The 52,858-nt window shown below is 43.3% G+C and overlaps 7 protein-coding genes across 10 annotated transcripts; 3 read left to right on the top strand and 4 right to left on the bottom strand.

Moving 5' to 3' along the window:
- The first annotated feature begins 10,761 nt into the window (after nt 1–10,761).
- LOC134335929 (cytochrome c oxidase subunit 6A, mitochondrial) lies at nt 10,762–14,083 on the top strand. The gene is made up of 4 exons (XM_063018569.1): nt 10,762–10,884; nt 11,782–11,861; nt 12,589–12,731; nt 13,861–14,083. Exons 2-4 carry the CDS (start codon nt 11,786–11,788, stop codon nt 13,948–13,950), a joined length of 309 nt encoding a protein of 102 aa, XP_062874639.1. The 5' UTR covers nt 10,762–10,884; nt 11,782–11,785; the 3' UTR covers nt 13,951–14,083.
- Nucleotide 14,084: 1 nt separating this feature from the next.
- On the bottom strand, nt 14,085–20,967 carry armc5 (armadillo repeat containing 5). The gene is made up of 7 exons (XM_063018568.1): nt 20,411–20,967; nt 20,292–20,322; nt 20,042–20,152; nt 18,533–19,406; nt 17,634–18,397; nt 16,761–16,893; nt 14,085–16,676 (listed from the first exon to the last, which is right to left on the bottom strand). The coding sequence occupies exons 1-7, from the start codon at nt 20,795–20,797 to the stop codon at nt 15,650–15,652; spliced, it is 3,327 nt and encodes a 1,108-aa protein (XP_062874638.1). The 5' UTR covers nt 20,798–20,967; the 3' UTR covers nt 14,085–15,649.
- A 641-nt stretch (nt 20,968–21,608) lies between these two features.
- si:dkey-66i24.7 (uncharacterized) lies at nt 21,609–25,785 on the top strand. Of its 2 annotated transcripts, none has more exons than XM_063018915.1 (2): nt 21,609–21,849; nt 25,118–25,785. In XM_063018915.1, exons 1-2 carry the CDS (start codon nt 21,753–21,755, stop codon nt 25,756–25,758), a joined length of 738 nt encoding a protein of 245 aa, XP_062874985.1. In that variant the 5' UTR covers nt 21,609–21,752; the 3' UTR covers nt 25,759–25,785. The 2 variants fall into 2 exon arrangements, with proteins under 2 accessions (XP_062874985.1, XP_062874986.1); XM_063018916.1 differs by lacking the exon at nt 21,609–21,849 and adding an exon at nt 24,373–24,461.
- A 199-nt stretch (nt 25,786–25,984) lies between these two features.
- Nucleotides 25,985–30,296, bottom strand: LOC134336187 (putative nuclease HARBI1). Of its 2 annotated transcripts, XM_063018895.1 has the most exons (4): nt 30,194–30,296; nt 28,313–28,648; nt 27,343–27,583; nt 25,985–27,266 (listed from the first exon to the last, which is right to left on the bottom strand). In XM_063018895.1, the coding sequence occupies exons 2-4, from the start codon at nt 28,646–28,648 to the stop codon at nt 26,518–26,520; spliced, it is 1,326 nt and encodes a 441-aa protein (XP_062874965.1). In that variant the 5' UTR covers nt 30,194–30,296; the 3' UTR covers nt 25,985–26,517. The 2 variants fall into 2 exon arrangements, with proteins under 2 accessions (XP_062874965.1, XP_062874964.1); XM_063018894.1 differs by lacking the exon at nt 30,194–30,296 and having other exon boundaries at nt 28,313–29,193.
- Nucleotides 30,297–31,465: 1,169 nt separating this feature from the next.
- On the bottom strand, nt 31,466–39,783 carry elob (elongin B). The gene is made up of 4 exons (XM_063018683.1): nt 39,755–39,783; nt 37,187–37,321; nt 35,847–35,955; nt 31,466–32,816 (listed from the first exon to the last, which is right to left on the bottom strand). The coding sequence occupies exons 1-4, from the start codon at nt 39,755–39,757 to the stop codon at nt 32,704–32,706; spliced, it is 360 nt and encodes a 119-aa protein (XP_062874753.1). The 5' UTR covers nt 39,758–39,783; the 3' UTR covers nt 31,466–32,703.
- Nucleotides 39,784–39,986: 203 nt separating this feature from the next.
- LOC134336347 (uncharacterized) lies at nt 39,987–44,107 on the top strand. 2 transcript variants are annotated; one of them, XM_063019089.1, is made up of 6 exons: nt 40,004–40,042; nt 41,026–41,045; nt 42,646–42,736; nt 42,833–43,000; nt 43,317–43,518; nt 43,914–44,107. In XM_063019089.1, the coding sequence occupies exons 1-6, from the start codon at nt 40,019–40,021 to the stop codon at nt 44,024–44,026; spliced, it is 618 nt and encodes a 205-aa protein (XP_062875159.1). In that variant the 5' UTR covers nt 40,004–40,018; the 3' UTR covers nt 44,027–44,107. The 2 variants fall into 2 exon arrangements, with proteins under 2 accessions (XP_062875160.1, XP_062875159.1); XM_063019090.1 differs by lacking the exon at nt 41,026–41,045 and having other exon boundaries at nt 39,987–40,042.
- Nucleotides 44,108–44,580: 473 nt separating this feature from the next.
- On the bottom strand, nt 44,581–52,639 carry arl6ip1 (ADP-ribosylation factor-like 6 interacting protein 1). Its single transcript, XM_062984723.1, has 6 exons — nt 52,491–52,639; nt 49,090–49,223; nt 48,175–48,294; nt 46,848–46,965; nt 46,162–46,246; nt 44,581–45,429 (listed from the first exon to the last, which is right to left on the bottom strand). Exons 1-6 carry the CDS (start codon nt 52,524–52,526, stop codon nt 45,311–45,313), a joined length of 612 nt encoding a protein of 203 aa, XP_062840793.1. The 5' UTR covers nt 52,527–52,639; the 3' UTR covers nt 44,581–45,310.
- Between the last annotated feature and the right edge of the window lie 219 nt (nt 52,640–52,858).

Raw genomic sequence — 52,858 nt, forward strand, 5'->3', positions numbered from 1 at the left:
TTCTCTGTGCCAGAACTTCTGTGCCAGAAATGAGGCGGTAAGAACAACAGATCATTCAGATCCACACAAAAAGACCTGAATCAGAGCGTCATCAATTACTGTAATATTTCATTCACAGGGTCTTATAGAACAGACACTCAAATCAGACAAAGACTAATACCAACCGAGACCAAGACGAGACCAAGACTAATACCAACCAAGACCAAGACGAGACCAAAACTAATACCAACCAAGACCAAGACAAGTCCAATAGCAACCAAGACAAGACCAACACCAACCAAGACCAAGACTAATTCCAACCAAGACCAAGACTAATACCAACCAAGACCAATGCAAGTCCAGTACCAACCAAGACCAAGACTAATTCCAACCAAGACCAAGACAAGTACAATACCATTATAGACCAAGACAAGGCTAAGGCTAAAACCAACCAAGACAAGACCAAGGCCAATACTAACCAAGACCAAAACAAGACCAAAACTAATACTAACCATGACCAGGATAAGGCCATGACTAATACCAACCAAGACAAGAACAGGATTAACACCAATCAAGACCAAGACAAGGCCAGGACTAACACCAACCAAGACCAAGATTAATACCAACCAGAACAAGACCAAAACTAGAACTAACCAAGACAAAACCAAAACTAGAACTAATTAAGACCAAAACATGGCTAGGACTAATACCAACCAAGACTTGGACCAACCAAAATCAAGACAAGGCCAGGACTAATTATTATTGATTATTTATTTATTGATTAGATTGAAGCAGGAGGCTACAGGGGGACAGAAAACATCAGAGTTTTAGTGTAAAAAGCAAACCGTAATGACCTCCTGCATTAATCTCCATCAGGGTTTCAGGAACAGTAAACAAGCTCTGAGCTGTTTCTGTGTTCGAGTACAGAGTCGGTGAACATTAGCTTGTACAAGTCTGCTTCTCATCCTCTCCTCCAACAACAACGTCCTTCTGTTCCTCGAGCTTCGGAAAAGTCCGGCGACTAACGTTTAGTAAACAGCAGAGCGGAATAATACAGCTCAGCAGGATGTGCTGACACACGCTTCCACATTCATCCCCCTTAAAGATTGTTGTTTTTTTATTCTCTCTAAATGAAGTCATTTTTAATGAGTGGTTAGTTGGTTGATTTTGGGTCTTTTCCGTTGACCTGCAGTGATTATTGTGCCCGTCTGTTACTTTCAGGAAACACAAAGTATTTACAGAATTACACACGAGCGCTTGTGCTGGGATTGTTAAGCTTCTGCATGGTAGGAACACCAGAGGAGGTCACACCAGAAACCTGTTACGTCTGTGTGTGTGATTATTTATTAGTCTTTATTAATCATTGTGGTTGTCACACCTGAGGACAAATTAAATTCATCATTTCACCTACTGCTAGTTGTTTTTTTCCTTGTATGTGGGAGAAACCCTGGAGACCAGGAGGAATCCCACACTGATATCAGGGTACTGAGGTCTGGTTTTAGGGTACTGAGGTACTTTTACTGCTGCAGACCTCCACTCCTGACCGAGGAAGGCCGTAACTACCACATAACTGTAACTCTCCGACACGTACGCAGTAGTCAGTCGAGATGGTTCAGATGGAGATATCGTGCACGGAGAGCCACACGCGATCTCCATCATCCTCCTTCTCTGTGCAGCGCCAGCGATCAGCCAGCAGAGGTCGTAACTTTCCCCTCAGATGAGCCGATCATCGTCTGTAAAGGCTCCTACCGGCTGTTAGCAGAGCTGAGATTTGAACTAGCAAGCTTGAGATGTCGGCACTGATAGGTCTGTGGTCTGTGCATCTGTCTTCTTTTTGTAGGGACGTCTGGGCGCTACAAAATACAATGAAGCTGATCAGTGAAAACGGGACGACTGTTGGTAGACTAATTGGGTAGAGCTGTGGGTTGCCTACTAGAAGGTTGTGGGTTTGAATCCCAGCACGAGGTCCTTGCTCAAGGGTTTGAATCCCAACCCAGGGGAGCCGTACAACGACTGACCCCAGCTTTGACCCCCAGCTTTTGAACACAGCATTCATTGTACTGCACATGTATCTGTATATATGACACATAAAGGCGTTCCTTATGCCCTAGATTATTCTTATTTATTTATATAAAGTTTAAGCTGTGCAACACCCACACCACTGAGTCTCTTTATTCTATATAATTTACTGTATGTGCATAAAACGTGTGACTCAGTGATGATGGGAAATCTATCCAGACGGTAAAGAAGAAAACACAGATGTAGACGACGTACACAAAAAAGTCGCCGCGCACCTTCACAAGCGTTCACACCCCGACTTAAAACCACCCAGTAGGCTGGCATGAAATAATACACAGGGCAAAACCCGCCGGCCACTGTTGAACCTGTTAATGGGCAGATGTGGCGATACAAAATATCCCACACATGCGCTCGCGCAGCCCACGGGCGAAGCTAAATAAACTCCGGCACGCTCGGTTTCCGTCATGTACTCGACACCTGGTGAGTGCTGGCACGTTAATGATCCCGCCGAACGCCGCTCCTCGGGCTGTGATGGACGCACCCGCGGCACGACGCCCGTGAACCATCGGATGATCATTTCATAGATGTTAGCTGTCACCTGCATAGCTGTTGGTGTTCCACGTGAAAGACGGTCTCAGAGCTGGTGACCGAACATGACAGACCATGGTCTACGGTAATAACCTGATGGCACATGGAGTCATTGGCGGACAGTGGTAGCCTAGTGGGTGGGAGCTTTGGGCTATCAACTGAAAAGTTGGAAGTTCAAATCCTCTATACCTCTCGGCTCCAGGGGCGCTGTAAAACGGGTGCCACTGTGCTCTGATGCCAGCGTCCAAACAATTTCGTTGTACTAAACACGTGTGTCTGTATATATGACAAATAAAGCCATTCTATTATTATTTAAAAAATAACCATCACATATACTCCAACCAATACACCCTGAACATGCCGCCAATCCACCGCAGGGCTTCGGCCACCTCGTTATTTCATTATTTGGTAACTTGACGTTGGCATTGTCAAAAGTGTGGCCTGTACCGATCCACGTGGAAGAACCTTGGTACCTCAGAGGGTCACAGAGGACAAAGGAGCCCCCGGAAACTCAACCGCCAGGCAAGACATGAGCTGTTGCCAGCATATACCCAGTGTAATTCAGATGAAGCAGCTCAGATATACAGAGCACATAGGATGATGGAAAAGAACGCAGAATGAAAAGATGAGTCAGATTTAATACAAGAATGTTAGAGGACAGAATGGTTTACCGACTCGCTGTCAGGAGGCGAGAGAGGAGAGAGATGAATGCTTCTGCCACTGGTGTGGATCTGCAAACACGTTCACTTCTCACAGAGGTGCAGATCAGAGATCAGAGCTGAAGCTCCACTGTAGCTCCATCTCAGTACACCATGCGGACAAAAGTATCGGGACGCCTTTTCTAATTATTGCTTACAGGTGCAAGACATCAGTTATAAAAAGGAAATCTATCCCTCTGATGTTGTAGCAAGAGTTTAGGGAAGGACCTTTCCTCTTCCAGCATGACTCAGTTTAAAGAAACTCCAGAGTCCTGCACAGAGCCCTGACCCCCAACCTCACTGAATAGAGTCGGAACGAACCGGAACACCAACTGAGACTTTCTTGACTGATATTACTCGGTCACGCTGTTTTAAATGGTCACTGAATGGGCACAAATCCCTACAGACAAAGTCCTGCAGTCCTGAGTAGCCTTCTCGGAGGCGCGGCTGTCGTCAAAACTGAAAAGACTGACATTTACATTCTCTGCGCTCCTCCACTTTCTGTACAGGCGCCCTGGACGTTAAAAACCCCGCCCCTTAATCTAATTAATTAGTCCGATTGTGCCTGCTGGGGGGGCGCCTGGCGTGTCGGTAGCACAGCTCGCCAGTTTGAAACGTCAGCTCTGGTGTGCTAGCATGTTTTCCGCTGCGCCACCCGAGCGCCATGAGCCACTCGTATTCTAATGAGAGTGACGTCTTCCTATCCACAGTGCAAATTTAATACTGACTAGGACTTAGTAGGGTGGCTCGGGGGTGCAGCTGTTAATCATGCTAATCATTCCAGGATTCGAATCTCAGCTGTGCTATCAGCCGGTCGGGCGTGTACACAGACATGATTGGCTGAGGGATAATATCTGTGAGACTTTCATCAGTAAGTCGTGTGATCTCTGTACTGGGACATTCGCACATCTTAGAAAATAGAAAATCTTCCATTTCGACAGTCACGTCATCTGTGCTGATTCCGGTGCCCAGCGTCCCGCTGGCACACTCGGGCGATATTGGCGGCGGATTCTTCAACAGCAAAGATTTGCTCAGGCGTCTGCAGCCGAGAACAAACAGCGACATCGTAAACACCCGGAGAACAGAGACGGTCCGACACAGACGAGAGGGGAAAAGCTCGTCATCCGATCTGACGCTGCACACGCCGTCCTGTAACAGACTCATCATTCTCTTCAGCTGGCGTTCTGACCCGGTCTGGCCCGCTGCTGGCTCCGGTCCTCTAACAGCAGTTTACTTTGTGGCTGAGAGTCGGACAGTAACTCTCTGTTTCTCACACATGGGCGCGCGGTACCTTTAATTGTAGCGGGCACTCACAATGTACCTCCGCCTCTCATTGAGAGATTATTGGGCAAATATGGAGGATGAAGCACAGCAGTGTGTGAGTCAGTAGAAAGCAGACGTCCATTTATTTTGCAATTATGAACAATTACTGGGTGTAAAATTATAACAAAACATAATTGTGAATGTACAATCTTTGTGATCAGGGGTTAAATAAAGGGTTTAGCGTCCAACAGCGGCTTTTAGTGCTTAAAAATGCCCATCGTCTGTGTGTTGCTCAAAATGTGAAGCTGTAAAATCATGGATGATCTGATAGTTACATCACGATTCCCTTGTTTTAATGTTCTTCCCTTCGGCTCCGCCCGTATTTATGGGTCGCCACAGCAGATCTGGAGATCTGATCCTCGTACCAGACTTGGCACAGTTTTTATACCGGATGCCCTTCCTGGCACAACCCACTATTTCTATCCGGGCTTGGGACCTGCACTGACAAGTGCATCTCACAATAGCTAGGCTGTCATGTCCATGCAGACACCCGACTGGCTGATAGCACAGCTGAGATTCAAACCCTGGATCCCCAGACATCAGCAGCAGTGCGGTAGTGTACTTTACTTTACTTTGGACGTCACTGCCCTATTCTCTCGTCCTTATAGTGGTCAGTCAGTGAAAGAGCGGCTGAGCAGTTCAAGTCTTCCTAACCACTCCGGTGAACAGGTGAAAAAGAATATAAATGCAAATCTACACTATGTGACCAAAAGTATTTGGACACCTGATCATGAGCTTGTTAGACGTCTCATTGAAAAAAACAAACAGTATTAAGGTAGAGTGACCTCTATGTGATCCTTTCAGCTTGAACTCTTCTGAAACGGCTCCTCACAAGAAGTACGTCTGTGGAAAGACGTCTGTGTCAAGATTAGGCGCCCATTTGGATATTCCGCTAGCACACCAGTGCCGAGATTCTGAACTCCTCGGCATTGCCATCTGTCGGCTGGGCGCCATCTAGCGAGCATAATTGGCAGTGCCTGCAGCAGACACGGTTCTGCTAGGGCGGGATGACCGGACTATGTGGACGGGGTCTTTAGACGATGTGTAAGGACCCTAATTAGCAGATAGAGGCGCCTGTGCAGAGTGCATGGGTGAAAAAGGGTTCCACTAAGGGCTGCACTCAGGTCGGAGGGGGGCGTGAGCGGCAATGTACCCACCTCGACTGCAATCAGGGATCCACCAGCAGCAGAAGACAGATTGACTACGATAAATTGGGAGAAAAAAATAAACAGCCTGTTTTGTTTACATTTTGCAGGGGTGCCAATATTTTTGGAGGAACACCTGTAGGGAACGTGTTCATAATCTACCTGATGTTCTAAACCAAGACTTAGGGAGAATAAATCTTTCCACAGCCGCCGACACAAACAGAACATGATCTACAACACGCAGGGTGTAAACAACACCGATGCACCAGCGCCGTTACACAGGTGTAAATGCGGCCGTGCAGTCGGCCGTGCGTTCCAGCTAAATGCAATGGCTAACACATCTGGCAGATGGGTAGCACACCTGGTCTGAACCTGGAGAACAGGAAAACATAGTAATAGAAGTAATAGAAAGAGTGGAGTGGTGTGGAGCAGCAGGTTTAACTCGGAGCTGTAACGTCTGGTCACGCTAAAGGAAAATAAACTGAGTGTGAATGTAAAAGATTCACATGACTGACAGCAGCCATACCGAGCGGAGTGTTTACTGAATTATTTTAAAGCTCTGAGGTTTTTTTAAAGCTTTTTCTTTATTTTCAGCGTCTGTGCAAGAATAGAGTCACTATTATATCACACTACATGGTCAAAAGTATTCAGACGGGCAGCGTGCATGACCGACTGACCTCTTACTCTCCTCACTCACTTCATCTGCATCAATAGAGGTCATGAGATGCACAAAAATACATTTAACATTCTGATTTTTACAAACATGCACAAATAAAATCCTTCTTTCTTTCCTGTGATACTGATACTGATACTGTTTCTGCATTCTGCAGGATCACCAGCATGTGGGTGAAAGTATTAAATCAGCAAAACAGAAGGTCACACTGAGTAAGCCAAAGTGAACAAAATGAAATGATTCACAGTTTTTCACCAGCGTTTGTGTCCAAGAACAAACAAACTAAGCGATGAAATCTGGTGCTGGTACAGTACTGCAGAACAACAATAACAAGAAACTGCAGAGAAAAACATTTACAGTATTTAAAAGTGATTACTAACATATTTGAAGCTAATATCGTCTGTTAAAGCTTTGATGATCATTACAAACAGAGAAAAATCGGCAGATTGGTACAAATAACCCTTCATTTCTGCTCTGCCATCATTGTGTTTGCATGTTCTGCCTGCGTCTAAGTGGGTTTCCTCCGGGTGCTCCGGTTTCAGTGCATTAATACAAATGCTATTAATGCTGTTAATACAGGGGAAAACTTTTCCTCTATTTTCCACTCTTTATATCCAGTCTATTGACGTGTCAGGAGAACGTCCAGTCCAGCCTGTCGAAGCTATTAATCCGACCACCTCGACCAAGATGCAGGCATAAAATATTACATTTATTATTGTTAGTATTGCGTGACTGGCTTTAAATTACTCCAGGCCACTGCTGTGATCCAGGGTTTGAATTCCCAGCTGTGCTATCGACGGGTCAGGCGTTTACATACAGACATTATTGGCAATATATGTGCAGTGAAATATACTGGTATTATTATTATTAGTAGTAATAGTAGTAGTAGTAGTATAACTACTATTATTATAAGTATTATTATTACTATTATTGTTATTATATTATTATTACCATTCTTATTTGTATTATTACTATTATTATAATAATTAGAAGTATTATTATAAAAATAGAATTATTATTAATATTATTATTATTACTACTATATTGTTATTATTTTATTATTATTTTTATTATTATTATAATTATTATTGTACTATTATTATTATTATTGTTTTGTTATTATTATTATTATTATTATTATTATTATTATTATTATTATAAGAACAGGTTACTGGGTGCAGCAGTGTTTTAGCAGACTGTAGGGATTTAACTGGCTCGTTCTGATCCTGTACTGGGATTTTCCTGCCTGTTCGTTAGTGTACACATATACAGGAGTGTACAGGGGCGTGGTCCTTCACCCCTGAACTGTCCTGCTATAAAAAGAACAGACTGACCTCCCCGCCGGTCCATCTGTAGCGTTCACGGTCGAGTCTCAGACAATTAACCTCAGTCAGAACTACAGCAGAGGCGTGCAGGGTAGGTGCGGTACACTGACTTAGAGATACCCGTGTTTACCCTCCTCAGGGTTACTGTGAGCCAGGGAGCAGCTTTATAAAGTTTAGAGCCTCCACAAGTATACAACACTTTTCATCGGTAAATAAACCAGCACTTGTTCCACAGCTAGTAAAGTCAGAAACAGTTCCACCCTGCACTGGACAATTCAACTGTCATTTAAAATAATGGAACAAACTTCAGTGATGCAGCATCTCTCTGAAAATATATAATACTTTTATATTCCAGTGGTTTTAAATATCAAATATACCAAATATCACCCCTGATCAAACCTCCAAGAATCAGTAACAAGTGATAATAGCAAACGTGGTAGTTCGGTGGAACATCGGTCTGATAAGTTTGAGTCTCAGCAACGCTACCGACCTGACCGGGTGCCCAACAAACCCAACTGGTCAAGTCAGAAAGAGAAAATCCACTGACTGTAGATTTAAGAAGTAGAAGTTTTAATTTTGGCCACGAGAGGGCGGCACAGCACAAAAACTGGAGCATAAAAACACCCACATGTGCGATTTAACTCCTGAAAAGCCACAATTGTTTTGTTTAAAGAGCTTTAAACTCTTTGGCCACTTAAAATCTGTGTCAAAATATTCGTAAAACAAAACAGACCATAACAATATAGCAACAATGCCCAAATAACTCAAAATAAAAGATAGAACTTATAAAATAAAAACAACAATTATTTTTTTCCTTTCGGCAGCTCCTGTGTATGTGGGTCACCAAGAATGATCTATGAGCCAAATAACATCTGGTCAGTTGGGGTCAGTCTCCACTGATGAACAAGGAACAAAAGACGGGCACCAGTCAGTACTTGTATAACCACAGAGTGCATTTATACAGTAGGTGTAGCTCCTACATGGCTGATGAGTGTAAGTAATAAGTGCACATGTATATTGAAACGTTTAGTCCTGATGACAGTGGTCTCTTCCAGGATTAACATGCTCCTGTTCGCTAGATATGAGGGCCTGAATGAATGATTTAATAAGCATAAAAAAGGCATACAAACTCTATTTCCAGAAGAGTTGGGACAGTTTGTAAAACAATAAAAAGAAGAACTTGTGATGTGTTCATTATCTTCATTCTTTATTTAACTAATAAAATCAGTTTTTATGAATCTACTGCATTATACTTTACAAATATAAACACACTTAGAATTTAATGCCTGCAAAACACTAAAAAAAAAAAAATGGGGGACGTGGCAAAATTTGCATAGAAAGTGTTCACAGAATATTGAAGGTTCAGTGTTTTGAAACGTTCCACAATAAGCAGATGAGTTGGTAACAGGTGAAGGAATCATAAAAGGAAAAAGTATAAAAGGATTCACCAAAGGATCAGTCAGTACAAGCACTGATAAATCACCAATCATTTAAAAACTAACATTCTTCCATGCAAGATTACGAATAATTTAGGTCTTTCACCATCTACCGTACATAATATTGTGAAAAGATTCAGGGAATCTGGAGAGATTTCAGTCTGTGGAGGGCAAAAACGAAAACCACTTCTGAATGTGCATGATCTTCGAGTCATCAGATGACAAATAATAAATAAATACAGCCACATGGGTTTGGGAGTGCTTTAGAAAACTGTTGTCACTTAACACAGTCCACCGCTGCATCAATTTTATGCAGAATCACCACATAGGGGCCTGAGCTCATCTCAGATGGACTGAAATACAGTGTATACATGTTCTATGGTCAGAGTCCACTGTTAAGCTTGTGTTGTACGTGACAAAGACATAAAGGACCATCCAGACTGTTATCAGCGAAAGCTGCGAAAGCCCACAAGTGTCATGAATGGAAGTGCGATATGTGTGTAGGTGTATATTTCGATTTTAGAGAGAAGTGCAGCTAACAGGGCGACGTCTTTTCCCGAAAAGTCTGTGATTCTTTTAGCAAGATGATGCTACAACAGCATGACTTCAGACACAGAGTGCATGTGCTTGACTGGCCTGCCTGCAGTCCAGATCCGTCTCATATTGAAAATGTACGGCACAGCATGAAGACGAGTCTCGTATCGACCAATGAACGGAGAAAAATTCCACTCCTCAGTTCCCAAATAATTAATAGGTCTTGTTTATAGGAACGCTGATGGAACACATGGGGGAAACACACATCTGTCCCAACTTTTTTTGAGTGTGTTGCAGGTGTCCAATGTGTTTATATTTACAAAATACAAGTAAGTCGATCTTTTCTTTCTGCTTCTGTCAGGTAAATAAAGATTCAATAGTATTAACAAACCACTGATTCTTCTTTTTACTGCATTTATAAAATGTCCCAACTTTTCCTGACATGTGGTTTGTAAACTGTAAGCCACATCCCAGCCTAACTTAACACCTAGCAGGGGTGGCATGGTGGCTCAGCGGGTAGCACTATTGCCTCAATTCGAATCCCAGGTGGAGCGGTCCGGGTCCTTTTCTGTGTGGAGTTTGCATGTTCTCCCTGTGTCTGTGTGGGTTTCCTCCGGGTGCTCCGGTTTCTTCCCACAGTCCAAAGACGTGCAAGTGAGGTGAACCGGAGATGCTAAATTGTCCATGACTGTGTTTGACATTAAAAACTTGGACTGATGAATCTTGTGTAAGCAGTAACTACCTGTCCTGTCATGAATGTAACCAAAGTGTGTAAAACATGATGTTAAAATCCTAATAAAGAAATAAATAAACACCTAGAAGTGCGTAGGCACCGCTCTCCACCAGCAGCAGGACATTTCAGCTCCAGTAAAACACTATGCACTTAATTTCTGTCATTTTTATTTCCTCATTTCTAAACGACAACTCTTCGAGCCACTCAGCTTGTTGCACCCCGAGCTCTGCAGCTCTACCCGCCCGCGTGCGCTGCACCAAATATAAACCTGAGATTACTTGGCAGACGGACAGATCTCTCCGGGGTGGAGTCTGTTATTCCAGAACAGACTGAAGGACAAACAGACAGGCAGGAAAGAAACCAGCGCTGGTGGTAATCGATCAGTGAACAGAAGACGCCGTAAACATCTGATCTGCTCTCAGCACCGACCTGTAAGTGCTTTCAGAATGCAAACATCTGGTGCTTTAGCTGGAATATTTGCAAACTGATCAAACACGTGAGGGTTTTTATGGCCCACATTATAAAGCCTGTTATTTTTTATTTGTGGGACAAAGTTAAATCATTTTAAAAGCTGCAGAGTTTGATGTTAGTGTAGATGGTCTGTTTAATGGTCATAAATACAAAGTTTATTTTTAATTCATGGTTAATCATTGACCCGTGAAGGGAACGAGGTTACAAGCTGAAGGACAGTCTGATTCACAGGTAGGCCAAAAACTATAGGGCAGCATGATTATTGCACCGTGTTATTTAGTACAACAGCAAATAATGCAAAATAAAAAGCAAATAAACACACTAAACATGCAAATACAAAGTTTACATTTATTTACTATTAGTTACCTGCACATCTGAGCGTTTAATATCAGATATTGCTTGTAAATATTTTAAATAAACTAATAAATTTAAAAATCATGTTAATTTCAAGGAGGCGCCCAGTGCTGACATCTCGAACGATGATTGTCTCACCCGAGGGAGGGAGGGACGTAGGGGTTCCTCATATCTGCTGCAAGTACGACCTCTGCTGGCTGGTCGACGGTGCTGCACAGACACGGGGGATAGTGGAGATCGGTGACTCTCCGTGCACGATACGGATCTCCAAATGATTCTGCACACGTGTGCGAGGGGGCGTGTCTTAGTCACGGTAGAGGAGAAATACGATGTGGTCATTGGATACGACTAAAGTGGGAGCAATAAATAAAAGGACTTAACAGTTTCTTCAACAGTGCTGTCCAGAGAAACGTGGCCTCGCTCGGAGGAGAGCTAATCTGTATAAATATAGCACTACTAATGTGCTTATGTGTTATGTGTTGTGTGTATTGTCCGGTCTGTAGTGCGATGGCTGCGTCTGCCTCGTCTGTGGTGGCACGACGGGTTCTCTCTGCTGCGTCGCATGGCAGCCACGAGGGAGGAGGTGCGTGTTTAAATCTTTATTCTGTGTTGTACTGGTGTGTGTGTGTGTGTGTGTGTGTGAGGCTCCTCCATGTCCTGACTTCACCTCTTTGGCTATGTAATAAAACAATGAGTGACCTTTTGGTACCTCGTTTGTACATGACACGACGGCGCCAATCCATCGCAGGGTTTCGTCCCTTTCCTGTTCCAGCATAACTGTGAAGACCTTCGCACACAAAGCCCTGACCTAAAGCTTTGGGATTCCATCAATGGCTCACAAGTACTGTATGGAATAAATGCATCCAAAGTCCCACAGACACATTCAAAATATTGTGGAAAGCAAAGGAAGGGCAACCACAATGCCAAGCATACCGCCCATGCTTTTATAATGGGATGTCCAACAAGCCCATGGTCATATAGTGTGTGTGTGTGCCCACGAGGGAGGAGGTTTGTGTTTACTGTGTGTGTGAGGCTCTTCCATGTCCTTTTCGCATTGTTTTACTTATATTAGGGTTTATAAACATGCTCATAACAACACATGATCAACCTACAACAATATATAGTAATAAACAGTAATAATAAGCACAGTTATAAGAATCCATTTAACAATTTGCAGGGCGCTTGGGTGGTGCAGCAGTAAAATACACTACGTACATACAGGTGTGTGTATATATAATACATATATAATGTGATATATAAAGTCCTAATAACATGTTTTGTTGTGCCTCCTGCTGACCTGAACAACACAGCTAAGACCTGGAAGGTCCTGTCGTTCGTCCTGGCACTGCCCGGCGTGGCCGTGTGTATGGTGAACGCTTACATGAAGATGCAGGCCCACTCCCACGACCCGCCCGAGTTCGTTCCATATCCACACCTGTGCATTCGCACCAAGGTACAAGCCCACATTCACATCTAAAAACAAATAGAGAACTTTCATGACATTTTATATTCAGAATATAAATTAAATAAACAGTGAATATACATTTCTCAGTATCTAAATCATTCCAGAGTAACGGAAGCATAATGACAGAACTTTACAGCATCTGGTTAGAAAATTAATGGTGACAAAATGTTATTTTTAATGATTTTTTACCTTCGTGTCCTAATTTGGTCATGCTTAATTCCTGTGTGTGTGATACCCCCACTGGGTGAGGAGAGCCACAGACTAGCACATGGCTTCTCTGACACAGGCTATACATCTTTACACCGACCTGCCACAGAGCTCTAACACTTATGAGGAACACCCTACACTTCCTATATATATATATATATATATATATATATATATACAGTATATATACAGTATATATATGTATGTATGTATTCCTTTGCCGCTTTTGCTGGCACCTGGACCAGACTGTAGGAACCTGCTGCCCACCGTCTGATTGTGTTTGTTAAGGATCATTAGTCCAGGGTTTTTCAAACAAAAAATAGCTTGCTACAGACACAATCTAATAAATACACTTGTACACAAACGCCCCCTTGTGGAGGCTTTACGTTACAGCTTGTAAAACACAGTGGGACCAGATTGCCACCATTTCTATTAATTCAGTATATTTTTAAATAATATATATAAATGTATTGGTCTAGTCTGCACTGAACCTGTGTAGGCCTACTGTATGCTGAGCTGAGAGGTCCGTGGACATTTGATAAATGGTCCCATGTGGGTTTTGTACAGGATTCCCAAAGAATCATAACTTCCTAAATTGATTAATGTTGTTTAAGGTTCTATCTCGCTAGTCCAGCAAAACTGGGTTCTGGGTTTGAATCTCAGCGGTACTATTGGCCAGCTGGGCGTCCACACACATTATCGTTGGGTTGGTTGACGTTGGGTAGGATGCCTGAAGCCCTGTGATGGATTGGCGCCCCGTCTAGCACCCAGTGTATCCCAGTGAAACCAGACCGACGAAATTAAAAGCCAGTAAAGTGTAGAAAAACTTATAACAGTATTTTAACAGTCAGATTGTGTTCAGTTGTCTATAAAGTTCATTTCGTTTTCTCTCTCTCTCTCTCTCTCACAGCCATGGCCGTGGGGTGACGGAAATCACTCTCTCTTCCACAATTCCCACACCAACGCTCTGCCCACCGGCTACGAGGGCTCCCACCACTGAGCGCCGCCGTCGTCTCCTGGTGTCAGAGCCTACCCGGGGACCCTAAACCTTCTGCCTTCAGAATAAACTTGTTTTTCCTAAACCTGAACAGAAAACATGTAATAAAATGAATAAAATAATATATTCACACCAAGTCGTAGTGCAGAGGCTTTTATTCAGACGTCTGGTGTGAAATTATTGCCCGACTTTCACCGACGATGCGTTTAAATGTGCGGCACATGTTGGCACATGCTTATACAGTAATGAATCTATTCATGACACTTAATACATTCAATGTTTGCTTTAAATTGTATTTTCTTATAAAATTAGGAAACGAAAAATAGAACGTAAACTTTATCCCTGCCATATTCTTATATATAGGAACATAATACACTGTACATAAGCACAAACTACATCTGTATAGCTTATATATGTAACAACATCGAGTCTATAATAACGTGTCAGTCAGTCCCGATCCACTTATGAATGTTAATACAAACACAAGAAGAAAATAAACCAGATAAACCGATTCATGTCCAACAACTAAAGAAACAATCGCTCCAATGTGTTCCCGTCGTTCAGAGAAATGGTCAGAAATATTTCATATTGACCTGAATGTGTCCGGTCCAAAACCCAAGATCCTCCCTCCCACCCCCAGAGTTCAGTTTTTTTACCCATCTATACATGACGACAGAAGAAAGCTGTACATGTGACTGAGGTCTGATCAAACACACTTTCCATTCTGCTGCTGGTACAAACTGTGAGTCTTAACAGGGATGAAATCACGTGTCAGAGTGTCGATATCGAAGCCAAAACCGTCCTAAACTACTGAAACCGGTACTAAGTACTGGAGTACCTGAGTATCTGAAGGTGATCACTAATGATAAATCTGCTTTTTTAACTTCTATTAAGTACGTTTTAACAATAATAATAATATAAAAGAAGCGTGGAGCAATACTACGAGTGAAAATGACACAACCTGGACGGCCATAAGTGGATAAATCAGGCCAACAGCAACTAGGGCAACTGTAACCAGAGTTACTGTGAGGATATAAACTTGGGATCAGTATTGGCTTTGATTTAGGAGTGCGACTTTGACCGATGATTAACCGATAACCGACAGAGAACTCATCGTCCCGTTCATGCTGTCGATTAAAATGTCACTTAAATTCATTTCTAATCGAAAGAGAGGAATGTGGAACCTCACCCACCCTCGGTGCGCATGCGTCAGCTGTGTGCACACGTGTTCGGAGAATCTAATCCCCTTTTAAAGCAGATTTATGGTTTAAATCATGAAAAGCGGCCGCTGTTATAGCTGAAAGGATCACACAGAGGTCAACCCATTTGTTTATTAAAAGGGGTGTCCGAATACTTTCGGCTATATAGTGAATGTTTGCTGTGTGACTTGCTGATTGTAACTCGGCGACGTTTGGCGTTTTGATGGGCGACTTACAGTATACAGTCTAAGCAATTGAGAATTAAGGGCCTTGCTCAAGGGCCCAACGGTGGCAACCTGGCATTCGTGGGGCTTGCGGGTCCAGTACCGTAACTGCTAGGCTACAACGACCTGTCGGTTATCGGTTAACAGTTAGAGTACTGATGCATCCCACGTCACCCTGGTACGAGATAAACAGACCTCACGCAGAATGTACAGCTGTGTTTGTAATAAAATGCGTCATGGACACACAGGACGCCGTCGAGCATTCCTGTACTGAACGCTTTAGCTCAGAGCCGCGGTGGCGAGACCGAGCAGGTCCTTCCGCAGGCCCTCGGTGCTGTCGGCCTCCCTGGCCAGGCGGAGCAAACAGTCGGCCGAGACGGACGGAGGCAGGGGGGTAAAGTGCGCCTCCTGAGGACGCAGGAGTACAGACAGACAGGCCAGGCCGAGTCTGGAGTAAGAGTAGCGCTGGGAAAACCAGTAAACCCGGGGCAGGAGGGGGCAGAGAGAGGCGTGTCCAGCGGACTCGTCCGGTTTCTGGACTCCAGGGGCGAGTTTTTGGGCAGAGGAGCGCAGCAGGGACACGCACATCTCCTCGGCCACCTTCTGTAACCCGGGCACCAGAAACCTGCTGGCTCCGATCATCGCCTCGGCGAGCGGACTCCTCTCAAACCCGCCGAGCTGGCCCAGACCACCGGGAACCAGCGAGGACAACACGGGGCAGCGCTCGCGCCCGGCGGCGTCCGGACCTCCGGGGGTCGTCCGGCACCCGTGGAGATAATGGAGCGCGGGCAGAAGCGCGCCTCGGGTCACGTCTCGGATCCGAACGGGTTCTCCCGCGCCGCTCAGGGCTTCGTCGAACCCGCCCCTCAACAGCGCGCGGAAGTACGCGGACTCCGCCTCGGCCACGCCCGCTCGGCCCGAGACGGCTTCCCGACTGGCTGGGAGCAGAGTCCCGTCGTCCAGCGCGAACGCGAGGTCGTGGGCGGACGTCTGGTAAGGGCAGCGGCGCCGCGGATCCCGCTCGGGCTCGCCCGGAGAGGATTCCGTCTCGGCCGGACCGTCCGCGCCCGGTTTGACCTTCGACCCCGCCAGGAGAGCGGACAGGCAGCCGATCAGCAGGGAGGCGTACAAGGCGTGCGATCTAGAAACCGACGCCTGTTCAGGTGGGCAGGACCAAGCCGAGAAGAACGAGGAACATCTATCAGCGCGGTCGTCCTCGTCGCCGCCGTCCGGACAGTCGAGGCGATCGAGAGCGGCGGTCAAGCCCCCGCTGTCCAGCAGCAGCTTCTTCAAAAGAATCCGGTTACTGCAAAACAGAAATGAGGAATTCCATAATCAGGCTCCACACGTTCGTGAGCATCACCTGAGCGCATCAGAGAGCTGAACGTACCTGCTTATTAAAGGCAGAGAGAGAACACAGTACAGCTTATCCGCCTCAGAGCCCGAGAGAACGATGTGGGTCAGAACCCCAGAACCGAAAGCAGTCTCACTCTGAACGCGCACGTTATTCAGCAACCCTTGACCTACAGGGGAAAAGACACACACAGACACACACACACACACACACACACACACACACACACACACACACAACACAAACGTTCACGAGTCATTAAATGTTTTCAGGTCATTACATGGAACCCACACGCTGCCTGTTTTTGTTTCAGTGGTGCCTGAATTTCACTTCTGACCACCAGTCTAGTACCTCAAACCACAAACACTTTAATTTCCCCCCATGAGGATCAATAAAGGAATCTTATCTTATCTTATCTACCACTGGCCACCACCTGTTTATCTCCTCTGCTCATTGGTTACAAATGACGTATCTGCTCAAAGACGTCACAAAATCCACTACAAATTAAACCTTAAAACTATTTTGCCCAGCAGATCACCGCTATCAACCAGATAAACGACTGGCTGTGTGTCTGTAGAGGGGAAGGACAATGGCTGAAACAGGGTTCCTCATCGCTGCTGTAATTACGACCTCTGCTGGCCGGTCGGGGCGCCTGCACGGAGGGAGATAGGCGAGCGCGAGTCCCCACCCCAGGCAGGTGAAAAGAAGTGATCACGGCTACAGGATACAACCAAGACTGCCCTCAATCCGAGTTGGGGGGGAGACGGCAGGGACAAGAGACACTGACCGCCTCTGTGACCATTCAAGTCCACTTTAATAGTATTTAAAGAATCTGGAATTGACTCACTCTCGCTCCCATTTGGGTTAAAAAATCCAGTTTGAAATAGACAGTAAAAAAATAAAACTCACCCAGCTGCCTGATTTTGGCTTTCACTCGCTCGGACTGCCGCTCCTTTCCCGCCCTCTCCTCCTCCCCCAGGCAGAGGCGATGCCTGATGAGGGCCACGGCGCCGGTCCTCACCAGCGCCTGCAGGCAGTTCTGATTGCTGCTGATCCTGGTCAGCATGCGGCAGCAGCGCCCGCTGGGCTCCCGGTGCTGCGTCAGGTAGTGTAGCAGAGCCGAGAAGACGGGCGCGGTGACGAGCGCCCCGCTGGGGTCCGCGGCGTGGGAGAAGCGCGAGAGCAGGAGCAGGATGGGCGACTCGGGCGCCCACGGCTCCGGGTGATACGGGTGCTGGTAGGTGGACGTCTTGGGCACGACCGGAGGCGTGTCCAAGTAGATGAGGCTCAGATGGGAGGAGGAGGAAGACGATGACGAAGAGGTACGAGGTCGCTTCCTGGGAGGGGAGGCGGCTTTGAAGGGCGAGGCGGGACCGGGTTGAGGTCTGGGTTGCGGAGTAGGGGCGCAGGCGGGCGGGGTCGGGCTCTGGGGAGTGGGCGGAGCCGGGCGACCGGGTTTGGTTCGAGCGGAGGGAGAAGAGGCCGGCTTCAGGAGAGCAGGTTGAGGGGAGGGAACTTCAGAAACAAGAGAAAGAGGAGGTGAGGAGGAGGAGGAGGAGAAGGATGAAGGAGAGGAGGAGGGATGAGGGGAGCCGAAATCGCTCTCTGGTCCACATGGAGACTCCAATAATTCCCCTTCTGAAGAGATCAAACCCTCAGAGAGCAGCCAGGACCTAAAGCAGGAACACAAACACACAACACAGAGAGGAAAGTTAGATTTGGACATACCCAATTTCCACTTTCCTCTATTGCATGGACAACCCACATTGATTCACGAGGGCCACAGGCTAGGGACACGGAAGACTCACCTGAGGCTGAGAAAGCTGGAGTTGCCCGGCTCCTTGCCCACCTCCTCCCTCCTGCTCCCCTCAGGCGGAGGGAAATCGAAGGAATCGAAACAGGAACCGGGCGAGAGCTCGCCGCCCGTCTTCGGCTCGTCCTCTCTGACGAGGTCCACGAGCCGCGCCACCAGCAGCGGCACCAGGCCGAGCTCCTGCAGCTGCTCCAGGGCCGCCTCGTCGTACACGAAGTCCACGCACGCCAGGATGGCCAGCCGCGTCATGGGGTGGTCCCGGTGGGCGCCCAGGAACCCGATCAGCACCTCCAGGCCGCCGCTCTCTTTCACTTTGGCCCGGTTCACGGCCTCTTTGCAGCACAGACACAGAGCCTTGAACGAGGCGCTCGACTTCAGCGGGTCTCTCTTCGCTTCCTGGGCGAACCTCTGGACGACGCCCAGAGATCCCACCAGCGGCCGCATGCAGCCCTGAGAGCACAGGTTGGCCAGGATCTTCAGCGCCAGATCCTCCAGAGCACGCCCCGCCTCGCCCGAAGCCAAGAGCCCGAGCTGAGTGAGCACCCCGGATACAGCCACCTCCCTGGCGCACTCCATGCCGCAGCCCCGGGTGAGCTCGTGCAGAGCGCGGAGAGACGCCCGTCTCAGGCCGAGCGGATACTCCGCGGCGACGAAGTGCGCCAGGGTGGAAAAGGCTCCCTGGGAGAGCAGAGCCAGGCGGTTGTTGGGGGAGTCGGAAAGGTAGAAGAGAGCACGGGCGGCCGACTGAGCGCGCTCCGTTTTGGCCGAGGAAGGAGGTGGGGGTAGGACTGAGGAGGAGGAGGATGGGGAGGATGGGGAGGATGGAGAGCTGGACAGGGAGAGGCAGAGCAGGAGTGGAGAAACACCACCTGTGTAACAGAGGGAGAGATTAAAGCCTAATGCACTCACTGGATCACTTTCAGTATAGGACTTACTTACAGTATAGGAAGTGTGTCCAAATGATTGTTTAAATCATTGCAATTAATTTATTTTAGGCTTTAGTGAGCTTGTCTGGGTTCGAATCCCGAGCTGGACTCATGAATACCGAAGATGTGAGAAACTTCGAATGCAAATCCATATAAGGAAGGGACGCTGGGGAGCAAGTGTAAGTGATTTTCATTCATTCATTGTCTGTTGTACCACCGCTTTATTCTAAACACACATGCACACACACCTAGGGTAATTTCTAGTGGCTAAAATTAGCCCGACAGCATGTCTTTGTACTTGTGGGAGACTGGAGCACCTAGAGGAAACCCACACAGACATGGGAATCACACCTACAGGCTGTTTTGCAAAGCATAATCCAGCTATGCAGTGTAAACACAAAGGTAAACATTAACCCTGCTCCTGACTCCACTGAGCTCACTGGTACTGCTTAACTAGTCCTGACATTAAAACTACAAATACTGTATACAACAGTGGGACTCTTTTTACCTTGATGTATGTCGATCTGTTATCATTATGACCGAAAGAACAAGCAAAAACAGTATTTTATGGAACAGACCTGCAGAATGAACCTGTGTGGAGCCCTCTGGGTCCATGGCAAGGTTCCCTAAAGTGCGAGCTGCTCGATTCTCCACCGTCTCCACCGAAGCATTTCTCTTAAGCACCTCCACTGCAAACATTTGCAATAAATAAGTATTATTCTATCATAAAGGACTTACATAAAAATCCCTGTTCTTGATATTTGAAAATCATTAAACCCTTCTTTAATGATAATAAATGTAAATTTGAAATATGACTGAATTACTCACCCACAATAGAAACGCCGTCCAGCTTTCTCACCTGCAAGAAAAAAAAACTCTGTAATTCAGTTTGTGCCACAAAACCAAATTAGAATGGTTCGACACACTCTTATGCTACTGCCCCTTACCTCTGCACGTGTCTCCTTTTCGGTGCAGCAGTTGGCCAGGATGCTCAGACTGAGATCTAAGATCTTCCTGGAGCTCTCGGGCCTGCGCAGGATGGCGAGCAGAGGAGGCAAACCGCCCTGTGCTTTATACCATGCAATCCTGCTGCTCCCACCCTTAATGTGGTGGGTCCGGATGGCCACCAGAGCCCTCCACTGACCTGCTTTGAGTCGTTTATCGGCGTCTTTAGAGGGTTTAGACTCTGGCCTAGTGTGGTCACTGGGGTCTGCTGAGGGGGTGGGTTTGGTCAGCTGGGCCAGGCACCATGGCAGGGAGGATTCAGGTGATGGAGAGGAAGACTCTGTAGAGCTAGATGTGGGCAGGTCTGTCTGCTCTGCCCTGTGTGCCATGTTTAGACCAAAATAGTCCCACACTACCGGAGTTTTACTGTCACCTTTCACCAGCAGTCTAGTTTTAGGAATAATTTAGGGAAATTATCGAACATGGTGCTGATGCTAGTGGTGGAATTAAAAACAAACAAAAAGCAAGCTTTAAAAATAAATAGATTCGCCCGTTTTAACTTAAATACAACAAATCGTGCGTTAAAACATAAAGGGAGCTCAAGAGAATCCAAAAACTACAATTACCAAAACGACTACAAAAACAAAACGTCACCGCTCGAAAGGCCTGATGGGAAATGGAGTTTTTTCAAGCTGTCGTCCGCGCCCTAAATAACAACAAACCGGAATATGGTCCCTGTTTAAAATCAAACCAGACAGCCGTTGTTGAAAATGTAATAATCTGGTTGTGAATTAACGTTTAACAATAGAATGAGAAATGAGTTTTCGTAACTCTACCGTATTTACCGTCAATTTTGTGTGTTCAAATAATCGGAATCGTCTCAGTTTTGCATCGACGCCATCTTTTGTAGACAAACGAAAAGAGAAAAGAGGGGGCGCGCGTGCGTACTAGCAACTATGTGCTCCTGTTTTGCTCATGGGTATTGTAGTTCTTACTAACAAGTTATTATAAGACTGACTACATATATGACCGAATAAATGTATTCATTTTAATATATTTGCGTTTTGGAGTCAATACTTACTTACTTAATATAAAACACTCATTAGTGTTTTATTGTATATTCAAAAAATGCTTGTTTGTAACACTATTAGACTACGTTTCCCATGATGCCCTACATGAAATTCGGTTAAAAACGATTAACGATGAAGAACTGTCGTTGTTATACTCATCGCTGTTTTTGCCGTGACTAACAGATGCGCTCATCGCTATCTCAGCCGTTGTTAAAATCCACGATTCCAGTATTAACCCGTCTGATTCAATTTGTACCAATAAAAACTCATTTCTATGATGGAAGTGATTGAGTCGATAGTCACGGACAGTATTGAAGTGGAACATTCAACCGCCACTGTTTCAACTCTGGATGCTGAAAAGTCTAACACAGGTAAACAGGCCGCATCCTAAACGACCCTTTATTACTTACACAAGTGCACTATGTGTAATGTTAAAGGAAATGCTGATGAACCCTTTTTAGTGCCCTACTTATGAAATAATACGCCGTTTGGGACACGGAATATGTTTTCATTCAAACGACGATTTGGTTTTATCTTTTAACTTCTTAGTTTAGCCAAACTTTTACTTCGACAATCAAAAATAAACAATTATCATTATTGTTAACACAACTGTTAAATTAATCATATGTATATTTGACAATTATAATCAAATATTATAGATTATATTTTATAATCTGTAGTTAAAATTAATTAGTAGTAATTATAGTAATTATATGTGTATAATTACTATGACCTGTATTATGGTCACAACTACAACCATTTTTTGTCATAGTTTATTTCAATATTTTGTAGTAAAATAAATTCTTCTTCTTGTTATTAATCTCCATAATAAGACATGACAATTATATGGCAGATGATATGCACATACAGTAGACCCTTGAGTTACGAACAGTTTACCATATGAACATTTCGGGTTACGAGCGATTTTTTTCAACTTAACGTACGAACAAATTTCGGATTACGAACCGATGTCACGAACAAGTGGACTCTCTCTCTCTCTATATATATATATATTTATATACATATATACTGTATATATATATATATATATAGTGAGCAAACATTCGGATAGCGGACAGTGTTTTTTCCGGTGTTTTCTTTATACAGTATTTTGTAAAATTCACTATCAAAATGGCCCCAAAGAAGTTGCAGAGTAGTGGTGAGAAAATGAAAAGATCTATAACTATTGAAAAAAAGAAGGAAATTATCGAGAAATATGAGCGTGGCGTGCGAGTGACTGATCTCGCTTCTATGTTTGGAATGGCGAAATCGACAATATGTACGATTTTGAGTAGAAAAGATGAGTACAAGGGGGTTAGTGTTGCTAAAGGTATAACGCAAATAACAAAATTACGACCAGCAGTGTTGGATGAAGTGGAAAGGTTACTCTTAGTGTGGCTGAATGAAAGACAAATGGCAGGTGACAGCCTATCAGAGGCTATGATTTGTGACAGGGCTAGGGCTATACATGCTGATCTTGTGGAAGTCAGGGCCTCAACAAGTGATCGTGGGGAAACATTTCTTGCTAGTAAGGGGTGGCTTCATAATTTCAAGGTGAGAACAGGTATTCACAGGGTCGTTAGGCAGGGTGAGGAAGCTAGTGCCGATAAAAAGGAGGCAGAAAAATACGTCGAACGTTTAGACAAATTAATTTCCAGGAATGGTTTAAGTTCGAACCAGGTTTTTAACTGTGATGAAACCGACCTATTCTGGAAGAAAATGCCCAGGAGGACCTACATAACAAGAGAGGAAAAACAAATGCCAGGACACAAACCTATGAAGGATAGGCTTACTTTATTGTTTTGTGCAAACGCAAGTGGTGACCTCAAAATTAAGCCTCTTTTAATTTATCACTCCGAGACCCCTCGTGTTTTCAGAAAGCATAAAGTTATGAAAAATAGGCTAGGTGTCGTGTGGAGGTCTAATACGAAAGCTTGGGTGACAAAAGTGCTTTTTCTTGAATGGATTCGTGAGGTTTTTTGCCCTACAGTAAAGAATTACCTTGAGGGAAAAAACTTGCCACTGAGTGCACTACTCCTCATGGACAATGCCCCAGCCCACCCTCCAGACTTGGAGGACGAGTTGGCAGAAGAATTCCCATGGTTAATCATCGAGTTCCTGCCACCTAACACGACTTCTCTTCTCCAGCCCATGGACCAGCAGGTGATAGCAAATTTCAAGAAACTGTATACCAAGGCACTTTTTCAAAAGTGTTTCCAGATGACCTCGGGAACAGATCTCACCCTTAGAGAGTTTTGGAGGGAACATTTCGATATCCTTTCCTGTGTGGGGCTAATTGAAAAGGCATGGTCTGATGTAACTCTAAGGACCCTGAGATCTTCATGGAAGAAAGTGTGGCCTAAAGCTATCCAGGAAAGATACTCTGAGGGATTTGAGGATGTGTCCGAGCCTTCTGCTGATCCTGTGGATGAAATTGTTACCATAGCTGAGTCCATGGGCTTGGAAGTGGACAGTGACGACGTCGAAGATTTAGTGCAGGCTCACAGTGAAGAACTGTCAACCGAGGAGCTGCAGCACCTTTTAGCCGAGCAGCAGCGAATGGCAGCCGAGGAACTTTCGCAGGAGGAAGAAAAAGAAAGGGGGGTGCCGCAAACGTCTTCAGCCGAAATAAGGGACATTTTAAAGAAATGGACAGAGGTGCAGACTTTTGTAGAAATGTCTCATCCTGATAAGGATAAGACTAAATGCTGTGTGCAATTGTTAAATGACAATGTGATGGTGTACTACAGGCAACTTTTAAAGAAAAGACAAAAACAGTCAACACTGGATAAGTTTGTCGTAAAGAAAATGAAACCTAGTGAGCCTGAAGCAGGTCCCAGTGGTTTGCACACTCGACCACGGAGAGAAACAACTCCAGACATGAATCCTGGTGTTCTTTTGGAAGGGGGCTTCCTTTCCAAACAATAATCCCCTTCAATTCTTCCTCCCCCCTCCCTGCAAGCCAAAGATGTCAACTTAAATGGTGAGTACAGTATGAGAGTTATTGTTGTTTCTGGTAGATACATTTTATAAAAAAAGAAGGAAATTTATTATGGTGTTTGGTACAGGACACGTACTGTACTGAAATGTGATGTGTTTTTTTATGTACAGTACTGTACTACTGTGTATTGTTGTTTATTACAGGAATGTCTATTCTATCATTTAGGATTTAATTTAAAATATACTTGTATTTATAACAAAAAAGGTTAGGTAAGGGGGGCTTTGGGAGGTCTGGCACGGATTAATTAATTCTATTTACATTATTTTTTATGGGAAAAATAGGTTTAACTAACGAAAATTTTGACTTAAGAACAGCCTTTCGGAACCAATTACATTCGTAAGTCAAGGGTCGACTGTAGAGTAATTTTATCAATTAAATAATTGATCATTTTTGTCAAAGAACATGAGATGTCCTTTAAATCTGATGGTTATGATAGACTATAGATGAAGTATAGACTTCTCTGTGCTCTTATAATTTAATTGCATCCTGTAAATAAAAAGCACATGGAACAGTGGAACGCACAATCATCACCCTAAAGCTTGAATTTTGTTGCTGATCAAAGATACACAAAAAACAGGAACAGTGTAAAATTACATGGTGAATTTTAGTATTTTTTCTGTCTGATTTATTTTCTAAAGAGTTCATCTGGACCTTGCAAGCCACGTGGCATCTGGTTCGTGTTCGTCTGGAAATGGACCAGGAGTTTGATCAGCCGGTCTGCAAAAAGAAGAAGCTCTGGGAGACGGTGGCCGAGCGCGTGACGGCCAAGCTCAGGGCCGAGGGCTACGACGACGTGCCGGTCAAAGCCTTCGAGTGCGACCTGAAGTGGAGGAACATGTTGGCGACGTACAGGAAGAACAACGAGCGTGCCAAGCGGCTCGGCGCGCACAGCGTGCACTGGGAGTTCTTCAAAGCCATGCACGAAGTGCTCGGCCGGAGCTACGAGGAAGTCGAGGCCCAACGGAAAGCCAAGCTGAGCGGCACCAAGCTGGGCAAGGCCATGGCCAGTAAACGCTACACGCCGATTCTTCCCACGCCCACGGTCACCGCCACAGCGTTCAGTGCTGCCAGACCCCCTCAGGATGTGCTGCAGTTGTACCTGGAACTACAGGAACGCAAACTGAACATGTGGGCGCAGCAGAAAGCCCTGGAGGAGAGGAAGATCGAGGCCATCAACAATCTGGCGCGTGCCATCAGCAGCCTGGCGCAAGAGACTGCAACAGCGGCTAAAGAGCCCATTGTGTCGGACACGCTCGCTTCCCTTTCCTCACATCAATAAAGATTCTGTTCGATTATTGAGCTTTAATTCAGTAATGTTTGTTTTATCTCCTGATATATTACATTTATAATATATATATATATAACATTTTCCTGTCTGCCTTTATTGTATATGTATACTACACAGCCTTTCGAGTGCACACTTAAGAGAGTGTCGGTAAAGTTCCTGAGGTAAGAAAGCTCTTTTGAGAAGACGAACCAGAGTAAAAAAGTAAAACTGACCCAAGTTTAATTTAAAGGAGCATCGTTTATCAATTCATTCATTCATCCACCCTCAGTAACCACGTCATCCTGACAGGGGTTGTGAAAACACCCAGAATCAGTGTTCAGAAAACAGAAATACACCCTAAACAGGGGGGTTACATTTCATTTTCATGTTTTTACCACCGATTTATCCTGGTCAGGGATGCACCGGGTCTGATTTCCCTGGACTCACTGGGCACAATGCAGTAAGGCACCCTGGACAGGGCTTCAGCCTTCAAACTTAGCCAATCATGTACACATACTGGCCAGCAATAGTGGTGTAATTTTTTGCTGCCCCACATTAGGGCCCAGGGATCACAGACACCTAGTGATAAACGGAAGCATCTGATCCACTTGATCCGAAGACTGGAGTACCTGGAAAGGGAGGGATTGAACCCACATCCACCAGAACACTGAAGTTATCCTGCATCCATCAGCTTAACCATCATTAAAGCAAAGCCCATGCTTGGAAATTGCATCTGTTATTTGATACTAACCAACCTAAACTAGAAAACATTCAAATCTGTCTGGACTCGTTCACACTTTCATCCGTCCTTGATTCCAGAGCGCTGTACAAAACATTTACCACTCGCTCTCTAAATTGCACTCCGCACTCCTCTTTCCTTCCTTCCTCCTCCTCTGCCCTCTCCTCTCTGTCCACCTGCCCCTTAATAACACACCACATGTCCAGCAGGGCGTTGTGCAGCAGGCAGCAGGTCAGCACCACGGCTCTGGCTCTCTCAAACTTCCCCATGTCGAGATACTTCAGCTTCTGGAAGCGTTCCTTCAAATCAGCCACGGCCTGATCGAATCGGTTCAGGTGCGACTCCAGCGATCTGTTATAAAGGTTCTCCTGGGGGTTCCGTCCAGGACAGAACGGAGTCAGGACGTGCCGTGTGAGGGGGTATCCCGCTCCGGCGAGCAGGCACGCTCCGGGAGGCATGAGCTCAGGATTCTGGTTTAATCTCTCGATTAGGGTGTGCCCTCTGTTCTGGTCGGAACCCCGACTGATGTGGCAGCGAATGAAACGACCCTGGCTGTCGCACACCAGCTCCAGGTTCAACCAGGAGTCCGGATGAGGATCCTTCTTTGGCCTCTTGGCGTGTGGCGCGTTACTCTCTGCGTCCTGTTTGCTGATGGGAAGGCGGATTGGGATGCGGGTGTGACCCAAAACCCCCAACACTTGAGGGAGACCTTCCTCCTGGAGCCTTGAATCCCAGCCTAGCCAGCTGGACAATGGGAGCAGGTGATCCAAAGCTTCCTGGCCTGGAGAGAATGAAACAAGCGTTTAGGCAGACGGTTACAACCCCGAGAATTGAAATGGCTTTGAAGGAATACCCACCGGTGGGCCAGCGAATCAGCTGATCCTCCAGCGCATTGACACGCTCGCAGAAGGAGAAGAAGATGCGATGGATGTTGCCTTTCTCCAGACGGAAGGTGGAGGACACGGTGCGGTAGCTGAGACGTTTGCAGAGCAGAGTGAGCGACAGGAAGACGGCGTGAGAGAGAGACAGGCGAGCTCTCCCTGTCAGACGGCTCTGACTGTGGCTCGGGTTCAAGTTCTGCAGAAGAGCTGTGACGTACTGACAGATACAAACGCAAACATGAGCGACTTTTTAATGGAGCAGTGGTGAAACTAACCTAATACAGACAGCTGTACTATACTAAGCTGTACCAATCAATTGAAATCATGTCGTTTGTTCGAATATCAGTTCTGCTATCGGCCGGCTGGCCGCCTACGCGGACGTAATAGGCTTGTCCGAGGGGAACGTCCAAAGGAATTCCTCATAACTGCTGCAAGTATGACCTCTGCTGGCCGACTGATAACATAGAGGCCACTTTATTTTAATACCGTTTGTTTTTTAAATGGGACATCAGGCAAGCTCATGGTCAGGTGTCCAAATACTTTTGGCCATGTAGTGTGAGCTGCTGCTAGCCCTAAGTAAGACCCCTACAGCACGTTCTGCTAAAGAGGAGGCGTGTTTAAAATCGGCACATAAGAATTTAGACAAATCAGAACAATGGTGAGACAATTTCAATAGTAAAGGTTGTGTGTTTGATCCCACGAACACTGGAAACACTGGTGGAAACACTATAATATGCTGCTTCTCTGCATACGGTATTGTGGTGTTAGCCATTATTAAGAGAAACATGAACAAGACAATGTATCAGGACATTAAAAAATCTAATTTGGACGTTTTAACAAGTGAAAAGCATCAAACATGCAGCCTTCATGTGTATAGTGGTTAAGTTTAAGGGAGTAAGACTGTCACATCACATTAGAATGTAAACCTAGTCGTTCAGACCCTGACCTGAACCGTGGGGTTCTCCTCTATTTCACTGATGTGCTCTTGACTGTCAGAAACAGGTTCCTCTTCCTGCACGTCATCTGAGAGAGCTGCAGACGACACGTGGAAGGTCAAAGTCTGGGCTTGTTCTGGTGTAAAAGCAGTAAAATCATCGGAGACCTGCACCAGTACGGAGCCCGTCTGGCCCTGCACGCTGGCCATCAGGTCGGCCTCGATGATTTCCTCCACAGCCTGGTCCAGACGCTGGTCCAGCTCCCAGTGAGACAAAGGCTCCCAGTCCAGCTGCATGACGTCCAGCATCAGCTGGCCCGCCGCCGCCACGGAGGACTTTAGATCCATCTGCATGTACAGAATATGTAAATACAGCCTAAATACAGTTACACACTTAGATTGGATGGAAACGTAAGTTAAGGTCACTATTTGCTGTGCTGAATAACTCTCTCTGAGTAACAGTGATACCAGATTGTGACACTCATACCAGATTGTGCTAATCAGACACCCTGGGCAAACCTGTTCATGACGCTGCTTAGTAGACATTTATAACTGAGAAAAACCCATTTTCATTCTGTTTAGACATTTTGGCCAGTCCACGCCAGCCTTGTGGCAATGTCGACTGGTAACAGGTCTTTGGGACGGTCAGCTATTACTGCAGAGCAATGTGCTGGCCATGACGTTGTCATGACGCTGTTTCTCCAAATGTCCAATGTCAATTCTTCTGCTGATTGCACTAATTCCAGGATGGCCAAAGAGGGCTACAGATGAGCACCCTCTCCCCTGCAACACTGGATATTTTTTACCCCAGCCAGCAGTGGATTCTAACAAAGAGTCATGCTATGCCCTATATGTGCACCCACTGCTCTCCACATTAGTGAGGAGAAACCCCATCTGACCTTTCCTCCTCAGGCACGGTCAGCTGTGTCTACGAAGCACCTCGTACTACAGATTCGTACTCCAGAGCTCAAACTTTCTGCAGTGGATATTGAGGCGACATATATCAGATGGATTAACTGGGTCCATAATAATAAATAAATGAATAACTCAAATACATTCAAATGAAGTGTCAGAGCAGCTTGTTTGTTTACAATCCCCTCAGCATCTAATTAGTGTAAATGCAGTTTTTTTTAAACGGCAATCATTTACAAATGTTAATAATCAGTGGTAACTCATTATTAATAACATTTATGATGATTTATAATGAATCCAGAACTCACACCTCATCATTAGTATACGTATAATGCAATTACCATAATGGTCTCATAGCAGGGTTGAGAATGGTCCACCACCACCACCACACAATCACTATATGGTGTGGGTGAGAGGTACCTTTTAATTAATAATTGGGGTACATGGACAGTCTACAGTCAGTAATTGTATACACACAACTTACTTCTGCTTGGCAAGTGTAGCTTATAAAATAATCGATTCATGTTCCAGAATGTAAATAATGTTACATAACAGTTATGTATATGTTTTTGTACAATATATGGTTTTAAATCAGATTAAATAAATAGTTTATATAGATGTTTGTGAGGAATTTACACCAGATTCCAGAAGTTAAAACTGGGGTTAGTTTAACTGTTTATATTTACTGAAAAGCAAAAACATGAAGCTCTTTATGCTGTTTAATCGCTTTATAGGTTCATTTTTTTTATTTCTACATTATATTTCTTGTAATTTCAGGTGAATCTTTATAATAATTTATTATAATTTTGCTGTTACTTCATTTTCAGTCGGATCAAAACATTGGTGAAAGTGTCCGATGATTCAGGGGCTAACAGGCTAGTTTTGCTGTTTGATGGCTAATTTAATCAAATAAACGTACATTATCGACACAGTTTTAACCTTGACGGTATATATTGGTGCTGCACACAATCCTGTTCTTACCAAGTCGATTAAAGCTTTTATGGATGTAAAACTACATTTCTAACTGAGAAACACTTTTATCACGGGCTGCGTTTCAATCCGCTTCAGTGCCGGCTGTGTTCCAAACAGCTTCTTCTTTGGTCGGGTTTCGAACCTACTGTGGAGAGGCTACCTTCACCTACTGTGCTGGAGTGCTTACTGCAGTGGATATTCCTGTACTAACTGTTACTGATTTCCACTCACTGTACCCTTCGGTACGGTACGTTCTTACAGGCCCAGAAGTATTTGGACACCATGAGCATGAGCTTGTTGGGCTCCTCATTTACATTTACAGCATTTAGCGACGCTTTTATCCAAAGTGACTTACAGTACTATGACAGTATACAATCTAAGCAATTGAGGGTTAAGGGCCTCGCTCAAGGGCCCAACAGTGGCAACCTGGCAGTGGTGGGGCTTGAACCAGCAATCTTCTAATTACTGGACCAGTACCTTAACCACTAGGCTACAACTGCCCTTTCAAAAACAAATGGTCTTAAAATAAGATAAGATATCCTTTATTATCCTTTATAAAGTGACCTCTGTGAGATCTTCTCATAAGTCTGTGGGAATTTGTACCCACTGATTATGGGGTCAAGAAAGCCTCAAACGATGTTCCTGTTCATTCCATCTATTGTGTCCCATTACTGCAGTTACTGTATAATAGTATAATAGTATAGTAGTCAATATTTTTATTTTATTCTACTCTTTATTGTATTCTACTCTTCTATTTTATCTAACTGTTTTTACTCTGTGCTGGAGCTGCTGTAACACTCGAATTTCCCCCATGTGTATCAATAAAGGAACTTATCTTATTACTTAACATGTAGTGTAGTGTGTATACAGTATAACAAATATGTCCAAAATCAATAATGAATGAATAAGTCAAATAAACGTGATTTTTAAAAATGTGATATTATATTTAGTGTAAAACTACGCTAATTGTCTACACAAACATGTTTAGTCATCGTTACCAATCATTTTGGAAGTGACTGAATACTGAGTCTTTTAAAATAAATGGTACAGCTGAAACCACCTGGATGAACTACTAGAAAAGACACAAATAAAGTAGTTAATGTTAAGGCCCTTAACCCTCAATTGCTTAAACAATATACTGTAAGCGCTTTGGATAAAAGCATCTGCTAAATGCCAAAAATGTAAAATCTAAGACCTGACTATTAGCCAATAAGGAAAGCCAAATTACATGTTTGTTAATGTTATTTAAGGGCTAAAATAAAAATCAGACACTGAATCACCTTGTGAGAAGCTCTTAATTTTTATTTGCCAAAAAAACAAACATTACAGGAAACAATTCTCAACCGAGAAAGAATTGAAAGTTCGTTTTCAAAAACAACACACAACAGGTTCTGTTTTTGAGACAAACGTGTGTCAGCATCTGGTGAAACTCAGTTACTCGTTATGCAAATTCGCCTCATACGTCCCACATATATACTGTTCTTACTGGTTTGCGCAAAAAAAAAAAAAAAAAAAAAGCTATTTTACACATTAATACGCATTTACACAGAGAGAAAATCGTGCATTTACACTTCCCCTTTGGTTTAAATATAAAACAAGGGAACTAAACACATGGACACTGTTTTTAAAACTAACACTGAAAAAAGAAGTTACACCAGACTAAACCCAGGATGATCGCGTAACTGAAAACGTAACACACGTCGATAGGAAGAAACGCAAATACAAAACGTCCTCACAATATTACTTCACCTCAATTCTTACATTTGCTATAGTGTATGAAGCTACACGTCGTTTCCGGTTCCCGATTACACCTGATCCAGCTCGTCAACTAAACATGAAGACGTTCGAGCTGGGTCAGATGTGATGGGAGAAGTAAACCTTAAAAGTGTGCGGCTAGTGGATTTGAAAGCCGTACAAATGAAGTGTCGAGTTCATGCCCATCCAATAAGATCAGTATTAATAAACGCCCGCCCGCCCGCACACACCCACACACACACACACACACACCCACACCCACACCCACACACACACACACACACACACACACACACACCCACACACACACACACACTGTACTGTTAATTCTTCAAAAGGGCAACGTTACCAAAACACACAGCACATAATGTGCCACACGAGAGAATTAAATAAAATTTTAAATACTCTATTATTTCCCCACCACCTCTAGATGACAAGTGGACAGTGGCCTGACCAATGGGATTATCATCCATGGAAACACACGGATACACGAGTACACGTGGTAGAGGCTCGACATTCGGGTGCATGAACAGCTCAGGATAAAATGGTCAGAGCCGACACTAAAAGGGCAGCAAAAAGAAAAAAAGAAAAAAAAACAAAGAAAGGATTAGAATTTTCAGCAAAAGTCACATCACACAGGCTCACTTCACCTCATGCACCCCATTTCTTCCCTCAACACACACCGCCATACTCAGAACTAATAATCCACACAGCTGTTGCTTCCCCGTTCCTCCCCCACCCGTCCTGCCATTTGTCCTGCCGCTTCACTGCACCGCCTGCTCGTTGGCCGTGCTGCCGGAGTCCTGAGGCTTCATGACGTCCGGGAGCTCGGGAGGACTCGAGAACTGCTCCACTCGCAGTGGCTCGAATGAATCATCTGATGAAAAGAAATAAGAAAAACACTTAAGAGTCGGGCTACTTTTAAATAAAAATCCAGTTATTATTAATGACTTGTTTTTGTGTATAACGCAAGAGTTGAGAAGAAAAAACTTTGGATGGATTGGGTTGATGGGTGGACTGGATAGATGGATTGAATAGATTGGATGGATTCGATGGATAATTTCGATGGATGGATTCGATGGATGAATGGATTGAGTGGATGGGTTGGATGGATGGGTTGGATGGATGGATTGGGTGGATGGATTGGGTGGATGGATTGAGTGGATGGGTTGGATGGATGGATTGATGGATGGACTGGGTGGATGGATTAGATGGATGGGTTGGGTGGATGGGTTGGGTGGATGGATGGATTGGGTGGATGGATGGATTGGGTGGATGGATTGGGTGGATGGATTGGGTGGATTGATTGGGTGGATTGATTGGGTGGATTGATTGGGTGGATTGATTGGGTGGATTGATTGGGTGGATTGATGGATGGATAAGATAGATGGATGGATTGATGGATGGATTGGGTGAATGGATGGATGGATTGATGGATGGATGAGATGGATGGATGGATTGATGGATGGATGAGATGGATGGATGAGAGAGATGGATGGATGAGAGAGATGGATGGATTGGGTGGATGGATTGGGTGGGTGGATGGATGGATGGATGGATGGATGGATGGATTGATGGATGGATTGATGGATGGATGGATTGGATGGATGGATTGGGTGGATGGATTGGGTGGATGGATTGATGGATGGATTGATGGATGGATTGATGGATGGATTGATGGATGGATTGGGTGGATGGATTGAGTGGATGGATTGGGTGGATGGATTGAGTGGATGGGTTGGATGGATGGATTGATGGATGGATGAGATGGATGGATGGATTGATGGATGGATGAGATGGATGGATGAGAGAGATGGATGGATGAGAGAGATGGATGGATTGGGTGGATGGATTGGGTGGGTGGATGGATGGATGGATGGATGGATGGATGGATTGATGGATGGATTGATGGATGGATGGATTGGATGGATGGATTGGGTGGATGGATTGGGTGGATGGATTGATGGATGGATTGATGGATGGATTGATGGATGGATTGATGGATGGATTGGGTGGATGGATTGAGTGGATGGATTGGGTGGATGGATTGAGTGGATGGGTTGGATGGATGGATTGATGGATGGACTGGGTGGATGGATTAGATGGATGGGTTGGGTGGATGGGTTGGGTGGATGGATGGATTGGGTGGATGGATGGATTGGGTGGATGGATGGATTGGGTGGATGGATTGGGTGGATGGATTGGGTGGATGGATTGGGTGGATGGATTGATGGATGGATTGGGTGGATGGATTGGGTGGATGGATTGGGTGGATGGATTGGGTGGATGGATGGATTGATGGATGGATTGATGGATGGATTGGGTGGATGGATTGGGTGGATGGATTGAGTGGATGGGTTGGATGGATGGATTGATGGATGGACTGGGTGGATGGATTAGATGGATGGGTTGGGTGGATGGGTTGGGTGGATGGATGGATTGGGTGGATGGATGGATTGGGTGGATGGATTGGGTGGATGGATTGGGTGGATGGATTGATGGATGGATTGATGGATGGATTGGGTGGATGGATTGGGTGGATGGATTGGGTGGATGGATTGGGTGGATGGATGGATTGATGGATGGATTGATGGATGGATTGATGGATGGATTGGGTGGATGGATTGGGTGGATGGATTGGGTGGATGGATTGGGTGGATGGATTGGGTGGATGGATGGATTGATGGATGGATGGATTGATGGATGGATTGATGGATGGATTGGGTGGATGGATTGGGTGGATGGATGGATTGATGGATGGATGGATTGATGGATGGATTGATGGATGGATGGATTGATGGATGGATTGATGGATGGATTGATGGATGGATTGGGTGGATGGATTGGGTGGATGGATTGGGTGGATGGATTGGGTGGATGGATGGATTGATGGATGGATTGATGGATGGATTGATGGATGGATTGGGTGGATGGATGGATTGATGGATGGATTGATGGATGGATTGGGTGGATGGATTGGGTGGATGGATGGATTGATGGATGGATGGATTGATGGATGGATGGATGGATGGATTGATGGATGGATGGATTGATGGATGGATTGATGGATGGATTGATGGATGGATGGATTGATTGGGTGGATGGATGGATGGATGAGATAGATGGATGGATTGGGTGGATGGATTGGGTGGATGGATGGATTGATGGATGGATTGATGGATGGATGAGATAGATGGATGGATTGATGGATGGATGAGATAGATGGATGGATGTATGGATGGATGGGATGGATGAGATAGATGGATGGATGGATTGGGTGGATGGATTGGATGGATGGATTGGGTGGATATATAGATGGATGGATCGATGTATGAATGGATGGACGGTGTGTGGACAGATTGGATGGATTGGATGGACAGACAGATTGGATGGAAGGACAGAATGGATGGACGGATAGATGGATGGATGAGATAGATGGATGGACGGACTGGGTGGATGGATGGATGGATGAGATAGATGGATGGATTGGATGGACGGATGGATTGGACGGACGGATGGATTGGATGAGATAGATGGATGGATGAGATAGATGGATGGATTGGACGGATGGATTGGATGGATGGATGAGATGGATGGATGGATCACATTATTAATTTCATATGGAAAGTCCCATTGCAGTAAATATTATGGGATGTAATATGTAATAAACTGTTGCGAGGTGTTTTTGCAGTGAATAGTAACAGGAGTGTAATGAAGGCTCCATAAACAAGCGTCAAATCATGCTCCATGAGTCTAACCTGATAGTGGCTCAGTGTTCAAAGACATTTTAGTCAATATTTCATCAATGAAACATTTTTACACACACAAGACCACGCCCGGCCATTAGCCAATAAAAAAAAGCTAAATTTTAACCTTTTAAAATCAGTAAACATAACAGAGAACGTACCGCTGATACAAAAGGCCAGTCCGACTGTGCCTGGAGCCTGAGGTCTCGCCGTCTGGTTTGTGAATCCACAGTCTCCCAGAGTCTTACCGTCATCTAGTAACATGTCATCCTAAAATACACACAGAGAATATACACACCATTAAAACAACACAACTACAACCTACACAGACTGATTAATCTATAGGATTAAATTACATTTCACTTATACTTTACAAAAAAGCTAAACTATATTCGGCTGGACAAACGGCTCCATGTGCGAGAGGCAGCTTTCCTTGATCCCCCGTTTATCAGAGTGACACCTGCCATTCGAACCATCTGTTAGCTCATGCATTCGGCACTTAGAACAGCTGAACACGCTCGGAGGAGAGCTATGATGCTGCATTAACTGCAGCTGAATAAAGAGGTGGCGGCTGAATTCACGTGACTCCTGAATTAGAATAATTACGCAGGTACGCAAATGACACTGGCTTGAGACGATGGATCCAAAAGGGTCCGAACGGGGTGGCTGAAGCCCTGTGATGGACTGGCGCCCGGTCCAGGGTATCCCTGCCCTACAGCCAGCATTACCCGGTGAAACCAGATAAAGCGGTGGATGAAAATGAAATCAAAACTGTTCCATGCATTCACTCCGACTGTCCCAATAATCTGCAGACTAGAGCTAACTGGCATAGAACAGGTCTGATTACAAATGATGAACTAATATAATATCTAACTAAGCATTCATATTAGATACATCTGAAACACCTATATATACAGTATATATGGAACTTTATACAGTTACTGACTGTAGGCTTCTGTGGCTCTGTGCAGTTTGCACACCATTTACATTATACAGCTGTGGGAAGCTTTTTAGCACTGCTAATAACACTACTACGGTATTAACAAGGAAGTGTGTGCTGTACTGCTATGAGTGTATCAGGTACAGCAGTGTTATTGGTATTTTTAAACCATTCAAACCAGTCAAAGGCAGAAGAAGAATAGCAAAGTCAATGCTCTCCTGTGATCACAGTATTCTGAAATGTTCCTGATGCACTAATACCAGCATGTCATATGTTACCTTTTCCACTGATTGATGAGGTAGTGAAGGATGACAGAGCAACAGATGAACCACAGTTAGTCACTGTGTTCCCACAAAGTTAATCTATATAGTAAAGTAGCTCAAAAAATGGACCATGAAGGTACATACAAGGTACCTAATAAAATGCTCAGTGTCTTTTTATGAACAGGAATTCCTTCAAAATGATGAGCTACATGTTCAACAATACGAAATTAAACACATTTTCATACGGAAAAAGGAGAAATCGCATTTCGAATCGAATTTTTCCATTCCGTCCCCTGACCTTGTACAGTCTCTGTTCCTCTGGCGGACGCTTCAGGATGCCCTCCACGATACGCTTGAGCTCGTAGACTGTGGTCGACTCCTTAGCATCGGTGAAGATGGTCGTCTTGTGACGCCTGATCATCAAAAACACATCCTGGGGAAATAAGAACGAGAGGAGGAATCTCATCTGTGCGCTAAATCTGTTTGCACTAATCTACCGACCCAGTGATCAATACATTCTATTACTCGGGTTGTACAGATGTCAGGAAATTAAATGTCTTTTTTAATTCTAATTACAAAGGGTGGCTAAAGGAAACTTATGGGGGGAGGTATGAGGTGTTTGCTGAAGGTGAGGCAGTGACAGGATTGTCCACCAGACACTGAGAGTAAATACACAACGGTAACTATAAACAGCAGCAACAGCAAACAAAATGTGGTTGTTGTGATGTTTTACTTTCTGTAACTTTGTTTAAGCTGTTTATCTTATTTATTTACTGCGTTGCTTTGACGGAGTCTGCTGCCGTTTGGTTTTAATAAGGCACTTCATTCTCTTACTCTAGTAGCGATGATATCTGAGCATCATCCATCCCTCGTCAAGAAGGGTAACTGAATCTCGTAATGCACCACCAGACCAGACATTCTTTAAAATCTACATTCTGCATGCTTTCTAATCATGTTCTACATTCTCACAGATGTTTCTTGATTCAGTAAGGCATGAAGACTTGCTAGGATGAAGCTCGGTGATTTGTTTAATACTTTCATAAGTTGCTAGAATTTGTCGGTTAGCCGTCAACTATCAGTTAATGATGGTGTAAAGTTTCCAACCCTATATGAGACTACAGGCTGTCCCTAAAGTCTGGACACACACTGGACACACAGGAAATATAACTAACTATATTATTTATTAGGATTTTTACGTCATGTTTAACACACTTTGGTTACATTCATGACAAAAACGATAGTGTCAAACACGGTCATGGACAATTTTGTATCTCCAGTTATCCTGACTGCATGTTTTTAGACTGTAGGAGGAAACCCACGCAGACACGGGGAGAACATGCAAACTCCACACAGAAAGGACCCGGACCGCTCCACCTGGGGATAGAACCCAGGACCTTCTTGCTGTGAGGTGACAGTGCTACCCACTAACTATAACTAACTATATGTTTACTAAAATACACACACACACACACACACACACACATTGCATCACAAATAGTGGAAAACACATTAAAGATGTTATTGATTAATATTCTAATGAAATAAAATGCTGTTGATATTGACCCTGTATCTCGTGGTTCTTTAGTGACACACTGATATGTATTTACACGAGTGTGAACAGACTTTAATTACAGATAAACAGATATTATTCTGCACATTTTTAATGCACAAGTTCTATTTGTTTGCCAAACTGAGGACAGATTTAAGCACCGAATTCAAAACTATCTAAAGCACCGAGCACAGAATCAGAATCTTTAATAATCGCCAAGTACCAGATGTATAAGGAATATCTCTTGGTGCAGGTCTCAACATATATACATCTAATTAAATAATAGAATAACAAACACTATATATATATATATATATATATATATATATATATATATATATATATATATATATATATATATATATATATATATGTATATATAAACAACACAACAGCAACACAGACAGTACAGCATCAGACGAAGTGTGTAATGAAGATGTAGAGTACAGAACACTGACAGACTTCAAGTTAAAAATGTGCAATAGAGATTATTTACACATTTAATTATGAATGTTTTTCCTCAGGCATTTTATTCAAACTAAATTACAATGAAGGCACCAAGCAACTGAGGATTAAGGGCCTCGCTTAAGGGCCCAACATATCCCAACTGGTTTGGAAGCTGCAGGGTCAGCCATCGTACGGCACCCCTGGAGGGAGGAGACAGGGCCCAAGGACTTGTTCCAAGGGCCCAACAGTGGCTGCATGACAGAGCTGGGATTCGAACTCTCAACCTTTCGGTTGATAGGCCAAAGTTACTAGGCGACCACTGTTTGTTTCCAATAGCAAGTGGACATTGCTGGTTTGATTAAATGATGTAATGACATTATGTAGATAATGTGCAGAGCTAATTTGATTAGAATCAGGAGTTTTAATCAGGACGGTTTAAACTTTTGCAATCCGCTGTAATACCGCGATATCGATATCGTACAGTCATATCGCCCAACCCTACCAGCTCATTTAGCTTCACTAAAGTGACGTTTATGCGGCTCACACGTACAATTAAACATTATATGAAGTAAACTACACTCAAAAAAAATAAAACAACAGTCTGAAACACATAAGTCTGCGGTCCTTGAATTATTGACTTAAGCTCAGTAGCATGAGTTAGCTTCGCTGCTAACGCTAGCATGCTAAAAATAAAGCCAAACAAAGATGTGTCCTGTCAGCACTCAAAAGAATCGCACACGAAATAACTCAATTTACACACAAACTCAGAAATATTTCATCGACCCAGATGCCGAAATTATGAAAAATAAACGCGTATAAACAGTAAAATAAAGAGAATCGATGATTTTTCCACCGTTAATCCAGACTCACCATTTCTCTACCGGCTGCGTTTCTTCCTCTCTCCCACACTGCACTGCAAAACACAGATACTTTAACACCGTTACAAATACCTACATAGTCCCTACAAAGGAACCCTTAAGACAGTGTACTCGCATGACGTATACACCCTATCTAGTGCACTACGTGTGAAATCAAGAACACATTGAGATACAACCATGATAACAGCCGAATGAACGTTTCAATAGATGTCTAAACACTCCTGATGAATGATCCCTGATTAAAGTTAATAATTTGATGTGTCACTTCTTACCCAAAACAGTGAGTAAAGAATACATTATAAATATATTATTTTAACTGGTAGATATTATATACATGAGTATAACATATATTCACAATTTGATTTGAATTTAATAGACTTTCTCTGGCTCATAAACCCTCAAAAAAGTAAAAAGTGCTTAAATATTACAGTTTATTTATTTATAATGTCTTTTTATAGTCGTATATTATTTTACAACCGAAGTTAAATAATAACAAAGACATTACAACCACTCAACGTTGTATTTAGATTGTAAATTGATTGATGCCAACGCAATAATATTGTTTGTTTGTTTGTTTATTAGGATTTTAATGTAATGTCTTACACTTTGGTTACATTCATGACAGGAACGGTAAGATTCATCAGTCCACAAGGTTATATTGAACACAGTGTTGGACAATTTAGTGTCTCCAGTTCACCTCATTGCACGTCTTTGGACTGTGGGAGGAAACCGGTGCACCCGGAGGAAACCCACACAGACACAGGGAGAACATGCAAACTCCACACAGAAAGCTGTAAGCTTGCTGTAAGGTGACAGTGCTACCCACTTAACCACCATGCCACCTAAATAAATAAATGTACCACTCGAATCAAATCAGATGTGGCATTTTACTACACACCATCATGTTGGCATCAATTAACAGCACACAGAAATATGAAGTGGACTTGATGTGATGTGATGTGACCAACATGAATGAATCTTGTTGAGTAGGTGGATGTTACATGTGATGGTGCCAAACCATTTACAGCCAAAAGCAAATGTGCATAAAGGTTATTGGCTGGGAAATAAACACTTTAAGAAAGCTGAAAAGACCTCAAATCTATTAGAATTTATTGATAAAATTTTCTTTTATTAATTGTTGTAGTATATATGTATAATTACAGGTTATAATTACAGGTAATAATATATGTGTTATACTTAATAACAGGAAGCTGTTTGTGTTTACATGTTGCCGTGTCAACAAACACGTGATCACGTGATCAGTCAGGAACGATGTTTTCAGGGTAAGAATAATATACTGGATTAAATTATATTCTGGATTTTTAACTATAAACTTTGCAACCAGCATTTACACACGATGAGAATATCAATCAGGATTATATTCACTGATCAGATTATTAGATTAGCCTGTAGTTTTAGGAGTTTGTGTTTCAGCAGTGTAAAGCAGAGGCTCACAAACCTTTACAACCAAGGAGCTTCATGGACAAACAAAGCAACACAAACTGCCATCAGTGTATTATTATTATTATTATTATTATTATTATTATTATTATTATTATTATTATTATTATTATTATTATTATTATTATTATTATTATTATTATTATTATTATTATTATTATTATTATTATTATTATTATTATTATTATTATTATTAATATTAATATTAATATTAATATTAATTATTAATTTCATTAAGAGAATTATTCAAGTGTAAATGACAATTATTCAAATTTTCTTGATACTCAGTCACTCATGTTAGTCCAGTTATCATGCACATGGATTGACGCCCTATTCAGGGTGTTCCTGCCTTTCACCCAGTGTTTACCACTAAAACTGGACCTGCCCCAAAACTGGCGAGAATAAAGTGTTAACGCAAAAGCATCCTGTTATGTTTTTAGTAGATCAAACTGTGTTTTATATTGACTGTTTGTTTGTTTGTTTATTAGGATTATAACGTCATGTTTTACACTCTGGTTACATTCATGACAGAACAGGTAGTTACTCATTACACAAGATTCATCAGTTCACAAGGTTAAATCGAACACAGTCATGGACAATTTAGACTTAAATGGACGTCTCCAATTCACCTCACTTGCACGTCTTTGGAATGTGTGAGGAAACCGGAGCACCCGGAGTAAACCCACGCAGACACTGGGAGAACATGCAAACTCCACACAGAAAGGACCCGGACCGCCCCACCTGGGGATCGAACCCGGGACCTTCTTGCTGTGAGGCGACAGTGCTACCCGCTTTATATTGACTGTAACCGTGGAGGTTTTCTCTTTGTTTCTTTTGTTTCTGGCTTTCAGATGAGTTTGTTCTCAAACCAGGGTGTTTCCCTGCCTTACCCCTTAGTGTTTGAAGCTGGCGATGAAAGTACAAGTAAAGGCTGATTATATTTGCTTTACTGATAATGTCACTGCCTTTAAATGATTGAAATGATAATAAATCAAATTACTGATTCTCTAACAATACATCAAGGACCCCTGGGGGTCACCAGACCTCACTTTATATATTTTGACACTTCAGTGTTCCTTAAAGTTCTTCTTCATTCTTTAATCTTAGCACAGATGTTTGTGGACACTTGCCGGACAGTGATCAAGAGCAAGGATCAGCTCCAGGATGTTGCTCCACATTGCTCACTTTGTTACATACTGAAGGATTGAGCCAAAAAAAATGGGTCGCAGAGAAAAATAATAATGAAATAAACTTGTACGCGAGCGCCCCCTTGTGGAGGCTTTATGTTACATCTTGTATAGAGAGAGTGAGATGCACTGTGTTGACCTATTGTTCCCATAGTGTTTTCAAACATATTTAAATATACAGCAGCATTGCTAACAGCTGATTGTGTTTCTTTTTTAAATATATTTGACATTATAGCAACCGTGCATTTCGCTGGGGACGACCGATGCATCGGACCACATTTTCCCTTGGTGATCACACCACCACCTACTCCACCATCCACACAGAGGTGAGAAGATACCCAGGCTGGAAACAGTGAACCTGTGGTGCATTTCAATCTTCTTTCTTTGTTTTTGTCCAGTTTGAGTCGCTCTTTTCTTTTTAGAGTTTCTCTGGCAGGAGTCGTGATGGGCAGCCGCTGGTGTTTCTGCTGAGGGATCCAAAATATCCGTCTCAGCATTACTACAGTCTGGACCTCAGCAACGTCCCTAAAGGACCTTCGTACACCTTAACACACTCGAGAGAAGTCCACGATCATAAAGAAGTCACACCGGTACTGACAGCATCACCTTTCTGTGTTGTTTACACAGTCAATCCATAAGAAGCATCATAGAGTTCATTAAATATGATCAGATGTACAAACATTAACATTTGCAAACATACATATTTGAACCCTTTTCCCTTTTATAATTACTGTATTGTTTACACTAACAGGGGTATTGACTTGAATAAAATGGATTATACACCTCCAGCTTTGTTGCAACAGTTTGGGGAAGGCCATTTGTTGTTAAAATCACACAGAAATGATATTAACCTCAGTTCCTTCACAGTGCTTATTTATAAAACCTCTCATCTTTATGATCACACAGCATGATGTGCTGCAGAGACTGAGAACCAGGAACTGGATGCATAATTGTGAAGGCCTGGCTGTAAAAGAAGTGGCCAATCCTCCAGAAGACACACCATACAGGAGCTTCTATCACTCAGATCACTGCATCCAATCAGCCAGCACTCGACCTGCCAACGCTTCCGGCCAACCCACACACTGGCATCACCATGATATAATCACAGGTACTTTACCACCCTGGAGTCGACACGCATGATCAGGTTTAAGCAACAATGAAAGCTTTTTCAGGTGACACTAGTTAAAAATGTTCATGTTTTATTAATGTTGGTCAGGGTCACAGTGGATCCAGTTTTCCCCGGAATCACTGGTAACACACCAGACAAGGCTTGCAAGTTTCTTAAATGTCCATGTTTTTAATAAACTCGTAAAGCTTTTATAGGAATAATTTTTTTTAGAATTAGCAGAGATTATTTTGGATCGGCCTGTAAACCATCAGTCACGTATGAGCATTTGAAGGGAACCTGGTGTGCATAATGAAACAACTGAATGGGAACCCAGGCCGATATTATTGGATGTGAGGCTCTTTTCACTTAAGATTTGACATTATTTTGCCCCACAGGAGAGGAGAAAGCCCCAGCGGGTCCGGGGAAGCCAGGAAAGGTGTCTCTAGAGAAGCGGATCTGGCCTGTTCGTCGCTGGGAAACTGACTGCACCGGCCTCCGCTTATACTGACAAAACTTAGGGACCAGTCACCTAATCTGACCCATCATACACAGCTTCAAAACACAGAATAAAAAAACCTAAATGTTCTAATACATGTGTTAAATAACTGAAACGTAAAATGTTCCGGTCATTGTAAATGAGTGATGTTTAAAAGGGGCTGGTGGGGGTCAGATCAAACCCCCCCCATGGTAAATAGTACAATGATGTAATACATTAAAGAATTGCAAAATGCATCATGTTGTGGGACAGATATGGCAACAAAAAAAAGCCACACAGAAATAACCTGGACCTGTTTACCTGTGAGGCGACAGTGCTACCCACAAGCCACCACAAAAGATATTATGTGTATTGTAACACCACTAGTTTTTACATCCTTCAGCCTGGCTCTGTGACCATAAGGTTGCTGGTTCTACCCCACTTTTGCCAAGCTGCGACTAAGCAATTCCCTTTAACCTCGATGACTTGCATTGTATTTAATCTTTAGTGTAGATCACTTTGGATAAATATGTACGACCATGGAAATATGCAGTAATAAAAAAAAAAAAAACAACCCATCACAGAAGTGGTTGTAAACAAGCCTTTATTAAGATACTGAACTTGAGAGACTGAAATGAGAGGGAACCCACAACACACAATAAACACTGAAAAAGCCAGAAAGGAGAGAGAGAGAGAGACACGAACACACACACACGGATAAAAAGGTGAAATCAGACACACGTGTATATACAGAGGCAACACAAGAACAAACATGAGGATCTACAGCTGGAGGACAGTAGTCCAAATCAAACACAGCAGTACGGGTCAGACCGATCCCCCCCCGTGCCCCCATACAAGCGCTCGCAGGGCACCGACACACGGTTTCTTAACACTCTGGTTTCTCCTGGGGTTTCAGTGCATTTTAAAAACAAACCTACATGTCGAGTACAATCACTGATCACTTGCTGAAGCCGTCTGAATTATAAAAAGCTAAACTGGGAGAAATAATTCTGCAGATTCAGGGATTCAGTAGTCGCCCAACTAGATTATAAAAATGAAATGATTTTTAAGCTATTTCAGAGCCGGCGTGTTAAGTACTATAGGTCATAAATATACAGACGCGTGTTATTAAGTGAACTCCTAGAAATGATCAGCGTTCGCATTTAAGCCTGCAGCTCTAATATATCTGTTTTTAAAGCTTTGCCTTATTTATTCTACAACTTATCCAGTGGTCTGTGCCATTATTTACTGGGATTTAGGGATTCGTAACATTCTATTTCTTCACAGTCATCAGCATCATCATCCAGCAGCACCCTCTCACTCATTCTTCTTCTCCTTCTGCTTGAGCAGTTTGTTGAGCTCTCTCTTGGCCATGCCGGCGTACTTGGTGATGATTCCGTGCTGGTTCAGGCCAGGCAGCAGAAGCAGGATGTTCACTGTGAATGGAAAGCGGAAGAAGAAAAATCAAGCATCTCAACCTAGAAGTCACCAGACGTTCACCAAGTAAATAGGAATGGCATAAAAAGAAAGTAAGGGTAAAAATATATGTATATATCGGGTCCTTGTTTGGGTCAGTGTGGGTCCAGAGCCTATCCAGGTAACGCAAGATCAGTAGATTACAGGCCATCATGCTCACTCACACACTTTTACACAGGAGGACTGCATAGGAATGATTTATGTGTGTATTCTGTTTGTTTGTTTGTTTGTATTTTAATGCCATGTTTAACACGTTTGTGTCATTTTATGGCATGATCGGTATCAAGTCTGCTTATTGTCTTGTCTTGATATGGGGCCATTTTATATTTTTATGGCTGTGATGTAGGTTAAAACTGCTCTTATGTTGTCTTGTGTAATTAAGAATGTATTGTATGGTTTTAGGCATGTGTATTTGTTCTTTCCTTCGTGTATTAGGGGCATTTATGGGTGTAAACTCAGCTTTAAGAAGGTGTTTACACGTCCGGTCTTCCTCCCCTTAAACATGGCTGTTTGTTTAGCACCCAGCCAGGCTGGTGGCGCTGTTGAGATTCACATTCAAGGGTCTTGGCGGTGGTGAGCAGACATACTACTGTACATCTGCACTACTAACCTGCCTGCAGACTAAATTGTTTATATGAAATCTGTTTAAAGAGCAACACACACATCCAAGAAAACAAGTGCAGTAAACATACCAGTCAGATAAACCAGGAGCAGGTTATGAACTTGCTGTCCGATCCAGGCCACCACCACCAGAGTGCTGATCACAGACATGAAATACTGTGGGAAATAAAAACATAATACAGTGCTGATGAAACAGACACAAGACCGACCACTGACATTTACATTACATACACATTACACTCCCACAAGATGATACAGGACTAAACCTGTGAGCTTAAGCATTCAGTACATGATATATTACTAAGTTTCTAAACTTCTGAAGATTAAAAACGTAATTTTATGAGGAAATTCACAGTGTGGAGAGCAGAAATACTTTAATACAATCAGTGTGTGCTGCATGGCTTTATTTGGGCAAAATCATGTAGGTAAAAGGTAAAACAAGCTCATTAAACATCGTTATATAACACAAAGTACAAAACAAAGGTAATTTCTCTCAATTTTTGTGCACCAAAGATTTAAATGGGATAAAATGCGGGCAGTAATCACAGGTACTGTGCAAGCCCACCACTGCAGAGACTTCAAGCTTGCCAGTTCTAATATTGATGGATTTTCTGGCCCGGTGGAGCTGAAAACTTGCACTGTAGGACTAGTCTGTTAACTTTGAGTAAATGATTTCATCTCTTTACAGCTTCATAATTAACTGGTATGATTTTCATACACATGTTAAGGATAAAAAAAAAAAAAAATCTATATTTACCATCTTGGGTTTTTCCTCCTTGAGGGCAAACAGGCGCTTCCACCATCCCAGCACGCGGCGCTGAGTCTTCACCAGGTTCCCACAGATCTGGTGGAAGCGCTGCTGCTGCTCTGTGGTCCTGCAACACCAAAAGGAGGAAACGTTGGGAACATTTATTAAAACAAACCTTTATTTGTCATACAAGTACAATGAAATTCTTTCTTCGCGTATCCCAGCTTGTTTGGAAGCTGGTGTCAGAGCGCAGGGTCAGTCATCGTACGGCGCCCCTGGAGCAGACAGGGTTAAGGGCCTTGCTCAAGGGCCCAACAGTGGCTGCATAGCAGAGCCTGGATTTGAACCCACATTTATAATTTGGGCCCCATATTATAAGGTTTTGATGCTACAGGACTTCTTATTAAAGCTAGTTTAAATTAAAGGCCCTGAACTTTGGTTTTACTAGGAATTATTAGGTGGTGAGCGAGTGTTACAGACCTCTGTGCAACCTCAGCACCCGAGGTTTGTTTAATGCAGAAAATTCAATGACACTTCATAGCTGTGTGGATTGTTTAACCCAATTTGAACTGAAAATACATTCTCTCAGTAAAAGAAGTGCGTGTTCTGTACTTGTTCACTGCCAAGTTCATTTGGTTGCATCGGAGACACGGATGCAGTTTTGAATTAAAGTGGCTAGATCATAAAAGTTTAGACAGTTGCATTACAACGCAATTATTACCTCCACAGGTCAATATCTTACCCTGCAAGTTCATCAAAATCAGAATAGAAATTGTTAAGCAATCTCGGATCATTTTACAATCGACGGAACGGAACTGACTGCGTCTGCTGAGGAGCAGCGACTTATTTCTGGACATGAAACATGACCATATTCAAGAGCCTGGGGGACACAAGGACACGACCAGACTCTAAATTAAACCCTTGTGCCTTGATCCGAGCTCTCTCAGCTGACTGCGAGGTCTCTGTGAAGAGTACAGCTTATATTATCAGCAGTGGGAAGTACTGCTGAATCAGTCTGGTACACCGTCTGACACTTAAAACCAGGCAGCGGCGGCGGCCAAACAGTCAACCACCCAGCGGATCAACTGACTTAAAGAGAGGCATTTGATAACGCATTGATAAGACTGACCACAACATGCTTCTCTGGACTGTAATACAAATGTAGCTCTAAAATCGTCTGTGACCGGGGTTCTACAAGGGTTTAGGTCCATATTGATATTACTGTATTAGTTTCCTGTTCTGCTGTATCCAGTCTCATTTTAGTGCAGCATGTCGAGCTGAGCCGACTGGATTCTTTGCCATCAGAACATTCGCGCCGAACTTTTCAATTACGTACCACTTGTTGGAGCCAAAGATGCGTGGGGCGAGGGTGGGCACCAGATAGTCAGCCAGGCACAGGAGCATGACTGTGCCGGACAGTCCGGTCAGCACAGACGGGTCCAAGTAGTAGATACACCTGCCAGAGAGAAATAATTCAGTTTAAAATTAGAGAACCCAAAGGTTGTAAAAAACCTAAACCATAGCCGATTTTCATTCTTCTGCTTTGAATCGCATGAACAAATCGTTATGCTTTCTAACCACAGAAATAGTAGCAGCAGTTTCATAATTAAATGTCAGTAAAGCCACATATGAACAGGATCGCATGAGTGCAGTTACTTTTCCTTTACATACTGATGCCACCAGGGGTCTGTTTTAACTCTACAGAAATAAATTAATTCTATATACCCAAGCTGAACATACAAATTCTCTCATACTCCAAATAGATCATATATAAACATCCAAACTGGACTGTATTCGGTGCAATAACATGCAGGTCTTGTATGTGAAAGCCAGCAGCGTGTGCATATAGTTTGCTTCCATCGACATTCCAGGTATTTAGTGTTTCTGGTTCTTATGTACAGGTTTGGTTGATCCTGTTAACCACAGTGATTCTTTTCATTCATCTTAAACCAAAGGGTGCCAATAATTTTGAAGCTGACGGCATATTACAAATCCAATGCACTAAATGCATATAAATTCTCTAAAATGAGTAAAACTATTTGCATGAAGCACACAATGCCTCTTTAACGACGTCTCAATACTTTGGACTATTAAGCCACTTGAGCCACAAGCTGCATAATCTGGGAGTAACGAACAGGCTGTAACTAAAGGACTAATTTTCCAGACGTGTTTAGCTGCATGAATGGGACTTAAATATCTCTATTACATAGAGCAGATCTCCTTTAAACAGTGGTCTTATGTCCATACTTACAAGAAAAGCACTGTGGTGAAGCCCACCAAGGCGCCGGGAAACCAGGGCTTCTCCCAGCGCAGGAACTGATCTCCAGCCAGGATGACCTCTCCCCATCCCTGCAGCTGCTCCTCGAGCTGCGCCGTCTCCTGAGCCTGGAAGATAAAGTAGAAAGTCAACAACACTGAGCAGAATATCTTTGCACAATATTGCAACATGCACAAGTTTTTTTTTTGCATTTTTGCACCTTGCACTCTCTTATCTCTGCTGCTATAAAAAAAAACCACGCTGCTAACTGCATATCAGAATATGTTTTCGTACCTCACGTACAATGTACGGACCAACACTTGTCTCTAGTCTCGTTTCCTTTAATTCCTTTGTAGATTAGAAATGTCTTTTTGTATTTATTTTACTGTTGTCTATCTGCACTGTGTATTGATTTGTCTTGCACTTGTTGTTCTGTGTTGCATCCTGGTCCTGGAGGAACGTTGTTTCGTTTCAATATGTACTTGTATATAGCTGAAATGACAATAAAGCCCCTCTTGACCTCCCTCTCTTGAAATGAGTTTGCTGATCTGAAACTACTAGTAAGAATTAAGAAATTGTAATGTAGGTGGCTAGGCTAAACTTTGGAAGTACATTAGAGATAATCGTTTAGTTTCCGGTATATTTCTTCCCATGATCCAACACCATTTTAAGGTGCGTAACAGAGTAGTTAGAGCTGCATAATTGATAATCAGCAATATTAGAGTTAAAATTGCCAAAGTGTTCAGTATTCTATTTGCCACCTTGTGCCCAAGAAGAAAAAAAAAACATTGCAGAGTTTCCAAATCTGTATTAAAACACCACAGTTGCCCAACCTTAGCTTTAGGCAATACAGCAACACAATATTGCCAAAATATTTGGTGGGTTTTGTTACTTACCTAATGCAATATTTATGTTAATAAATGCTGTTAAATTCACAAATAAACAGTAATAAGGTTTAATATCTATAGAGGAAGTTGTCAATCAAGAATTCACGGACCTTTTGCAATCCTTTAAACACGATGAAACAGAACTTTCAAAGCAATGTGAGAAAAATAACATATAAACACGCCAGCCCTGTTTTCTCTGACTCATTAAATCATTCCAGCTATGCAGAAGCTTTTAAAAGCCTTTCACTTAACCTCCAGCTTCAATTCTCTTGAGAAAAAAACAAGACATGCTGAATAAAATAAACTAAATGAGAAAGATTTTGGTTTCATTAAAAAAGCTTTTGGATGTACCACTTTCAGTTCCGGTTCTGAATCTTACTCCTGGGTAACCAAATGCCTTTTGGCTTGTTTTGCTTGTTACATAACAGTCATAGAGATTCTGCAAATTCTATGGGCAGCCAGGACGTGACATCTCCAGAAGTACAGAACAAGCATTTGAATTGCGGGTGAGATTATTGATCAGACTCGTCATCACACCGAGGTGTAAGTGTTTGTACAGAACCTTGTGAGCTTACATTACTCTCTACACTGCCATGGTCAACAGCACAGTTCCTCATTCAGTTCCTATTTTTTTTTTTTTTATTGGCCTTCGGCTCGATCTCGATCCATGGCGACTTGATGGATGATCTGTAGGAATATCGATTCCGTGCAACTCTAGATAGGCCCGCCAGGGTCTTCTCTGCTGTTATTGTGATTGCGTCGAGCCATCGAGTTGCTGGTCTTCTTTTTCGCCTTGTTCCCTTTAGTCTTCCGACCATGATGTCCTTCTCCAGTGATCGCTCTCTTCGTATGATGTGTCCAAAGTAGGCAAGTCGTAGTTTAGTGATTCTTGATTCGAGCCCCTCAGTTACTATAGGTTAATTATTAATACAGCTTCGATAGGCCAATTAGCCAGTCTACGGACGGCAACAGTGCTGATGAGGCACCCTTGAAGAACAACATTGAACGGCAGTCTTATGACAGGACTTGTGGATGGATTCAGAAGACCAGGAATAGCTGGATTGTGTTATCAGGAGCTAGTCTGGCCATCTACATGCGACACAAGACACTGGGCATAAGAGAAAGCGGACTGATCAGTGCAGCCAACCATTACAAAGCGATGATGATGATGTAGTGACATGGCGTGACATGATGCTGGGCATATAAATCCAGTCAGGTTGCTGGTTCACATTCCCCAACTGGGAGGAATTCAAAATACCATGTTCATATAGGGTCATCATAAAGCTCTGTATGAGTTTCTGGGAATACTTCTTTATTTTAATGTCATGTTTTACACACTTTGGTTACATTCATGACAGAAACGGTAGTTACTGCTTACACAAGATTTAACATCAAACACAGTCATGGACAATTCAGTGTCTCCAATTCACCTCACTCGCACGCGTTTGGACTGTGGGAGGAAACCGGAGCTCCAGGAGGAAACCCACGCAGACACGGGGAGAACATGCAAACTCCACACAGAAAGGACCCGGACCGCCTCACCCGGACTACCCGGGACCTTCTTCTGCTGTAAGGCGACAGTGCTACCCACCAAGCCACCCCCTGGGAACACTGTTAGGAACACTGTTGAATTAAAACCAGGACTCTACTCCTACTCCATCGATTTATGCTACCAAGACAGACACACTGATCTGTAGCTGCAACAGAAGTGTGTGAGAAAAGAGCAAGGCCTTTAACCCTCAATTGCTCAGACTGTATACTGTAACTGTAATGTAAGTCGCTTTGGATAAAAGCATCTGCTAAATGCTGAAAATGTAAATGTAATACAGTGTAAGATCACAGTAATCCGTACAGCCGACCTGTACCTACTGCAAATTATGCCTTCTCATCCCTGCTCTCCAAAAAACATGACAGATTTGTTTACTAATTACTAGTTTAATAATTAATAGTTCATTTATATTCAAAATTTAAATTAATACTAATATTACATGTACGGAAGACTGATAAGCATAATATACGTGACAATGCAAGTTCTGGCTAGCCATGTTAGCCACAGCAGTGCTGATCTGGATCACAAAATTAATCACCATTACTTATCTATTCCAATGTTTACACTCTGTTTTGTTAATAAAAATACAATGCCAACATAAGGACATATAAGAATTATGTAAGCTAGCTAGTTAGGTAGGTGTAACGCATTTGTATAGCAGCCTTCTTTATCGTACTTGCTATAAGCTAGGAAGGCCTTACAAAGGTGGACAAGAGTCTAATTTAACACATTTTATAACAACATGTCGGTCATATTAATAGTAAAAAAACAAACAAACAAACAAAACTGAACTAAACTAAGTAAGACGTGACATTTAGGGCCGCATTCCAAACTGCATGCTACAGTTTAGCTTCGGTTTGGATCGCCGCCCGGCTAACTAGCTAGCCACAAAAGCTAACAAGATACAAATGATTTCCGCGAAGCTCCGGAATAAAGCTGTAAACAGAGCGAACGCTTACCAGTAAATTAGCGCTTTTATTGTCGCCTTCGGCCATGATCAAGCTGTGTTATCAGGCGTTAAGGAATACTATTATATAAATAATAAAACAGCCCCTCGCCCCGCCCGGTTCCTCCGCACAGACTGACAGTTCAACTGCTGAAGCTTCAACCGTCGCCTCGGTTTTTGTATTTAAAACGGCAGCGATCTGACGTCACAGTGACGTCAGTAACGGTCAACCTTAGTTTTCATAACAGATTTAAAATTGTATAAGAAATATGAACCGTGTTAAATTACTTTAATACTTATTTAATAAATGCATGACTATTAATAAACAAAACAATGTCTCAAACCTTAGTAAGCAAAAGCAGGGAGTGAACTAAACCCCAC

Source organism: Trichomycterus rosablanca, chromosome 22 (assembly GCF_030014385.1).
Source record: "Trichomycterus rosablanca isolate fTriRos1 chromosome 22, fTriRos1.hap1, whole genome shotgun sequence".
Taxonomy (NCBI): Eukaryota; Metazoa; Chordata; class Actinopteri; order Siluriformes; family Trichomycteridae; genus Trichomycterus; species Trichomycterus rosablanca.

Coding starts and splice junctions, on each gene's coding strand:
- LOC134336347 (XM_063019089.1), top strand. CDS start 40,019: ATGTGTCACTTCTTACCCAAAACA. Junction 40,043..41,025: donor GTCACTTCTTACCCAAAACA/GTGAGTAAAGAA, acceptor TCACGTGATCAG/TCAGGAACGATGTTTTCAGG. Junction 41,046..42,645: donor TCAGGAACGATGTTTTCAGG/GTAAGAATAATA, acceptor TTGACATTATAG/CAACCGTGCATTTCGCTGGG.
- LOC134336187 (XM_063018894.1), bottom strand. CDS start 28,846: ATGTCTACTAAGCAGCGTCATGAACAGGTTTGCCCAGGGTGTCTGATT. Junction 27,584..28,312: donor AGGAGAACCCCACGGTTCAG/GTCAGGGTCTGA, acceptor TGTATCTGTCAG/TACGTCACAGCTCTTCTGCA. Junction 27,267..27,342: donor GCTGATTCGCTGGCCCACCG/GTGGGTATTCCT, acceptor CATTCTCTCCAG/GCCAGGAAGCTTTGGATCAC.
- si:dkey-66i24.7 (XM_063018915.1), top strand. CDS start 21,753: ATGATGGAAGTGATTGAGTCGATAGTCACGGACAGTATTGAAGTGGAA. Junction 21,850..25,117: donor TGCTGAAAAGTCTAACACAG/GTAAACAGGCCG, acceptor TATTTTCTAAAG/AGTTCATCTGGACCTTGCAA.
- arl6ip1 (XM_062984723.1), bottom strand. CDS start 52,526: ATGGCCGAAGGCGACAATAAAAGCGCTAATTTACTG. Junction 49,224..52,490: donor ATAAAAGCGCTAATTTACTG/GTAAGCGTTCGC, acceptor TTTATCTTCCAG/GCTCAGGAGACGGCGCAGCT. Junction 48,295..49,089: donor TTCACCACAGTGCTTTTCTT/GTAAGTATGGAC, acceptor TCTCTCTGGCAG/GTGTATCTACTACTTGGACC.
- elob (XM_063018683.1), bottom strand. Junction 35,956..37,186: donor AGGAACAGAGACTGTACAAG/GTCAGGGGACGG, acceptor TGTGTATTTTAG/GATGACATGTTACTAGATGA. Junction 32,817..35,846: donor ACTGGCCTTTTGTATCAGCG/GTACGTTCTCTG, acceptor TCTTTTCATCAG/ATGATTCATTCGAGCCACTG.
- LOC134335929 (XM_063018569.1), top strand. CDS start 11,786: ATGGCTGCGTCTGCCTCGTCTGTGGTGGCACGACGGGTTCTCTCTGCT. Junction 11,862..12,588: donor TGGCAGCCACGAGGGAGGAG/GTGCGTGTTTAA, acceptor TGAACAACACAG/CTAAGACCTGGAAGGTCCTG. Junction 12,732..13,860: donor ACCTGTGCATTCGCACCAAG/GTACAAGCCCAC, acceptor TCTCTCTCACAG/CCATGGCCGTGGGGTGACGG.
- armc5 (XM_063018568.1), bottom strand. CDS start 20,797: ATGGCACACAGGGCAGAGCAGACAGACCTGCCCACATCTAGCTCTACA. Junction 20,323..20,410: donor AAAAGGAGACACGTGCAGAG/GTAAGGGGCAGT, acceptor TTTTTCTTGCAG/GTGAGAAAGCTGGACGGCGT. Junction 16,677..16,760: donor TCTCTGCCTTTAATAAGCAG/GTACGTTCAGCT, acceptor TCTGTTTTGCAG/TAACCGGATTCTTTTGAAGA.